The 70,930-nt window shown below is 41.9% G+C and overlaps 4 protein-coding genes and 1 long non-coding RNA gene across 5 annotated transcripts; 1 reads left to right on the forward strand and 4 right to left on the reverse strand.

Annotated features, from left to right (window-relative positions):
• Positions 1 to 226: 226 nt before the first annotated feature.
• LOC148131947 (uncharacterized) lies at positions 227 to 8,357 on the reverse strand. The gene is made up of 4 exons (XM_087953839.1): positions 7,706 to 8,357; positions 6,557 to 6,670; positions 5,412 to 5,538; positions 227 to 3,161 (listed from the first exon to the last, which is right to left on the reverse strand). Exons 1-4 carry the CDS (start codon positions 8,114 to 8,116, stop codon positions 1,705 to 1,707), a joined length of 2,109 nt encoding a protein of 702 aa, XP_087809965.1. The 5' UTR covers positions 8,117 to 8,357; the 3' UTR covers positions 227 to 1,704.
• Positions 8,358 to 11,683: 3,326 nt separating this feature from the next.
• LOC113425978 (uncharacterized) lies at positions 11,684 to 41,924 on the reverse strand. The gene is made up of 6 exons (XM_087953920.1): positions 40,699 to 41,924; positions 39,405 to 39,525; positions 39,176 to 39,258; positions 37,646 to 37,772; positions 33,217 to 34,700; positions 11,684 to 14,988 (listed from the first exon to the last, which is right to left on the reverse strand). The coding sequence occupies exons 1-6, from the start codon at positions 40,858 to 40,860 to the stop codon at positions 13,798 to 13,800; spliced, it is 3,168 nt and encodes a 1,055-aa protein (XP_087810046.1). The 5' UTR covers positions 40,861 to 41,924; the 3' UTR covers positions 11,684 to 13,797.
• On the reverse strand, positions 15,270 to 20,819 carry LOC148131948 (uncharacterized). The gene is made up of 3 exons (XM_087953918.1): positions 20,124 to 20,819; positions 17,278 to 17,391; positions 15,270 to 15,404 (listed from the first exon to the last, which is right to left on the reverse strand). Exons 1-3 carry the CDS (start codon positions 20,286 to 20,288, stop codon positions 15,369 to 15,371), a joined length of 315 nt encoding a protein of 104 aa, XP_087810044.1. The 5' UTR covers positions 20,289 to 20,819; the 3' UTR covers positions 15,270 to 15,368.
• Positions 41,925 to 42,007: 83 nt separating the features above from the next.
• Positions 42,008 to 53,310, forward strand: LOC113425979 (uncharacterized). Its single transcript, XM_087953835.1, has 7 exons — positions 42,008 to 42,892; positions 42,990 to 43,874; positions 45,329 to 45,455; positions 45,615 to 45,691; positions 47,182 to 47,308; positions 48,841 to 50,575; positions 51,232 to 53,310. The coding sequence occupies exons 2-6, from the start codon at positions 43,470 to 43,472 to the stop codon at positions 50,232 to 50,234; spliced, it is 2,130 nt and encodes a 709-aa protein (XP_087809961.1). The 5' UTR covers positions 42,008 to 42,892; positions 42,990 to 43,469; the 3' UTR covers positions 50,235 to 50,575; positions 51,232 to 53,310.
• Positions 53,311 to 63,056: 9,746 nt separating this feature from the next.
• Positions 63,057 to 68,659, reverse strand: LOC148131949 (uncharacterized). The gene is made up of 3 exons (XR_015747231.1): positions 68,477 to 68,659; positions 66,196 to 66,246; positions 63,057 to 63,329 (listed from the first exon to the last, which is right to left on the reverse strand). It is a non-coding gene; the product is annotated as an uncharacterized LOC148131949 (long non-coding RNA).
• Positions 68,660 to 70,930: the final 2,271 nt, after the last annotated feature.

Here is a 70,930-nt window from a genome sequence, read left to right on the forward strand (position 1 = left end):
TGCTGTAAACGCCGCAGCAGCACGGGAGAAGGGAAAGCAACAATGGAAGGTCTCCCAATACGAAGTGCCCCACCAACGCCGAGATCAACATCCAAGCCGTCGCTGCCCGCCCACCTGAAGATGCAAGGGGGGGGGGAAATTAAGTCACCCCCCCAAAAAAGACGGCCTAGCCTTTTTTTCGGGGGTCAAAAAAAACAAACGCCCGGCCTTATTTTGTGAGAAACACAGTAGATAAGCGACTCTCCCTTACCCATCGATTGCTGGAAGCTTACAAATGGAGATCATCTGACCCCAGAGCACTGCAACCAGATAACAGATAATTAGTTGGAAGGGACTTTGCAGGTCATCTAGTCCAACCTCTCGCCCAAACGGGAGACCCTACACCATTTCTGACTAATGGCAGTCCAATCTCTTCTTGAAAGTCTCAAGTGATGATGCTCCCACAACTTCCAAAGGCAACTTCCGTTCCATGGGTTGATTGTTTCCACTGTCAGAAAGTGTCTCCTTATTTCCAGGTTAAATCTCTCCTTGTTCAGTTTCCATCCATTATTCCTTGTCTGGCCTTCGGATGCTTTGGAAAATAGCTTGACCCCTTCCTCTCTGAGGCAGCCCCTCAAATATTGGAAGACTGCTATCATATCTCCCCTGGTCCTTCTTTTCAGTAGACTTGCCAGGCCCAGTTCCTGTATCTGTTCTTCATAATCTCCAGTCTCTGGTCCAGTCCATCATAAATACATGCCAGTTGGCAAGTGCCTAAATTTTGATCACATGAGATGCTGCAACAGTCATTAGTATGAGAACTGATCTAAGTCATATTTTTCATTTTATTTCATTTTTTTCACTGTAACATTGAACATTCACTAAATAAACACTTATAAGCAGAGGACTAATTGTATGGATTCTTTTAAGAGACTTAATTTGTCCTTCCAGATGTCAAGGTTCCAATGAACCCAACCAATCCAGCAACTCAACTCTTGACACTTTTAGTTTTCTCAAATAACCGATTTATTGAATACATCATTTCAGCACAGTTGAAAAACAAAACCAGCTCTGGCTATTTCCCACACTTTCAGTAATTAAAGGTTAGACAGCTCCCTCCCTCCTTGTCACAGGTCACATTGTTCAGTCAGGTGTTCTGGCATCTCCTTGGAAACCTCTTCCAGTCTCTGGCCAGCACCTGTTAAATAACCTTGGTTCCCACAAGATAGTAAGTTGTTGATGTCTGGTCTGATATTCCAAAGCTCCCACTTTCCCCCAAAGTGTGTCAAGCTGAGAAACAGAGAAAATGGCTGCGACACCCCCAATCTGTCTCAAAGTTGACACCTAAGTAAAGCTCTTTCCATGTTCCAGTTTAATCCCTGTGTGGATCTCTTGTGTCGAGCCACATGAAAGTTTGTATTGAAGCCCTTTCCATACTCTTTCCATTTATACGGTCTTTCTACTCTATGAATCCTTTAATAGCTATAAGGTCTCTCCTCTCAGAATCCTTTCCCAGACTCCCTGTAGGAGTCTGTGCATCCTCTCATGGGAACTAAGAGAACTTTTGAAATGGGAGCTTGTTGTATATACAGAGTGTTTATAGGGGCTCTCCTTTGCATATCCTTTTCAATTTCATTGTACACATGTTGTGCATTGACAATAAACATTTGATTGATTGATTGATGCATAGTAATGTTTCCCCTCATATCCTTTTCCACACACCATTCAATTATTTTGTTTCTCCTCTCTGTGGATTCTCTCATGACTATTAAGATTGCTCCTGAAACGGAAGGTCTTTCCACACTCCGAGCATTTATATGGTTTCACTCCTGTGTGAACCCTTTCATGAGCAGAAAGATGTGTTTTCCTAATGAACTGCTTTCCGCACTCCATGCACTTAAATGGTCTCTCCCCTGTGTGGATTCTTTTATGAGAATTAAGATTTCCTTTTGAAATAAAGCTCTTCCCACACTCCAGGCATTTATATGGTCTCTCCCCTGTGTGACTCCTTTGATGGATAGTAAGCTCTCTGTTTTTAAAGAATCTCTTTCCACACTCCCTGCAGCTATGTTTTTTCTCCCTTCTGTGGATCCTCTCATGGTTATCGAGACTATTCCTGAAATTGAAACTACTTTCACTCTCTATGCAATTATTTACTTTCTCACCTGTGTGACTTTTATGAAAATTAAGTTCTCCTATTAAAACAAAAGCCTTTCCACATTCCTCACAACTATTCAGTTTCTTCCTTGTGTGCATCCTTTGATGGATAGTAAGATCTGTCCTCTCATAGAATCCTTTTTCACACTCCATGCAACTATGTTGTTTCTCCGTTCTATGGATCATCTCATGGCAATTAAGATTGCACCTGCAACGGTAGTTCTTTCCACACTCTGTGCATTCATATGGTTTTACTTCTGTGTGAACTCTTTCATGATCAGAAAGAGAACTTTTCTGAGTGAAATGTTTTCCACACTCCACAGAGGTATATTGTTTCTCCCCGCTATGGATCCTCTCATGGCGCTTAAGATTACGCTTGAAACGAAATCTCTTTCCGCACTCTGTGCATTTATATGGTTTCACTCCTGTGTGAACCCTTTCATGATCAGTAAGATCTCTTTTCCGAATGAACTGCTTTCCACACTCCATGCACTTAAATGGTCTCTCCCCTGTGTGGATTCTTTTATGAGCATTAAGATTTCCATTTGAAATAAAACTCTTTCCACACTCCAGGCATTTATATGGTTTCTCCCCTGTGTGACTCCTTTGATGGATGGTAAGAGCTGTGTTCTGAAAGAATCTCTTTCCACACTCCCTGCAGCTATGTTGTTTCTCCCGTCTATGGATCATCTCATGGCGATTAAGATTGCACCTGAAACGGTAGTTCTTTCCACACTCTGTGCATTTATATGGTTTTACTTCTGTGTGAACCCTTTCATGATCAGAAAGAGTACTTTTCTGAGTGAAACGTTTTCCACACTCCATGCAGCTATATTGTTTCTCCCCGCTATGGATCCTCTCATGGCGCTTAAGATTACGCTTGAAACAAAATCTCTTTCCGCACTCTGTGCATTTATATGGTTTCACTCCTGTGTGAATCCTTTCATGATCAATAAGTTCTACTTCATAACTTGTTGTTTGCAGTGGCATTAACCTTTCCTCCTTCTCATTCTCCATTCCATCATCTGCTTTGAAGAAAAAAAATAGAAATCCCTATTGAAATTTAGAACAGTTAGGGAGGAGGAGATAACATCTTTGAAGAGAACCAACACCCCCATTTTTCTGTTGGGGATTTGGCCAGTTGGTGTCAAGTTTGGATAGCTGATTTTTTCCCCTAGAACAACTGAAGATTGTCCACATTTACTTTATACATCTGATTTTTGTAAGCAAACAGCAAAACCTTTCATTTCTACAGCTGTTTGTGATCAGTTAAAAGTTGTGGGTTCCATGATGCGCTGAACCATAAATGCAACCTTATCAATTACTGGATGGCATTCTCTTCAGTCCATTTTAAAAGAATATCATAGCTTTGCAGCTTTCTAAATTATTTTTGTAATCTATTGCAATATACAGGGAATAGATTATTTTAGAGTTGTTTTTTGAAAGCTTTTAAATGCTTTGTGAAACTGATTAAAAATTTATGAAGTTAATTAGAAAGAGCATCCTGTATGGGAAAAATCTGTCTTGTTTATGTATGAATTGTAAAGCCAAACCTTGAAGGTTTATTACCAGAGCACAAGATGGCTACTTTAAGGGAATGTTTGACTTTTACTTATTTGAAGTTTTTGATCCTTTTTATCTCTTTACTGAAAACAGGGGTTACTAACGAAAACCAACAAACCTCTCTGGAGACTACAGACAGGGGTTCACTGGAATTACAAATGCAGTTGGATGATACCATTTTAAATTGAAATGTAAGAGATTTTTGGAGTCATTTCAGGAAAATTACAAGTGGATTTGAAATATAAGAATTTGAAGAGAAAGGAAAAGGATAGTAGAAACAAATATGTCATTGAAGAATGGTTGGGAGGAAAAAATATAAAATTGCTTTTTCTGATTATTGGAAAAATGAGTTATTTCTGCTGATGTTGAATTGTTTGAAATGGAGTGTTTCTTGTAGAAATGTTTAATAGGTGTTGAACAAGACAATATGTAGGGATTTGGTAATGTTTAATAGTTTTAAATTCCTTTTTTGCAAAGTTTAATTGTTAAAAGGGGTGTGTGGAAGGCAGACTAAATAGAAATGGGGACTATATTAGTAACTACTTATATCATTAGCTTTATTTTTTACTATTTCTTGGCTGATTAGTAAGATCAGAAGTTTTAGACATGAGTTTATAGAATATTGGGTGATGTATGGAATGAAGAGTATTTTGGTTGTATTATAAAAGACAGCGATAAGTTAACATTGAACATACATGATGGAGATGAAGGGGGAAATTTCATATACATGCACACACATACAGGGGAATTTCTGTTTTCTAAATATTTTTTCTTTTTAATGTATTTTTAAATTCCTTTTGTGTAATTTATCTGCATAAGATACCATATTCTTCAAACTATAAGACACACTTTTTTACCACCACCCCCAAAAGTGTGTGGAAATGCCTGTGCAGCTTATAAAGTGAATGTTTGGGGGAGGGGTTTGGTGTTCTAGGCAGCGGGGATCACTGCTGCCGATCACCGCCATTCAGTGGTGGCGATGGGCAGCGAGCGGTGGCTATGGTGTTCCCCATCACCTAGAATAGCTGATGGGTGGTATTCTGGGAGGCTAATCAAACAGCCAACCAGCTGCTCAGCAGCGAAGGCTCCAGTGTTCCCTGGTGGCAGCAGCATCTCAGCTCAATTGAGCGCAACGGAGTGGGCGCAACAGAGCGGAGCCCTTACGAGCCACATGCTGGGGCTGCGATAACATGCTGAAGCTGTCCAGGCTGTTTGCTGTAAGGATGCTAGCCAGATGAATACTGGATGGATGCTGAGAGACATCCATCCGGTATTCTTGTTTTCCTCCTCTAAAGCTAACGTGCATCTTATTTTCCGGAGCATCTTATAGTACTAAAAATACAATAATCCTTAATAAAATTATGTCAAAATAAACATCAGCTGTTATGGGGCTCTTCTGCTCTAAAAAGTATGCCCATCTGCATTATAAGTATGCCATCAGCCATGAATCCAGCTTGGAGATGTTGGGTGCAAATTGTTAACTGGGAAATTCTGATGATATCTAAGAGATTTTTTTCAATTGGAAACCACATTAAGACTTTGCTATTGATTGGGCAATCTGGGATATTTCCAAAGCTATGGTGAGCATTTCTAACAAGGCCTTAAGTAGAGAAGATCACCTTAAGCAATTTGAGTGCATGATCTTCCCTTTTTACCTATGACAGAAATAACTTTCCCCAATTAATGGAACCTAGAGCAAAGTGGAACCTTACCCACGGCAGACATATTCCTAAAAGCCTCCAGTGAGACTTCTTTGCACAAATCTCTCTGGCCTGAATCCAGCAGTGCCCACTCCTCTTCTGTGAAGTCCACAGTGACCTCCTCAAAGGGATCAGAGCCCTAGAATGAGAATGTTCTTTAATAGACAATCCAAGAAAAGATTTGAGCATTTTCTCTCTTACTGCACAACAGAGCTTTGCAAAAACAAAATGAGCCTTTTCTTGGAGGAAAAGAAGTCCTTGTGGCTGTAAAGTCCCCAAGTCCCCCTGTCTCTAATACTGGTAGCTGGTGCTCTTAATGCACAAAGCATGCCTGCATCCAAGTTTTTGAATGGCAATAGCCATTGGGGAGCCTCCTGGTGCGTTGGAATAACTTAGCAAACATTTGTGGAATGAATCCACTAACTTCACTTTGGGAGCAAATTCTACATTCTTTACAAAACAGGACACATCCACTAGAAATTTCTTTTCCTCCCTTTCATGTTAGAAATGAGCCTGGAAGTCTTAAGGCACTTGAAGAACATTCTAAGAGCTGTGGTAACACAGTCGTTAGAATGCAGTACTGCAGACTACTTCTGCTGACTGCCAGCTGCCTGCAATTTGACAGTTCAAATCTCACCAAGCTCAAGGTTCACTCAGCCTTCCATTCTTCTGAAGTCACTAAAATGAGGACCCAGATTGCTGGAGTAATATGCTGACTCCATAAACTGCTTAGAGGGCTGTAAAGCACTGTGAAGCGGTATATAAGTATAAATGCTATTGCTACTGATGCAGTCATTTAGTGTTGAGTTTGAGGATTTTTCATGGAAAATCTGTTATAAAAGCACACTATTTCTGTAGCAGTTATGATGCTATTACAATAGTTTCAACTCATGGGATTAATTTTTTTAACTGGTTTCTCCATTCTTCTGTGAAGTATTAGAAAATATTAGGCTAGTAAATTACATTGCCTAATAGCCTGTCAGGTTGTTATTGTCTCTTGTTTCTATCTCCAAAATGACCATAAAAATTCAATGAATGAGGCTCATTCTGGGCAGGATAGCATGTTCAACTACAGACTCCGCATTTGGCTATACTGTAGAAGCAGCTCATGAACAGAAAAAAATGAATTCTGCCACTCTCAGAAGAAACCTAGTTACCTGCTGTAGTGCCCCAAGTTGGATCCTCCTGAAAAGCTGCCCCTGAGAAGGAGTGCATCGATTTCCTCTTTTCCAGAAATCTGCTGAGATCTCTCTTGTGAATGGCTCCTGCATCTGAAAAAGAAGCCTGGTTTATAATCCATATTCAAAGGACTGTATTTATGTAACTTCACTTGTCTTACCTTGGAATTCCCCAACACAAGTCAAAGCGAGAGTATTCAGAAATTCTGATTTGAAGGTAGCTGTTATTTCTGGGTAAATGTCTGCCATTTTTGTGAAGTGCTTATTTCCTCTTTTCATTCTGACCAGGACTTGCTTATCTTCTCCGCTTCTAGTGATAGCTGTGGCCTTTCCTCTTTTTATGGATGGACCTATGCCTGTTCTATCTCTTCCTCCAGGAATCTTTTCCTTTAGATTTAGAAAGTTTTGTCTCTTGAGTACGAAAGAATTGATCTTCCCTTCCTTTTCTTTGGGCTTCCTTATGCCTCTTGTAGTAGAAAGACCACCAACCTGGCAAATTCAGAGACAGATCTTGGGATGAACACCCAGATGGTTTTGTGAGGGAGATGCACAGAGTCTCTTTGTGGGGACTGAGAAACACTTTACATGGTTGTTCAGTCTGGCTTCTCAAGCATTCCCACAGACCATTACATTATACCATCATGATCATCATCATTTTAGCCATTGTCTATCCACTGCAAGATGAAGGCATCTTCCGCATATTTCCAACCAAATATAAACATACCAACATATGTTCTCTAGACATATGTTTCCAGTGACTATAAAGAAGAGAAGCAGGCAAGTAAGACTTATAAGATTTGCTATGTCATTAATGAGTAGTTTGAAGAGTGTCCGCTGAAAGGGACCAAATCCTCCATTCATGCATTAAAAGACAGAAAGGCAGGGCAAAGAAAGGATTCTAGCCCTCCTCCCTCAAACTCTTACAGCCCTGAGGGTGAATTTCTCTTTCCTCCCATGGATTTTTCTCCAAGAGGAAAACGAAGCATTTGCCTCAAGAACAAGTAAGTTCTCAAAGAATTAAGAGTTCCAAAAAATGCAGACATCTTTCTTCTGAATGTCTCTTATTTCTTACAGAGGCTGCTAAACACAACAGCGTCCCATGCATCCCTCACAGTTAACTCTTCTCACCTGCCGCCCCTTTCCGGGCTCCGGGGCGGCTGCGGGACCGAGGAGGCAGCCTTCGGCCAGGGCCACCGCCTGGGCGCATCTCTCCGCCCCACACTCCCTCAGCCAGCCCGACAGCTCCGGGGGCAGCAGGGCCAGCAGCTGCTCCAGCACCACCAGGTCCAGCATCTCGGCTTTGCTGCTCCGCTCGGGCCGCAGCCACCCCCGGCACAGCCGATGCAGGCGACTGCAAAGCGCCCGGGGCCCCTCGGCCTCCCGGGCGCCGCAGCTGCGGAAGCGCCAGCGCTCAGCCTCGGAGCTGCGTGGCTCCTCCGGGAGGCCGCTTCCCTCGCCTGATTCCCCGCCGCCTCTTCTCGCCTGGAGGGTACTGGGGGCTGCTGCTACCGCCGCCTTTGAAGATCCTTGGGCTTCCATTTGGTATTTGGCCTCCGGCTTCAGCGACTCCCAAAGGCTTCTTTCAGCCAGGGCAGAGCCTCCGCCATCGACCGCCACTTTCCCGGTTTCATAGGGGGGGAGGAGAATGCGGGCTCCGCTCCCCTCAGAGTTTCTGCGCCTCAGCACAGGAGTTGCAAATCCTTCCCGCCAAAACTTCTCGCCCCGCCCTGTCCTCGCAGAGCCCTCCTTCCTAGAGAGGCAAGACGCTATACGCTGCCCCTCCCCCAAGAGAAATCATCGTTTCTCCTATGTACCGCAGGCATTACTTTCTAGCGTCTTCTGCGCATGCTCTTCCGTTGTGACATCGAACTCATCCGTTGGCGGAGTATTTCTTTTTTATTTGGGGGCGAGGGGAAAGAGAAGAAATCAAGTTCTCTTTTCTCAAGGAGAAAAGCAACCTGGAACTAGGGAGAAATTTCCCGACAGTGAGAACAGCCAGCTAGAGAATTCTGGGAGTTGAAGTCCACAAGTCTTCAAGGTGCCAAGTTTGGGGACCCCTGGTATAGTGTCTCCTGCCTATGCAGGGGATTGGACTGGAAGACCTCCAAGAACCCTTCCAACTTTGTTATTCGGCTATAGACATTGATGTGCACCTGTTTTGCAAGGATGGGGGAGCAATTATTTATGTTGAAATATAAGAGTATCGAACCAGGGTGCACTCCAAATGTGTGCCGTCCAGGAAATGGGAATGAGTTTAAGAGGCTGGCACACAACTGGGATGGGGATAGATGCAGTGGGGTGGCATCTTCGGTCTGATCTAAGTATGGTATATAAAATCATATATTGCAACGTCGTACCTGTCAATGAATACTTCAGCTTCAACCATAACAACACTAGAGCAAACAAAAGATACAAAGTCAAGGCTAACCGCACCAAACTTGATTGCAGGAAATACTTCAGCAACAGAGTGGTCAATGTCTGGAATACTCTACCTGACTCTGGTTTCTTCCCCAAACCCCCAAAACTTTAACTTTAGACGGTCTACTATTGACCTCACCCCTTTCCTAAGAGGTCCGTAGGGGGCGTGCATAAGCGCACCAACGTGCCTACTGTCCCTGTCCTATTGTTTTTTTCTTATTCATATCCATTTCATGTATTCATAACTATGTATATACTTATACCTATTATCTTGTAAGCAATTGACAAATTAAAATAAATAAATAAATAATCTTCTGCTAGCCTTCCCTCTGGGCTCCCGTAGCATCCTGAGCTCCTGTAGCATCACCAATAATGCATTGTCCTGCCCCATTGATCCACAAGTTAATCATCCTTCCCCTTCCGGACCTTCCTGGACATCTGGGGTTTCTCTTTTTTCCCCAAATTCTCTTGAAAATTCAGATGTGGTTCTGGGATACATGGAAGAAGGCGGAGGGTTAGGGTTTGGGGAAGGAAAGGGGTTTGGGGAAGGAAATGTGAGAAATGGAGTCTCAAGGCAGGGGCCAGCCAATAAATTTATTCATTTATTACTAAATAAGTAAATGCTTTGAGGAATCTATTAGGGCAGGTTTTTTTGTCCTGTTATCTTAATCTCTGTTTCCCTATGGTGATTTTATGGAATTGGCTTCCTTTTTCTACAGAGTCCAATCTGCCTGTTACCTGTTTCTGTTTTCTCTTTCTAGTCTGTGCAAATCTTGACTTTTTATTCACCCTGGCCTTTCTGCTTGGCTGTGCCTGGCCATATATACAATAAAAAATTCAGAAATGCGTGTTCCTCCTAAATGGACTGAAATGTGGCACTCCGTATAGCTGGCCATGACAACTGGGTCAGATATTGAAAAAAGAAAACACAGAGAGAAGTCACAAGTTAATCAGCTAGGTCCCATGCTTACAATGTCTTCTTCCCAAATATGTGCTGAAGTGGTGAGTAATTGCCATGCCAACTGCTGAACAAGGCTTTCCCTTCTAGCTGATGTGATATCCACTCACTCCCCACCCACCCCAGAAATGTTCACTATGGTCAGAAGATAACAAAGGGAAATCACAAGATTTCTGCAACTAGTAAACAGCAGAGAGCACACACAGAAAGCCACTTATTAAGTGCAAGCTTTGTTAAGTCCCTGGAGGGGAAGTGAAACTTCTCCACAATGAACAAAGGTTAGGACCTGGCCCCTTGCCAGCAAATGGTGCACTATGAAAGAAAATGAATAGAGCTACTTGTCTAACCAGCCATTTTTCAGATGTTAATTAAAAATGGTATGTCACTTTTGGGACACTCAAAGCGTAATGTTGGAGCAGGAGATTCTGAAGTCAAATCCTGCCTTAGCCCTGAAACCCAATCACTCACTCTCAGCCCAACCCACCTCACAGGGTGGTTGTGTGGATAAATAAGAGGGGAAAGGTATGTTGGATATGTTCATCTCCTTGAATTATTTGTAAAAATAGTCAAGGCAGGATACAAATTATAACAATTAAAAAATCCCATTAATCAGCAGCAACTCTTGGAAAGTGAAATTGACAGCATTTGGTGGCTCTAAGCTGAGAAGGCAAATGTGGGGTGGGAGATAATATTCCCTTCTTGGCTCTGAAAACAATGTTGTTTATTTTTTTATCACATCCTGCGTAATAAGCTTTCTAATTTTCTGTCTTAAGGGGTCCAACTCAAGTCCATTTCAATTTGCTAAAGCTGAAAATACCAAGTGTTTTTGTAATATACTTATTAAAAGTTTTAAAAATAGAAACTGACTTAGAACGTTGTAGAAAGTTAGCACCCATCCCTCTCTTTGAAGAATGAAATATTATAGGAAATATTAGAAAGGAAGAATATATTCCCCTGGATGAAAAAAGGAGAAAGCGGCTCCCTGCCCCCACCTTCAGCTCCAGGGTGATGGGATTAAAACATGGCCCTCAGGACATAATAGGATTAACCTTTTACCCATCTCACCACATGGCACCTGGGCAGATTGCATCAACCAGCAAGGTTCAACCAAACCTGGGACTCAAGACAGCCTATAAAGTTACCCCAGCATAGCCCCATGGGCCTCTCTCACCCATTCACTCATTTCCCCAGGACTTCAAACCATGTGGTCCTCTTAACCATTAAACCATCTTTCCAAATAGCCTCCATGTTTCCAGTCTCTTTCTCCTCACTTGGAACTGAACCCAGAGGGATATTTCTTCCAATAACAGAAAAAGGGGAGAAATAACAGAAAAAGCTCAAAGTGTGGTAAGAAAATAGAAGTAGGAAAAAAGAAATATATATATATATAAAAACATTCTTCACAGGTTGTAAGTACAATTATATTGTCACCTTTATCTCCAAGTTACAGCATGATGCTCTTCTTTCCATATATCTATCTGTCTAATCAACAAAACCATAAATCACAAACTCATTTTTAATTTTTTTACACACATTATTTTTTGTCCATAAGTGGTTTCCAGTGTTTTTGTTTCATCTTTTACTGCACTGAGCCTTTCTATATTCAGTTTTCCAGTTCCAACTATAACTGATTTTTGGTTTGGATTTTTTTTTCCTACACAACATCAGCAACTAGATGCCCTGAGGCTTTAATGTAGCAATTCTTCGAAGAAAGCTCTTTCTACATTCCATGCATTTATAAGATTTCACTCCTGTGTGAATCATTTATTAATTCATTCCTCATTTGTATTATAGTTGACCATCTATCAATAACTGATACAATAACATTCTACAATTTTTAAAAATTCAACATTAAGACTAGGAAAAAGGATTCAATATTGTAAGGAATGCAGCAACCTCGCTGGTTCAAGTTTTTTGAGATTCCCCAAATCTGTTGACATAGCCATGTTGTTTTGAGGGACTTCCAGGATCAAGGATGGGTGCTAGGGAAGAGAAGGCCCATCTCCTCGGTCCTGCCACATGTAATTTCTTAACAGAGAGGGCCTTGCAACATACATCTTCTGCCAGATCTGATAGGATAGGCAGATATACTCAGGAAGGGGTCCCTCATGTAACCCAGCTTCGTGCCCTGAAGGCCTTTAAAGATCATTACGGTACATTATGTAACCTAACATATGCTGCTATAGGGGCCCACATAACTGCCCACATCATATCTTGTATCAACCAATGCTTCTGGATGCTGAAGGTCAGCTCCGTGTAGAGCACATTACAGTAGTTCATCTGGGCATGAGTGACTGTAAGCAGAGCTTCCTGATCCAGAAATGGCCACAATGGGCACACAATACAATAAGCTTGTTCAGAGGTTCTCTTAGCCAAGGCTGCCACCTGCGCTTTGAATACAAGTCATGATTCTGAAAGAACCCCTGGTTGTGTAGAGTTTTTCAGTAATTAACATTAGTCTTGGAATTTAACAGTATTAATATGGTTTCTCATTTGTGTGCATTGTTTGCTTGCAAATAGGAGAAGTTTATAATTCAGTTTTTTCTACAATTTACACAGTCTTCACTTCCTGTCTGTGTCTGAAATCTTTAATGGAAATTAACACAACTCTTCAGATTGAAATGCATTTTAAATGCTATAAATGTAGGCAATTTCTGTTTCATATAGAGGTTGTTTTTTTTTAGGTAAAACCAAAGAAGCCATCTGTTTTCTGAATTCCTTAATCTTTCTGTGGACTGTTGATTGCCCAGGATAGATGACACTGAGAAATCACAGAACAAATTCATTTATACAATTTGTAAAACGGTAGAATCAGTGGGGGAATCATAGTTTGAACAATGTCACTTGATTATAAAAAACATGCAATTGAATGGTTTGAAATGTTAAAATGGGAAACAGAAGTAATTTCTCTTTTTAACATTTCAACCCCAGGCAGATCCCCTCAGAAGTCCTGCATGAACCTCCCTCCTTAGGGAAAATAAAATAAAATAAAATACTACTAAAATAAAATAAAATGAGAAAGTGCAAAAAGCAACTAAGATGATTAAGGGCCTCGAAACAAAAATATATGGTTACAGGAATTGGGAATGGCCAGTCTTGAGAAAAGGGGGACTAGGGGGGACATGATAGCAGTATTCCAATATTTGAGGGGTTGCCACAAAGAAAAGGGGGTCAACTTCTTTTCCAAAGCAATAGAAGGCAGGACAAGAAACAATGGATGGAAACTAATCAAGGAGAGAAGCAACCTGAAATGAAGGAGAAACTTCCTAACATAGAGGACAATTAACCAGTAGAACAGCTTGCCTTCAGAAGTTGTCACTGGAGGTTTTTAAGAAAAGACTCATCTATCTAAATGGTATAAGGTCCCCTACTTGAGCAGGGGATTGGACTAGAAGAAAGATCTGCAAGATCCCTTCCAACTCTATTCTGATTGAAATTGAGAAAATATACCTCTTCACCTCCTTCAGCTACATAGTTTTCTGGTGTTCCATCTTCCACAGCTGATTATCATGACCATTTTCTAGATTTATTTGACCACAGACCAAGCAGTCAAGCCCTACTGAGGTAACCAGCTTTTAAAGAGATACTGTATGTTCTCCGTATCTCACAAATGAAGTACGTGCAAAAAGTATGAGAGACAATGGTGCATTTTACTGATACACCAATTCTCCTGTACATTTCCATAACTCCCCAGTATGATCCTACTATTATAAGTAAGGCCACTGATCCATCTTCAGCTCTTACCGCATGCGAGCACTTAGGTATTTTCTTGTGGGAATCTCATTCCATGGATTTATATATATTTTTTCTGTATGAATCTTTTGATGAGAACTAAGCGCAGTTTTCAATGAAGCTTGTTCCACATTCCATTTTCTCCTGTGTGGATCTCTTTATAAGATGTAAAGATGCTGTAGTCATTAAAGTCTTTTTCACACTCAATTGATTTATATGGTTCCTCCCTTGTGTGGATACTTTGTTGGCAAATAAGGTCTCTGTTGACAATCAAGGTCTTTTCCCATTCTAGGCATTTATATGGGTTATCCCCTGTGTGGGTTCTTAGGTGGCAGGTAAGGTCTCTCTGATCGAAATAGCTCTTTCCACACTCCATGCATTTATGTGGTCTCTCCCCTGTGTGGATCCTTTTATGAGAATTAAGCTGTCTTTTCTTAGCAAAGCTCTTTTCACATTCAGTACATTTATATGGTTTCTCCCCTGTGTGGATTCTTTCATGCTCAGTAAGATTTCCTTTCTGAGTGAACTGCTTTCCACATGCCATACATTTATACGGTCTCTCACCAGTGTGGATTCTTTTATGGGAATTAAGTTGTCCTTTCTGAGCAAAGCTCTTTCCACATTCCAGGCATTTATATGGTTTATCTCCCGTGTGGATCCTTTGGTGGCGAGTAAGATCTTTATTGTCAAAAAAGCTCTTTCCACACTCCAGGCATTTATATGGTCTTTCCCCTGTGTGGATCTTTTGGTGGCGAGCCAGATTACAGTTTGTACTGAAGCCCTTTCCACACTCTGGGCATTTGTAAGGTTTCTCCCCTGTGTGAACCCATTGATGAGAATTAAGTTGTCCTTTCTGAGTAAAGCTCTTTCCACAGTCAGGGCATTTATAGAGACTCTCCCCTGTGTGGGTCCTTTGATGGGTAATGAGATCTCTATTCTCAATGAATCGCTTTCCACACTCCCTGCAAGTATATGTTTTCTCCCCTGTATGGATCCTGTGATGACGAATCAGATGGCCATTTGTTCTGAAGGCTTTTCCACACTCAGTGCATTTATAAGGTTTTTCCCCTGTGTGGATCCTTTCATGACAAGTAAGATGTCCTTTGCGAGTAAATCCCTTTCCACACTCTAGGCATTTATATGGTCTTTCGCCTGTGTGGATCCTTTTTTGATGAGTAAGCATTCCATCCTGACAAAAGCTTTTTCCACACTCCATGAATTTATAAGTTCTTTCCCCCTTGTGGATCCTCTGATGGTGATTAAAAATACTGTTCATAGTGAAGCTCTTTCCAGACTTCATACACAGTTTCATGTCTCTGCTCAGATTGAAATCCTTACCAACTTTTATAAATGGATGTGATTTGTATTTCCTATACAGTTTCTTAAGTAAAGTAAGAGAGAAAAAATTATTGATGTATTTTCCATAATTTATAAAGCCTTTAGACTGACTTCTGCTATACTCAGGCAAATCAAACTTATTTTCCTCCCTTTTGCTGGATTTTCCCTTTTTCTTCCCTTTCTGACCTTGTTGGGTCAGGAAACCATGGATTTCAACAGGAGGAGAAGTGGAGGAACTGTCCCCCATGTCTTCTGACTGTCTTCTCTCTTGAGTTTTTGGAGCTCCTTCATAGTCAAGCATTATTTCTTCTACCTCATGGTTTGTTGTTTGCAGTGGCATTAATCTCACCTGCTTGTCGTTCTCATTCTCCAGCCCATTACCTACTTGGAAAAAGAAAGAAGTCCCCATTAGAGTTTAGAATGGTTAAGGAGGGGAATCTACCCATCTCAAAAGCATGCCTATTCATTTTCCAAGCTTGGCATCATTTGTCTCACTAAAGAGATATTGGGCCAAATTGTTATCTAAGGTGGGTATTTCTGCCAAGGCCTTTGTTCTCCACTAGAATAAGTGATGTGATGATGGCCTTGGGCAAAATTGCCTCTGAAGACCCAGTTCGTGATCACTTTGTTCATGATCTAGTGAGGAATAGAATAGAATAACAGAATTGAAAGGGACCTTTGGAGGTCTTCTAGTCCAACCCTCTGCTCAGGCAAGAAACCCTACACTATTTCAGACAAATGACTGTCCAATCTCTTCTTAAAAACTTCCAGTGTTGGAGCATTTACAACTTCTGGAGGCAAATTGTTCCACTGATTAAATGTTCTAACTATCAGGAAAATTTTTCTTAGTTCTAATTCTTTCTTAGGTTTTTTTTTTCTTTTCTTGATTAGTTTCCATCCATTGCTTCTTGTCCTGCCCTCAGGTGCTTTGGAGAATAGTCTGACTTCCTCTTCTTTGTGGCAAACCCTGAGATATCGGAACACAGCTATCATGTCACCCCTAGTCCTTTTCAATAAATTAGACATACCCAATTCCAGCAACCATTCTTTGTTATGTTTTAGCTTCCGGTCCCCTAATCATCTTTATTGCTCTTCTCTACATTCTTTCTACAGTCTTAACATCTTTTTTACATTGTGATGACCAAAACTGGATGCAGTATTCCAAGTGTGGCCTTACCAAAGCATTATAAAGTGGTAGTAACACTTCACGTGAGTCATGATCACCTTAAGCAACTGAGTGCAGGGATATTCCGTTTACCTTCCTCTGAAAAATCCTTCCCCAACGAATGGAATGCAGAGAAAAGAGTCTTACTCAGAGCAGCCATATTCCTAGAAACCTCCAGCAGGACCTCACTGCATAAGGCCCTCTCTCTGGGATCCAACAGTGCCCACTCCTCCTCTGTGAAGTCCACAGCCACCTCTTCAAAGAAATTAGACCCCTAGAAAGAGAATGTTCCTTACCATTCAATCCTAGAAAAGACCTTGTAAGTTTTCTCTTACTGCACAAAACGGAAAACAGAGCTTTGTAAGGGACCAAACAGACATCTTATAGGAGAGGTATATGTCTGTGGGGCTTGGAAAACTTTCTTAGGCTGCTGTCTAACTTCACGAATTATGGCTTACATGCATCCAAGCTGTCGAATGGCAACATAGCCCCCATTGTGGAACTGCCTAGTGGCCCAGAATAACCCAGCATGGAGATTTGAAGGAGCAGTATCCACTGATCTGACCTCACTTGACTTAGAGAGCAAATTCAAAATTTGTTAGAAAATGGAACATATCCACTTGGAATTTCTTCCCCGGCTTAATTCAAAAGGTTGGATATAATCCTGGAAATTCCAAGTCGTTTGACTAACAATCTGGTTGTTGTAGCCACTTAGCACTGACTTTTACATGGGAAATCTGCTCTTCATACGATTGATTTTTAAGTGGATATGCTAATACATTTCTGAAGCAGATTTGATGCCATTCCTAGCCTTTCAAATCAAGGATTTCATTTTTAACTGGTTTTCAGTAATACTTTCAACAAATAAATTACATTTCCTAATATAAGCCTTTCAGTCTGTGAATTATCTCTCGTTTGTATCTCCAAAATGATTAGAAAGCTGAATGTTAAGTGACTCATTGGCTCATTCGGGGGTGGGGCAAAACACAATGTGTTCAAATGCACACAAATTCAGTATTTGGAGGAAAAAGCAACTCATGAATGGAGGAAACTTGAACTCTATTGCTTTCAGAGGAAACCTACACTTACCTGGCAAGGTGGCCAGAGTTGGATCCTCCTGAAAAATAGCTCTTGAGAAGGACTGGATCTATCTTCTCTTTCCTGGAGCTCTGTTGAGATCTCCCTTGTTAACAGCTCCTGCATCTAAAAGAACAGCCTCGTTTATGATCCACTTTCAGAAGACCATAACCATGTTCGCCCACCAGCCTTACCTTCTGTCTCCCCATCTATATGTGAAATTAAGTGAATCACTGTAATTGTTAAGTTAGAGACATGGTTGTTAAGTGAATCTGGCTTCCCCATTGACTTTACTTGTCAGGAGATCACAAAAGGTGATCACATGGCCCGGGGATGCTGCAACAGTCATAAATGTGAACCAAATTGCCAAGTGTCTGAATTTTGATTACATGACCACAGGGAGGGTGCAACAGTCATAATTTGAAAAATGGTCACAAGTCACTTTTTAGGGTGCTGCTGTAATTTTGAACAGTGACTGAATGGTTGTTAAGTCGAGCTCTCCCTATATTAAGGAAAGCTGGATTGGAAGAAATGATTTTTAAAGTGCAGGAAGAAACATCAGTAATTTGTGCTATGCTGATGACATTAATCTGATAGCTGAAAACAAAAAGGATCTACAAGCCCTAACAATAAAATAGCAGAGTGGAAAACTGGACTAAAATTATATATAAAGAGGACCAAATAGAACATAGATTACAGAATAAAATAAATAAAATATAAAATAAATAAATTATGGAAATTAATGTAACTTATCCATAAATTTATAAATACAAAAAATAAAATAGAATAAAATAAACAATAGGTACAGTAACCAGCCATAGAATTGTCAATGGACATATCAAAGTGGTGGAGAGGTTCTCTTAATAAAAATATAGCAAAGATTAGAGGAGCTATGAGGTCCTTGGAAAAGATATAACCATCATCTCTATACCAAAAAAAATCACAATTGTGCAAGCCATGATCTTCCCTATGATACTCCCTGTAAGTGAAAGATAAAGCAATACAGGAAGACTACCAGTACTTGACTTTTGGTACCAGAAGTTTCCTGAGTATATCATGGACAGTCAATTAAATAAACCAATGGATCATTAAACAAATCACCCCAGAGTTCTCAATAGGGGCACACGTAACCAGGCTCATATTACCCTATTTCAGATTCATTATGCAACAATCAAGCTCTTGGGAGAAAGTAGTAATCCTAGGAAAAGGTGGAAGGAAAAAGAATAAGAGCATGACCAGCAGCAAGGTAGATGGATTCAGTTGAGGTGGTGACGATTCAGTTCAGGTGAGAGACCTGAAATAGCAACTTAGGGATGTATTGTTATGAAGAAGATCTATCTATAGGGTTGCTAGAGTTGAAAACCACTTGATGACACAAAATCAGTGAAGCTCTTTATCGGTAGGGGATCTATTTCCCCTTTCAGTTTTGTTTCCTTTTGCATTTTGTGATGAGTAAAGCTTGATTTAACAGATAACAGATAATCAGAGTTGGAAGGGACCTTGTAAGTCATCTAGTCTAACCCCCCACCCAAGCGGGAGACCCTACACCCATTTCTGACAAATTGCAGTCCAATCTCTTCTTGAAAGTCTCAAGTGATGGCGCTCCCACAACTTCCCAGGGCAACTTCTGTTCAATTGGTTGATTGTTCTCACAGAAAGTTTTTCCTTATTTCCAGGTTAAATCTCTCCTTGTTCAGTTTCCATCCATTATTCCTTGTCTGGCCTTTGGGTGCTTTAGAAAATAGCTTGACCTTCCTCTCTGTGACAGCCCCTCAAATATATTGGAAGACTGCTATCATGTCTCCCCTGGTCCTTCCCTTCACTAGACTAGCCATGCCCAGTTCAAAATTTAGACCTCTCTGCAACTGCACCGAGGCATCAACGCATATCTATGCTTTGAAGGGGTTGAGGAGTAAGTGTAAGTTGTAGATGGTTGCAGACGGACCTCCCAATGAGACCCACTGCCTCCTGTCCCCTCTGCTCCGGCATCAAGGTTGCCAAAGACTCCAAGTGCAAGATACCTTTGAAAACGCTGAAAAGTCAGCCTTGGTCCAGTAGACCTCAAATCTCAACTGTACATTGTGTGGAAATGTATAGTATATCCTGCATGCCGAGTGGTTGATCCGGCTTCCTGGGCTTTGTTCCGGCAAGCAAAGTTAATGGGGGAAAGCCAGATTCACTGCATGGTTCATTTAACAACTGCAGTGATTCGCTTCACAACCGTGGCAAAAGGTTGTAAAATTGAACGCGACTCGCTTAACCACCACCTAGAAATTCTGCACTCAATTGTGATCCTAAGTCAACGAGTCCCAAGGAGACCTCTTGGATTCAGGCTTGGAGTCTACATCCCTGGTCTGGAAACCTTCCATTTCTGGCCATCCAGTCAGAGCTGAAGAAGCTTCATGGATGAGAAGCAAAATGTCTTCAAAAGAAAAAAAAAACCAGCAAGTCCAGTTGCCTCTTGAAAAAAAAGCACCTTTGGGACAACCATGACCTGGATAACTGAGAATCTCCATAGGCATCTAACTGGAGAAATCATTTATCAGCCTTTTTGTAGTAGTCTGGACAAAAAGCAGGACAGTAAATACCAGCTCTATTTTTAAGCCACGCTAATAGGATCTTGCAATTCTAGATCTATCATCCTCTCTTTTTACTCACTGGAAAAGAGGATTTTTATGACCCCCCATCCACCTCCCACAGTCATATTTTGCGGACCAAGATATATTTTATATTGTGGCTGCCCAGTCTGCCTCTTCCACAGTTATTATTCCCACGTATTATCACGCCATTCCAACAACGCAAGTTCTCTACATGTGTTTTCTCTGCAACTGGCAAGTAAGAGGATGAAAGTGTCTCACCTGCCGCCCCTTTCCGGGCTCCGGGGCGGCTGCGGGGCCGAGGAGGCAGCCTTCGGCCAGGGCCACCGCCTGGGCGCAGCTCTCCGCCCCGCACTCCCTCAGCCAGCCCGACAGCTCCGGGGGCAGCAGGGCCAGCAGCTGCTCCAGCACCACCAGGTCCAGCATCTCGGCTTTGCTGCTCCGCTCGGGCCGCAGCCACCCCCGGCACAGCCGGTGCAGGCGGCTGCAAAGCGCCCGGGGCCCCTCGGCTCTCCAGGGAGGCGCAGCTGCGGAAGCGCCAGCGCTCAGCCTCGGAGCTGCGAGGACCCTCGCGGAGGCCGCTCGGGACGCCGCTTCCCCGCCGGACTCTTCGCCGCAGCTGCTCCCGCCTGAAGGCGAGACCCCGGCGGGCCTCCATTCGGTCTCCGGGCTTTTAGCACAGCTCCGACGGGGTAGGGGTGGGGGAAAAACTCCCTCCGAGGCCGCCGCCTTCGGTCAAGGCGGACCCCCCAACTCGTCACCCTTTCCCGAGGAGAGAAGAAAGGGGGGCTCCGCTCCCTCAGGGCTTCTAAGGCGGAGAAGGGTAGCTGCAAATCGTTCCCGCCATTATTCCACCCGCCCTCCTATTCCCACAGAATTTCGGTCAGAGAGTGATGCATCCTAGAAGGAAAACGTTATAACCCCCCCTCCTCCTCCTCCTCACTCTTCCTCGTTTCCTGAACTTGGCTAGAGCGTCTCCCAATGGAACCCACCGCTTCTCCTCTGTCCCGCTCTGTCTCGAAGTCTGACAGAGATCTGCGCGTGCGCCCCTTGTTGAAACACTCGCCCAGAGTCCGGTTGGTTGGGGAGGTTGGGAAAGGATGGGAAATGGAATCAGGGGTGGGATTCAAATTTTTTTTTTACTACCGGTTCTGTGGGCGTGGCTTGGTGGGCGTGGCAAGGGAGGGATACTGTAAAATCTCCAGTCAGAGGTGATATTTGCTGGTTCTCCGAACTACTCAAAATAAGACTTGTGGCCTTCAACTCCCAGAATGCTGGCTGGAGAATTCTGGGAGTTGAAGTCCACAAGACTTAAAGTTGCCAAGTTTGGGGACCCCTGGTGTGGGGAAAGGCGAAGAAGCTGGGGATGATGGGTACCAATCAAGGAGAATATTTATAGCTCGGGGTTGGCATGAGGGGTCCTTGGTGCTCTCTGAGCTTGTTTTCTTGCAGACGTTTCATTACCCAACTAGGTAACATCATCAGTGCTAGTAAGGAATGTGGTTTGCTGTCAGTTTATATTCTGGTGTCTTGCCTGTTTGTGTGGATGGAGGTGGAAACTACCAAAGAGCCATCAGTAACCAAAGAATCTGTTAAAACTACTCCCACCCACACAGACAGGCAAGACACACTGAATACAAACCTCACTTGCAGCACTGATGATGTTACCTAGCTGGGTAATGAAACATCTGCAAGAAAACAAGCAAGCTCAGATAACCCCCAAGGATACCTCATGATGGGTACCATGGATGAGCAGGGCTGAAACGAGCAGCCTTGGATGGAAACTGGTTTGATTGTTGTTTCTGGGCACCCTTTTCCCATGCAATCCTCTTGGAAATTGGATGCGTTCCTGGGACAGGTGGAAGAAGTGGGCAGGGAGGGAGATCCGATGGAGGACTCTGGAAATGAGAGAGATGGAAAGAGCCCCAGGGCTCTTAAATATAGCTAGTAGATTTATCTATTATGAAGTAAATAAGTATTTATTATTAAATAAATAAGCAAACATAGAATACAGGTAGTCCTTGATTTACAACAGTTCATTTAATGATTGTTCAAAGTTACGGCACTGAAAATGTGACTTATGACCGTTTTTCAGTTACGACCTTTGCAGCATCCCCATAATCATGTGATCAAAGTTCAAATGCTTGGCCACTGGTTCATAGTTATTGCTGTATCCCAAGATCACGTAATCCCCTTTTACCTTCTGAGAAGCAAAATCAATGGGGAAGCCAGATTCACTTAACAACCGGGTTACTAACTTGGTCACTGCAGTGAATCTCTTAACGGTGGCAAGAAAGGTTGTAAAATGGAGCAAAACTAACTTAAATTCCTCACTTAACAACAGATTTTGGGCTTAATTGTAGTTGTAAGTTGTTAGTTGTAAAGTCGTGTCCGACCCATTTCCCCATGGAAAATGTTCCTCCAGGCTGTGGGAATTGCTATCTGTTTCCTCGCGCGCGTGCAAGGACAACGGGCCTTCTGGTAGTTGTTTGTAACACGAGGCGAGGGACAAGGTCGAAATGTTGCCACTTCTTACCCAGAATTGTAGCAAACTTAAACTTTACAGCTTTGTATTCTCATATGGTATTTTGTGTGATGTAATGAGTTTGTAACAACACACTAACAAAAATTGCAAACGTTAACAAAGATTGCTTCTAATAAAAGAGGGTGTCAGAGCTTGCCCTGGGCTCTCATCCCGATTTGGCTTCAAGACGACTGCCTCAGTGTCTTCATTCATGAGAGACCACCATAACTGGTGACCCCGACGTGATCATCTGCGAGGTGGTACGTCTTTGGACCATCCATACTCATCGGCTGGCATAGCCTTGGTATACCTCATCCCTGATTCGATCGCAGGCGATCGCCGTGGATCCTCGTGAGTATGGGTGGAGGATTCTCTCGGGACCAGAAATTGCACATTGAGGAACTAAGAGAATCAACCAAACGAAATTTTTTCTTTTTAAAAGAGGGGCTCTCTTGAAAAACCCCTCAGTAAAGCCTCTTTAGACACTTCCGAAATGATGGCTGCAGCTATCACCAGAGGTAATAAACCATCTGGTAATTGTTACAATTGTGGGAAGCCTGGTCATTTTAAATCACAATGTCGAGCCCCGGCGGGGGCAGCAAAGCCCTCTGCCAGCAGAGATGCTCGACAGTAGAGGGGCCGGCAGCTAGCCCCTCTCCCAAGGCTGCCCATATACCATCCACTGTGTATGAATTATCAATGGCAGAAGATGTGTTCATATCCTTTCCCCATCTCTGTCAGCACACATCTTCCTCCTTCTGCCTCCTTCTTCTCCGATAAAACTGCTCTTACAATCTCACCCTCATGCCCTTCTCAAAGGAATCTCTGTGGTTCCCGATCTGCTCTATCCTTCCTCAAGACTCTCAGCCTCTCTCTTTTTTTTAACAAACTTTGTTAATTTTTAAAGACATGCAGAACATGGATACACAGAAACACAAAACATAAAAGCAAAAAAAAAAAAATCTCTTTTCTGAAAGTTGCTTAGTCCCAGGTCAAAACTCTTGGTACAGACACAGATTCAGATTCATGTTCATTTTGCATACCATTGGCATTTTGCATACCATTGGCATTTTGCATACCATTGGCATTTTGCATACCATTGGCATCTTATTGGCATTTTCAATTTTCTACATAGCTTCTCCTCTCTTTTGAATTTTCTCGGTTTTATTTTGTTTATCTCCTCTCAATTCGAATCATAGTTTGTTATTCTTTGTTCTATTTCCAGCTATCCATTTATCTTTCTTCTTTGAAGAAAAACTTCTCCTGTGCACTGAATGGAGTGTGATGCCTTTAACTCTTTCCCCTATATTTGTAATACTTAATATAGAACACACATAATTTGCACTGGGATTCTATCTGGTGCATTCTGAAATTGTGCAGTATTGTTATTCATTAGTGTTGATGTTCATTTGTGTCTTGAACATTTGGTACATTGCTTTTCAGTTAAACCACATCACATATTATAGATCATTATTTCATTGCAGTGTTCCCCCTTCTCCTACTTCAGATCTTTCATTTCACAAAAGGTTTCGCTGGGATAACATAGTCTAATCATTGATGTTGACAATCATTTATGTCTTAAACATTTTACCCCTTTCGGTTAGATATCATGCCTTTGTGGGAACACTTATGCTTTCCGGGATTGTTTCCACCCGCCCCCCACATCCCATGTCTTAAATCATTGTTTCATTACAGTACTCCTTTTCTTGGCAAAGGTTTCACTAGATTATACTGAGTGTTTTGTCACATTTTGAATTGCATGTTGTTTCCAGTTTTCTATGGTTATTTCTGGATGCAGGTGTAGAAATGCGGTCTTGTGTGCCTTTCTGAAATCCCTTTTTCAGTGGAATTTGTCTATTATCTCTGGAGAACTTTTGCTTAAGGCCTCTCATCTCTTCCTTTCTCCCTTGCTTCTTCTTCTCCTTGTAAAATATTGGAAAAGAGTGCCTAGGACACCTTTCCCTTCTTGCTTTTCTTTTTTAAATTTTGATATACAAGTTTCAGTCCATCCACACGTGATGCCATTGTGTAGACATCCCTCGTACAATTACAACAATATTTAGGGGCTATTAATTGGACCTGTCCCTATTCTGGCATCACTACACACATGCTCAACCCCTGTTTGATGTGTTAAAGGGAGGAACCACTCCAGGGGATAAAATTACCATTACAGATCATCAATTAAAAATCACCCAGGACATATACCACATTATGCAGAAAAGGTGGGTCAACCGATGTCACAACAATGCTCCTATTTCCTTAATCTTGCTCAATACACCCCTCCTTACCTACTGCTGTATTAACCCAAAAGTCTCAGCACACTAGCAACCTCCTTATCTTAGAATGGATACATCTTCCTCAACACTCCTAAAAATCTCTTAGTCTGTTAAAACTGGTTGTTGAAAATGCAAATGAGGATTGAAAGAGGATTCTGCAGCTCTAACTGCCCGAGGGGGCTTCCCTCTCGGACTATCTAAAGGCTTGCAGAATCGTGGGAACTGAGGACCATGATTGTTTGTTGCAAGTAGGTGGATGGGTCAAGCAGGGTTGAAGAAGGAAAGAGGAAATCAGGATTTGCAGTCATGATAGGAGCAGGGGAGGTCATAAAAGGGCTCCCTCCCTTCCTTCATGGTCTGTGCAGAAATGTGAGTTGTTAGGATTGGAAACCTGAGGAAAAGGAGAAAGATGAGTTGGGAAACTGAGAAGGGGTGAAGGTGGTTTCTGTGAATGCAAAGTATGTTTGAAAGTAAACAAGAAAGTAGCAAGGAAAAAGAAATGGGAGGGCGACCCCTGATGGGCTGGCCTTTCCAGAGAACACAGATTGATTTCATCAAGTACTAACTCCATACGCATAAAATGCTTTCAACTACTGCCTATCCTTCACTTCAGTCTCTGTCTCTAAAATCTTCTCTCTCTTTTTGTTACATTGCAACACCTTGTTGCACAGCACCAGCACCCGCTCTTTGTAGCACACATTCGCAGCCACCAACCCTTCCCAGGAATTCTCCAGGAAGGCAATGATATGGCTGATGCGGCAGCTGCAGCTGCAACCGCAGACAGCGCCATCTCTTGCATGATTCTTTCACAACAAACACCCTGGGACAGTCATAGTTATTTTCATCAAAATAAAAAGCCTTGGCCAGACAGTTTAAATTCAAATTTAAAAATGTCACAGGGTTGCCAGGACTCCAGAATGCATTGAATGTTTGCTTGTTTACTCTTAACTTCCTCAATGAGTCCGGATCCCCCCATGCACAGCAGCATCACGTCATTTCGCTTCCTCGCCTCATCCTGAACCCAGACCAACGGTATATTTTCATCAGCATCATGCCAGATCCTCAGTGGAAAGGTCCTGCTGAACTTATAACCTGGGGACGCAGGGTACGCTGCTGTTTCCTACAACAACAACATCATCTGGGTCCCTGGACGACACGTAAGGCCTTTTCTACCCAAACCAGCCTTGCCTACATCAGCATCATGAAGCTGCCCGCTGCATTCATCATTTGCTTCCTGGGTTTCCACATCGCTCCTGCTGATACGACAGCCACCCCATCCTCCTGCGATGCCTGCATCAAAACTACTCGCAGCGGAACGAAGACCCAGTCCACCCTGATCTATCATACTTTGAAGCCTGAATGCAACTCCATGACAATCTCCCCTTGTCTGCATAACAACACTCAATATGCACGATGCTACACCAAACAAGGTATCCAATGCTACGAGCCAAAGGCTGTGGGGCCCATCACCGCCTCACTGTATGTCTATGCCTACAAAGGAGGATCCAGCTCTGACCTTGCCTCAATGTTCTCTACCAGTCAAGCAAAAATGGGTACATTACCCATAATGTCACTCGGGGGTTACCAACACTTTTGTGTGTTTTGATGCTTGTTTTGCCATCAACAAAGGCCAAGGTCCTAACGACGCTGCAGGAGTCACCTGCGGCTCACACAGCTGGCAAAGATCTTATCTACAGGAAAAGAAATATCTCTTCCAAAAGGTGTCCGGGACTAATGTGGGGGCCACCACTGTTTACAACTACTGATACACCCCACCTATTGACTCTGCTCAAGTAAGAGGCCCTCAAAATATTAATATCACTGTTAAATCAAGCTCTACTTCATGTACCACTGACAAATGTAATCCTATTTGCTTGTACACTCACTTACCTGAAACAAGGGGGTACCATACCCCACATATATATGCTCAATAGAATTATAAGGTTGCAAGCTGTATTAGAAATTATAACCAATGAAACTGCTCTTGCTTTGAAAACACTAGCTAAAGAAAATGCATTGTCTAGAACATATATCATGCAAAATCGTTTGGCGTTAGATTATCTTCTTGCCAAAGAAGGAAGAGTGTGTGGAAAATTTAATCTTAGTAATTGTTGTATTGAAATAGATGATAGTGGAAAAGTTATTCAACAAATCACTGATAGAATGATCAAGATTGCACATGTACCTGTACAAACATGGAATGGTCTTGATTTTAGAGACATGTTTGGATCCTGGTTCCCAAAATTACCTGGTTTGCAAGCTATTGTAGCGCTTATTGGTATGATTGCTGCGGGATGTATTATATTGCCTTGTGTATTACCTATCTTTGTATGCACTATTTCTAACAATTTATCCCTTTTGGCTGAGAAAAAGCCACTGCACAGGTAATGGCTCTCTGGAATCAACAAATAACTAACACATATGAACCACTGCCATCCGAAGAAGAAATGGGAGAGCCAACCTGTGATGACCCAAACGAGGACAAGATGTTTGTGATGGTCGAAGAAGTCACGAACGCCATGGATAACATCAGCATACACAGCACTCTTGCCTACGCGCCTAACAAAGGCTGCTGTTGGAACTAAAACACTCCCTGTCTTTTAAAAAAAGAAAAACAGAGGAGATGTGGGAATTGCTATCTGTTTCCTCGCGCACGTGCAAGGACAACGGGCCTTCTGGTAGTTGTTTGTAACACGAGGCGAGGGACAAGGTCGAAATGTTGCCACTTCTTACCCAGAATTGTAGCAAACTTAAACTTTACAGCTTTGTATTCTCATATGGTATTTTGTGTGATGTAATGAGTTTGTAACAACACACTAACAAAAATTGCAAACGTTAACAAAGATTGCTTCTAATAAAAGAGGGTGTCAGAGCTTGCCCTGGGCTCTCATCCCGATTTGGCTTCAAGACGACTGCCTCAGTGTCTTCATTCATGAGAGACCACCATACAGGCCTTCCTATCCTACACCATCTTCTGGAGTCCATTTAAGCTCACGCTGACTGCTTCAGTGACGTTCTCTGTCGTCCCCTTCTTTTGCCTTCAATCTTTCCCAGCATTAGGCTCTTCTCCAGTGAGTCCTTCCTTCTCATGAGGTGGCCAAAGTATTTGAGTTTCAACTTCAGGATCTGGCCTTCTAAAGAGCAGTCAGGGTGGATCTCCTCTAGGACTGACCGGTTGGATGGCCTTACAGTCCAAGGGACTTGCAGGAGTCTTCTCCAGCACCAGAGTTCAAAGGCCTCAATTCTTTGGCGCTCAGCCTTCCTTATGGTCCAACTTTCATAGCCATACGTTGCAACTGGGAAAACCATAGCCTTGACTATAGGCACTTTTGTTGGCAGGGTGATGTCTCTGCTTTTTAGTATGCTAAAAAGTTCATAAGTTGAGGACTACCTATACAGAATAACAGCGTTGGAAGGGACCTTAGAGGTCTTCTAATCCAGCCCCCTGCTCAAGCAGGAGACTGCCCAGAGTTGCTGGGAATCAGACAGCACGTGTTTAATTAGTTAATATATTTAGTCACATATCATGCAGTAGACACAACATTAAGAATGATGTATTTGAGAGGAAGAAGAGGCAATATTTCACACATACTTTGTCCCTATGGGATGGCTTTTTAGTTTAAAATGGCCTTGCCCCCCAGTCTTCCTCTTAGTATCTTCTCCTAACTTTCATTAACAATCTTGCCTTTCTTAGTGTTTTATGGCCGAGCTGACAAGGTTTATTGCTTCGGTTCCTAGGAAGAAAAGGGATGAAGGTTTTGAAAAAACTATTCAGATACTGTCAATAGTTTTCTCTGAACAACTTTATGGAAGCGAAAGTTGGAGAAGCAGGATAGAAAGAATATTGTTGCTTTTCAATTTTGATGTTGGAGAGGATTCTTGAAAGAAAACCAACATATGGATCACCAGAAGAAATCAACCCACTGGGTTATTTAGTTTGTATGCCATTTATCTTACTGATGCATCAACTCTGGGTGGCTTACAATACCTACTTGGGGCATAAAACGACCAGATTTCATCGTGTTTGAGGAAAAGTATTCAGACTGAACTCCACTGATAAATCCGTAAGACTCTGAATGATGGAAGGAAAATGAGGAATAATAACAGGGAAGCTTTGGCCTCCCCAGAGTGGCAGTTGTGGGAGGAAGGAAGGTAGATGGCTTTTATTACAGCAGGAATGAATACACCGTCGGGAGACCTAAAGAAGCAGGTATTCTGGACAAGTTTTGTCTGGGTGATTGGTAACAGTTGGCCCTCCTTTAATGGCCCATCAACCAACAATGATTTATTGCAGAATTCTACTCATTGCAGAATACCTTATGCCACCAGACTTGAAATTCTAGACCTAGAACTACGCCGCCTTCGGTCCAGAGGTGGGTATTCAGCAGGTTCTGACCAGTTCTGGAGAACCGGTAGCAGAAATTTTGAGTAGTTTGGAGAACCAGCAAATACCATCTCTGACTGGAGATTTTACAGTCTCCTTCCCCTGCCACGCCCACCAAGCCACGCCCACAGAACCGGTAGTAAAAAAATTTGAATCCCACCACTGCTTCGGTCCGATCTAAGTACAGTATATAAAATCATACATTGCAATGTCTTACCTGTCAATGAATACTTCAGCTTCAACCATAACAATACAAGAGCAAACAATAGATACAAACTCAAGTTTAATTGCACCAAACTTGATTGCAGGAAATACAACTTCAGCAACAGAGTGGTCAATGTCTGGAATACTCTACCTGACTCTGTGGCTTCTTCCCCAAACCCTAAAAACTTTAACCTTAAGACTGTCAACTGACCTCACCCCTTTCCTAAGAGGTCTGTAGGGGGCGTGCATAAGTGCACCAATGTGCCTACCGTCCCTGTCCTATTGTTTCTTTTATTTTTCTTATATGTATCCATGTATTCATAACTATGTTTATATTTATACCTATTATTTTGTAAGCAATTGACAAATAAAATAAAATAAAAATAAATAAATAAAAATAAATTTATGTGATGGAGCAGTTCAAACAGCACCGTTTCCTCAGCAATGACACAGCAGTAGTTTCCACAGCTGAATTTAGACATATTGTTTAAACTTCCCAGTCTAGCATTGCTTTGGCCCAGACAAGTATGAGAAAAAGTTTCAGGCAATAAACACACAGAATAAAAATCTGAAATAATTTATTCCACAAAGCAATTATACATTTTTTGCTGCACATTATAATGTAGACAAGTTACAGATAAGGGAATAAAATAATTAGTTATATTCAGGGAAGGAGTATGTCCAAGAAAAACAATACAAAGCCAAATATGGACTCATTTAATAAAAATGCAGTTAAAAACACTATATGTCATCATTTTATTTGTATATATATGTATATATATATGTTTTCATAGATTTTCATGGGTACAGGTATGCAGGTCTTGGCATGTTCGGGTCTTTTCCGTGTAAGGTTGAGAGCATCTTGATTTACGAGGTCCCACTTGCCATCTTCAGGCTGGTGCTTCGGCTTCGTGCGTGTGCGAGCAAAGTGTGATCGGAGCTGCCGTCTCCCCACCAGTATATAGGGAGACGGCAGCTCTGATCACGCTTGCTCGCACAAGCACGGCCGAAGCACCAGCCTGAAGATGGCAAGTGGGACCTCGTCGAAACGCTGCCAAGATCCTCTCTCAACCTTACATGGGGAAAGACCCGAACATGCCAAGACCTGCATATATATATATATATATATATATAGCATGTGTGTATGTGTGTGTGTGTCTGTGTATGATATTTATAAATAATATATATACACACACACACCAGGAACAGAAGTGCCTCATTGCAGATAGAAGTACATCCTAGAGAGACAGGAAATGAATTACAAAACAATGGAGATGAATGCTACAGAAGAATAAAGCTGCATACAAGGCGGACATAACACCTGTAATGTCTTCCTCTTTTCATATTAACAACAAACATTGTACAAACAAGTATACATATAACAAGAATAAAGGTAAATCCTAGAGTGGCAGGAAGTGCATCATAGAACAATGGAGATGAATGCTACAGAAGAATAAAGCTGCATACAAGGCGGACATAACACCTGTAACATCTTCCCCTTTTCATATTAACAACAAACATTGTAGAAGTATACATATAACAAGAACAACTAAAGGTAAATCCTAGAGTGGCAGGAAATGTGTCACAGAACAATGGAGATGAATGCTAGAGAGGAATAAAGCTGCATACAAAGTGGACATAACACCTGTAACAGTCTCCTGCCCCATCTCTAACTAGCGCTGATCCTGTTTAACTAGAACAAGGTTGTCCAAGTGCCAGAAATTACCAATTGGGTTTTAATCTTACCTGAGGTTTTGAGGAAATCAATTAGTCGGTCTGTTTATCCAGAATCTTCCACATGTCAGGATTCCTTGCTAAAATAAAGCAAGGTCATACACACACTTGAAAATAAATCAGGAAGCCTGTAATTGTGGAGTCTGCCTGGCAAGAACAAAGAATGCTTATCTACAGGAAATTTGCATGTGTAAATCTTGTAACAATCCTGGCTAATCCGAAAGCTGATAAAAGTAACATGAGTTAAGACAACTTGCAGACCTCAACTAATAGTTAGGAATAGAGATGCCCTGCAGCAAATCAAATGTGTATTAGATAACTCCTAGCGCATTCATTAGCCAAGACTTAGGAATAAGGACAGCTAGAGACCAATAGAACAAATGGTAGAATTATTACTAAAATGTTTATTGGATGATATTTATTATCTCGATTTGTCCCATCTTGTCCATTAGTGAAAATGTATAAAACTTACTCAATCCTTTGTTCTTGGCTCTTGGCATTTTGATCAGGAGCCCTTTTCCTTGGAGTATACTCCAATAAAAAGCAATCAGAAAACCTGCACCTCGTGTCTGGTGTCCATCATTGGCTTCGGCACCAGGCTCAGACCCGAATTGGGGACAACAACTTGTTGTATTTATGATTATTATAGTGTCCGGGGTCATGTGATCACCTTTTGCGACCTTCTGACAAGCAAAGTCAATAAGGAAGCCAGATTTCAATTAACAACTGAGTTACTAACTTAACAAGTGCAATGATTAACAACTGTGTCAAGAAAGGTCTTAAAATGGGGCAAGACTCACTTAACAATTGTCTTTCTTAGCCACGGAAATTTTGAGCTCAATTGTAGTCATACGCCCAGGATTCCCAGTGTGGGAATACAGTCATATAAGAAAGAAGGGAGGGGAAAGTGGGGAGAAACACCTGAAGAAAAGAGAAAAAAACAAAAGGAAAATCTCCTTTCTCTTGCAATCCAAATCCCTAACCCAAGGGTCTTCCAACTTGGCAAGTTTAAGACTTGTGGACTTCAACTCCCAGAATTCCTGAGCTAACATGACAGGAGGAGGAATTGTGGGAGTTGAAGTCTGCAAGTCTTAAAGCTGTCAAGTTTGAAGAGCCTGCCCTAATCAATGCACCTGATTTTCAACTGCCCTAACCAGAGGTCATGTTCAAGAAATCATCGAATTCCATCATGGAATTTGGGAAGTCTATAAAGGTAGTCCTTGACTTACACCAGTTCCTTTAGTAACTTTTTAAAGTTACTACAGCACTGAAAAAAGCGACTCATGACCGTTTTTCACACTTACCTTTGTAGCACCCACTTGACCATGTGATCAAAATTGAGACGCTTGGCAACTGACTCCTACTTATGACCGTTGCTGTGTCCCAAGGTCATATGACCACCTTTTGCAACCTTCTGACAAGCAAAGTCAATGGGAAACTAAATTCAGTCACCGGCCAGGTTACTAACTTATCAAGGGGTCACTTACCCACTGCGGCAAGAAAGGTCGCAAAGTGGGGCAAAGCTCACTTGACAAATGTCTCACTTAACAACAGAAATTTTGGTCTCAACTGCAGTCATAAGTCAAAGGCTATCTGTACATCACTGGGAACAAAATAATTTGGGCCATGCAGGTTGGAAGGAGGGCCATGCAGTTTGGAATTCATTTATCTTGGTTATATTGTTAAATATAAATCGCCTTAAGGTAACTCTCAAAAAAGCGTTAACGTAAGACTTTTTTTTAGCCCGGACGAATGGCTAAAAAAAATTATCTTAAAAATTGCACGTATCTTTTACAACTCTTTCTACAGCTCAGTGGACCTGCACTGGGCTGTGGCATGCCAGAAACCGGGTTGAGCAAACCAGCCCCATCTGCAGGATATAGGCAGCACATGAAACCACACGCTCTCCACGGAACCAGTCCCTGGTGCCCAAATGATTGGGGGCCACTGCTATAGCTTGGTGGTTCTTCCTCTTCTTTTTCTTCCCTCTACTGGGGTACACTTCCACCATATTTAGTTCCAAAACTCCTTTAGCCATCAATTGTGACAACCAAGATGCACAGGGATATTCCCATTAAAAGACTTCCTCTTCCTCGTATCTGGGCATGCATGGAGTGTAAACTGAGTGAGAGGAAAGTTCCCTTATGCTACCTCAGCCTTCCTCTCACCTATTTCTATGTCTGGTTCAGTTATATGGCAAGGCAACTGCTCTATCAAATCTGTCCTCTTGTGAATGTATGTTTCCTCACCAGCATGGATTCTTTGATGGTAGTTAACGGCACTGCTACTGCTGAAGCTCTTTCCACATGCCGTGCATTTATAGGGTTTCTCCCCCGTGTGAAATCTTTGATGGGAAATAAGTTGCCCTTTCTGAATAAAGGTCTTTCCACACTCTGCGCATTTATAGGGTTTCTCCCCGGTGTGGATTCTTCGATGGTAGGCAATGGCACTCTTGCTACTGAGGGTCTTCCCACACTCCGTGCAGGTATACAGTTTCTCACCTGTATGGACCCTTTGATGGGAAATAAGTTGTCCGTTCTGAATAAAGCTCCTCCCACACACTGTGCATTTATACGGTTTCTCACCCGTGTGTTTCCTCTGATGGCGAGAAAGGCCACTGTTATAGTTAAAACTCTTTCCGCACTCCGTGCATTTGTACGGTTTCTGCCTTGTGTGGATCCTTTGATGGGACGTAAGATTATTGCTTCTACTGAAGCTCTTTCCACATTCCATACACTTGTATGGTTTTTCACCTGTGTGGATCCTCTGATGGGAAATGAGTTGTCCTTTCTTAATGAAGGTCTTCTCACATTCCATGCATTTATAAGGTTTCTCTCCGGTGTGGATTTTTTGATGGCAAATCAGGGCACTATTCCGAGGGAAGCTCTTTCCACACTCTCTGCATTGATATGGTTTCTCCCCCGTGTGGATCCTTTTATGACAAGTAAGATCTCTGCTTTCAATGTAGCTCTTCCCACAATCCATGCATTTGTATGGTTTTTCACCTGTGTGGACCTTCTGATGGCGAGTCAGATGACCATTTGTTCTGAAGGCCTTTCCACACACTATGCAGTTATATGGTTTCTCCCCTGTGTGGATCCTTCTGTGACGAGTAAGATCTCTGTTCTCAATGAATCTCTTTCCGCACTCCAGGCATTTATATGGCTTTTCACCTGTGTGGATCATTTGATGGCGAAGGAGGTTACTGTTTGTACTGAAGCTCTTTCCACAGTTCATGCATTTACACAGCTTCACCTCTGCGTGAAATTCTTCATGGGAATTAACATAAGTGCTCAGAGTAAAACTTCTCCCAAATTTTATAAATCTATGTGGTTTGTGTTTCCCGTAGAGTTTTTTGGGTAAACCAAGAGAGAAGAAAGTATTAACATTTCTTCCATATTGTCCGCAACCATACTGTTTCCTTTTAGCCTGGCTGCTACAATATTCATGTAAATTAAACATATTTTCCTCTCCTTGGCCACATCTGGCGTATCTTCCATTTGTGTTTTCTTCCTGAGCTTCCTGGATAAGAAATGGATGGATTTCAAAGGGGAGAGAAGTGGAAGAACTCTCTCCTCCATCTTCTGTGTTGCTTTCCTCTTGGCTTTTTGGACCCCCTTGGTGGCCAAACATCACTTCTTCCATTTCATACTCAGCTGTTTGCAGGGGTGCTAACCATGCGTGCTGGTCATTCTCATCGCTCTGCCCATAACCTGCTTGTAAAAAAAGGAAAGAGAAGTTCCTGTTAGAATTTAGAAAGGTGAATGGGATCTCCTTATGAATATAATCCAGATTTCAAACTTGGCAACAGCTGTTGGACTATGGTAGGGAAGTAGTTTGGCAATTGTAAACTTAAGATACTCTTTGTTAGGGATAACATTGTTTACCCTAACTGTTTTGGGTAAAAATAATAAATATGGTATCATGGTTTGTTAGTTAAAGTGTGTGTAACTTTAACAGCAAGAATGTAATTAAGGGTGTGGTTGTAAAAGCACTATATATGAAGCGAGGCAAAAGCAGCTCTCTCTCTCTGGCTTACTGATCCCTAATTACTGGATGGATTGATGACTGCGTTCTTCTAGGAGTGTTGATTTTTCTCAACGGAGAGAAGATAAGATTGGACTGATTTATTGTAAGTGTACTGACATTGGCTATTCAACACGGACTTTGCAAACAGAGTATCCCTGACAAGACTTGACTGAAATTGATATATGACTAATGGACCGTTACATTTGACTATGCTATAATTCTTAAATGGAATAAACTATATTCTTGATAGCACAAGCGTATCTGTATTTTTACTGCGTGTTAACTAGAAAACTTATCTCACACATTTACCTGTCTTCCTATCTGACTTCGCTGCACATTCTGTTTAGTTTGTTTTCCTTAACACCCGTTGGGGAATCCAGGCTTAACACTCTTGATGGCATTTTGGGTTACTTTTCCACAGAGGATCACCTATACAGCCATGATTTTGTAGGACTCTGGGAGATGATGCAAATCAAGTGATGCCCAAAGCACCGCGACAAAAGAGAAGGGGCTAATCCAGCCAACATAGTAAAAGTAAAATGTAGACCCAGTTTGGTCTAGTGGTTAAGGCACCCGACTAGAATCCAGGAGACTGTGAGTTCCAGTCCTGCCTCAGGAATGAAAGTCTGTTGGGTGACTTTGGGCCAGTCACTTTCTCATGGCCCAATTCATTCACAGGGTGGCGGTTGTAGGGAAAATAGAAGAAGGAAGCAATGTTGTGTGTATTCACCGCCTTGAATTATGTATAAAAATAATAAAGGTGGGAAATAAACAAACAAATGCCCGTACTCAGACCTATTACACTGGCAATAGCAGTGACTCCTCAATAGTTATCCAATCTTATTGTATCGCAGACTGCAGTCCAGATGGAAGAGATGATAGTGGGAGTATCTTTTATTTAATTCCTTTGAGAAATTGGCAAGCACCCAGAGGACAATACTGCTCAAAATTAGAGGAAGCTGAGCAAATCAGGATGAGTTGACCAAAGGTTTTTTCTTCCTAGCTTATGTGGAATTCTAGTTCTAAAGAGCTGGATATTTCTCTGTACATCTTTGATTCTCCTGTCTACAATGTGGATTCCTGCTCCGCTAATGGGAAAGGAAATGCTTAGAGAGCTGAAAAAGAACTATGTATAGGATAATGATAAAATGCTATTCTGTTCCAGCTTGGAGAAGGCAGGAATGTGCCCCATCTTCAAGAAACTGTCACTCAACCTGGACATTCTGAACAAGTATAGAGGACTTTCCTACCTCCTTTTTGGGTGGTTAAGAATGGGGTGGGGGTTGCAGCTGCTGAAATTTGATTCTGGAGGGGCAGGGCTCGGTTTATCCTGCATTGAACTGGCTTGTAACTTGGGGTTATCATTGAATGTTGTTCTGATGTGCAGGCTGTGCCTGTATATCCCCTTCTAGAACGGGAGGGAGCTGCGGCTCATGCCACTTACAAATGCCTTTGTCAGTCAGAGCATGCGTCAATGTCTCTCCTATGGGTCTGCTCTTGAAGCTAAGGGCCACTTGATTCATATAGTAAAATACCAGAAAGATCTATATGAAATAACTAAGAACGATTGCCCCGAGTATTATTTCATTAATGTAACGGAAAAAAAGTAACCTGTGACATGAAAACAGCTAAATAAAATACGGGAGAAATAGGTGTTCTTATTTGTAGTTTCCTCTGGCTTCACAGATTCACACAGGTCCTTTTCTTGGCCAATGGAGAAATATTGTGTCTTCTTCTTGGGTGGTTTTCCTCTCTGTTGGCCTTGCCAAAAGACTCTGGACATCCTGGCCGTTTCCCATCCAAGAACAAACCACATCAAATCATGTCATGCCCCTGTTGGAATCTGATTCGGAGGGGGAGGTTGAACAGCTGACAGGGAGTGGGAGTGCGGCTCCGTTGGCTGTGGAAAAAACTGGGGAAGGGCAAAGTCTGGCTGGGCAGAGCAGGGGAGAGGTAGAGCAAGGGAGAGGGAATTCAGAGGAAGACCCAAGCCCATCACCTCTTCATCCTAGGGCATGCAGGGAGGAACAGAGAAGGGAGCAACATGAGTTGCATGGCTTATGGGGGAGGAAAGGCCCCTGATTCCCTTCATTAGCTGCAGTTGGAACACAGTGTTTAAAAAGGGAAGCTGCGCACAGTAAGTTGTTGTGAGCAAACATGAATCTATCTGGTATCATCATGGCTTATCTGTGTTCCTGGCATCTTCCCAACTGTGTGAATTTTGCCGTGCTTTCAAGTCTGAAATTTCTTCTCCTGCCCTGTCAAATTAATTACTGCAGTTTGGTTTGTTTGGATTTTTAGTTACAGTCTGTATATACCTTGTTTTGGACTGAATTTTCTCCAGTTAAAGGCTGTTCCTGAGAGAGTTTTTCTCCAGCTGAAGGTAACCTGGACATTGGGGGCAAAGTTGGAGATAATAAAGGGACTCTTCTTCCTTGTTTGGCTGTGTTGCCTTTGTGTCATGCCCTGGATCATCACAGATCCTGTTTAATTTTTGGAGATTAGGAAAGTGGTAATTCATGTAGTGGTCTGGTAAGGAGTCTGCACCACCCTAGACTGATGCATAGAAATATGTTCCCTGACTTCCTATCCCTAAAAATCTCTAATGAATGGAGCAAAGCGGGGGTCTTACCCAGAGCGGCTATATTCAGAAATATCTCTAGCATGACCTCCCTCCACAAGGCTTTTTGGCTCCAATCGAGTAGCGCCCATTCCTCCAGCGTGAAGTCCACAGCCACTTCCTCAAAGGATATGAAGCCCTAAAAGAGGAAGATAATATCATTCACCAGACAATCTCCGGAACAACTTAAGTGCAGGTTTTTTTCAACTTGGGAAATCTGTACTTCACGTTATTGATTTTTAAGTGTTTATTCTTCTGTATTTCTGTAACTGGTTTATGCTTTTCTTATTGATTCAATTTTATTTTATTTTAACATAAGCTCATCGAATTAAAGTAGATGTTTTAGTCCAACACCTTTCCAGAGTTTATTACGTAGATTCTCAGTCATCCAGGACATGGCAGACATCATCAATCCACAACACAGTCCTCCAAAAAGGCTCCACACCTACGTGGATCACTCAGGTAACCCCGATGACACAGATAAAGCTCCTGGTGACCTCAACAACTCTTTGAAAGAATGCAAATGACCAGGCTGATTGGAAAGATGGTTTATTGAGGGACAGGACCACATAGGTTTGAGGTTCAGGGCAGATGAACACATAGAGGAGAGAGAGAGAGAGGTATTTATACCCTCTCTTGGGCCTTGCCCTTAAGCTTCCTGTTCCTGCACAAGAAATGTATTCTATTGGTTGTCAGACTCCCAGAGGGCTATGCGGGGGCATAGCTGAGGTTGTCTGAGATAAGTTTGGTTGAACCTTGCTGGGTGATGCAATGAAGGGGTTTGGTTGTGCCATGTGGTACCTCTTCTGATAATCCTATTATGTCCAGGAGGGTCATGCCTTAATCCCATCACCCTGGAGCTGAAGGTCTAATTGTCTTGTAAGTAGGCTGGCCCAGTCCTGCACAATAAGCTCCAAATATCTGCTGGGTGCAGGGACCTGCCCTTTGTCTTTAAAAACACGTTTCTCCTTTTCTCATCCAGAAAAATATAATATTCTGCCTTTTTTAATATTCCCTAGAATATTTCATTCTTCTAGGAGACAATGCTAACTTTCTGCAATATCTTCCCAGGCGGCTTCCGACAAGGCAAAGTAAATGAGGGAAGCTGAATTCGCTTAATGACAGTGTAATTCACTTAATAACTGTAGTGATTCGCTTAACAACTATGGCAAAAAAGGTAGCAAAATGGAGCAAAACTCCCTTAACCCCTGCTTTGCTTAGTAAGCGAAATTTTGAGCTCAATTGTGGTCATAAGACGAGGAAGTTACCTCATGACTTGTATTAACTTGCCTCAGGTAAAAAGGGGTGGTGGAAAAAAGAACATTAATTTCTCTCAACAATAAATCACATTTATTACAATACCAGCCTCTCGACTTGTACGTTTTCTTTTTGTAGCTCAGCAACAGTCCTGAAGGATACACTAAACTGAATATGACTCAATGGCTCACTGGAGCGTGGCCTCCACGCCCTCTTTTGCTGAGGAACAGGTTGTGCACTGAGCCCCGTACCAAACAGTCCCCTGTTGGGATTCATCCCCCTTACCTGAGTCGGTGGCAGACATGCTACTTCTGCTCCATCACAAACAGGTACCATTTCATAGGTTTCCATTGATGTTCTTCCCTGCCCTGTTACAGAGAGAAAGGGGAGGGAAAACAGATTATTGTAGGGTTGTGTGAATAAGGTCTGAGAATGCACAATAAAGGCCTAGAATTGTATTGCCAAAGCAGCTCACGAATAAGAGCTTGGGCTTTCAGAAGATACCTTCACTTACATGGGGAAGTGAGCTGAGGTGGGTCTTCTGGTGAGATGCTCCAGAAAAGCTCCCGAGAAGGACTGGGTTGATCTCTTCCCTGGGAGTCTGCTGAGATCTCCTCCATGAACAGTTCCTGTATCTAAAAAAAACAGCCTGGTTTATTACCCACTTTCTGATGACCATGACTATGATAGCTTCCTTGCTTTGCCTTCTACCCAAACCCAAATCCACCTTTGTATTTGGCGATTTCTCTGCCTCTTTTGATTATTTTCCTTTTGTTGCCTTTTGGGGAGACCACTGGCCTGGCAGTTAAAGCACAGCGGCATTGTAATGCTTTTGTGGGGAAGGCACATATCCTAAGCCTATTAAAATTGAAGTTGAAGAAACTGGTTGGAAGATATAACAAAAGAACAGATTGAGTATAAACCAGAGTCCTTCCTGTTAGGGATTTTCGATAAACAGCTATCAAAAAAAGTGAAGTACATAACAATACACATATTAACAGCGGCCCGACTAGCTTTTGCTCAATGTTGGAAGCTACCTCATATACCTACAGAACAGATGATCATCCAAAAAATCTCAGATTGTGCAGAAATGGACAAACTAACTTTAGCCTTAAAAAATAAAGATTCTTCAATATATTATAACAATTGGAATTGCTGGTATAAATGGTTAGAACAAAGACAGATTCTATATCATAAGGCAAAAAGAACAGGACAAATTTATGTGTGTGATATATAAACATACATATGGATAAGGTGTGTGTATATGGCATAAACCAAGAAAAGAAAAGATCTTACAAACTGTCGAAAATGAGAATGTTTTTAAGTGTTTTTCCATTCCTTTTTCTTTTTCTTTTTTTTTCTCTTTCTTTTCTTTTTTGCTTTTCTATCTGTGTATGTGTTGTTGATTTGTTTTTAATTGTAAAATTAATAAAATTTGTTTTTAAAAAAATTGAAGTTGAAGGGCAACTCGAGCAATGTATTCCATCCAGTCTCTAACTACCTATTCAGTTTAAAAGTTCAGTTTTACATATTCTTTCCAAATATGTAGGCTACGTTCCATTTTAAGCACCAAACAATAGCATTCATGTCTTATTTGGTATCATTTTTTTCACTGTCTGACAATTCTTTTGACTAATTTGCATCTGTGCAATGTACCAATGCTTTTTTCCCCTCTTTTGTATTAAAAAAAAGGAACCTAGGAGAATAGTTCCAGAAAAGATGGACAAGGCCTTTAAAGAATTTAGGAATTCAGGTCATTGCTTGTCATATTATCATCTTAGAAAGCTCCTGGGGTGAAATTCTCTCACCTGCCCCTTTGCCAGCTCCTCGGGGGCTGCGGGGCCGAGCAGGAAGCCTTCAGCCAGGGCCACCGCCTGGGCGCAGCTCTCCGCCCCGCACTCCCTCAGCCAGCCCGACAGCTCCGGGGGCAGCAGGGCCAGCAGCTGCTCCAGCACCACCAGGTCCAGCATCTCGGCTTTGCTGCTCCGCTCGGGCCGCAGCCACCCCCGGCACAGCTGGTGCAGGCGGCTGCAAAGCGCCCGGGCCCCTCGGCCTCCCAGTAGCGGCAGCTGCGGAAGCCCCAGCGCTCAGCCTCGGAGCTGCGAGGACCCTCGGAGATGCTTCCTGGGCTGCCACTTCCCCCAAAGTCCCCTCTGCTTCCAGCCCAAATGACAGGCTCCCAGTTTTTGGCGGCTCCTCTCCCTGAAGACCACAGGAATTCCATCCTACCTAGTCAAGTCACTTCTCCACAAAGTTGACTTTCAATCCATCAATCAGAATAGAGCTGGAAGGGACCTTGGAGGTCTTCTAGTCTGACCCCCCCTGCTCAATACCCTATGCCATTTCAGAGAGGTGGCTGCTCAGTCTTTTCTTAAAAGCCTCTTAAAAAGCCACAACTTCCTATGGCAAGCTGTTCCACTGGTTCATTGTCCTCACTCTTAGGAAGTTCCTCCTTTAATTTCACTTCGATTAAATAACAGTCCAAAGATCTTAGGATAGCCTCATAAATATTGATCTCTGTTTATTTGTTTTCCTGGGAGACATCCCAGGCAAGATCCCGTGCCTTCCCCTTCCAAATTCAAAGGGCAAAAACAACAACAACCAAGAACTGCAATCCACACGCCAATTTGTCTCCCGTCTGAGCAACGCGTCGTATACAGAAGTCCCACTTCCCCGAGGGACCCTCCAGGATCAGGAAACGGGCCCCCTGCGGAACCGAGGACGCGGGCGATTTCCACTCTCTCCGGATCGCTGCAGGTGCCAAGATCCACCCGGGGATCTGCAGGATAGCCAAGGAGGAGGATGCCACTCTCTGGTGCGGGGCTTCTCCGCCTATTTTCACGCTGGGGCAAAGGGATCCTTCTCCCAACACTCAGCAACTGGTTAAACCCGTTTTTTTGGGGTGGGAATTTGCAATTCGGCTTCCTCGCTTTTTTCTTTCCTTTTCCTTTTTGCTGGTGAAAACAACAGCTGCTCCCCGGCCTCCCGCGGCCGCCCTCTTTGTCTGCAAGCGCCTCTGCATATGAGGGCGAGAGGTGCTCTTCCTAGAGAGGCAAGGGCTTTTTTTTTTTTTTTAGGCGATCCTCACTTCCAGGCCTCCCGCTCAAGCTTTACAAACGAAGCTTTAGGGCGCATGCTCAGCTTCATTCGGCCGTTATCCCTTCCCAGAGCGTCTCGCCTCTCTAGGAAGGGAGCGCTAAACGCTCGGCCTTCTTTCCCTTCCGGGAAGGCGAGGAATGGAGGGGTGAAAGTCATGGCGGGATGGGGGATCTGAGCGTGCTTTTGCCGTCGCACTTCCCAGGAGGAGCCAAGCGAGGAAACGGGACCTCAGATCGCTGGAAATCTGGGAAGGGGTTGAGGGGGTGACTGGGGAGAGGGGAGACCATTTTGTCCCCCAGTAGGCAAACAGGAGGAAGCCCTCTCTGGCTTCCCCTGCAGCTCCCCGGCTGGCTGTGTCGGCGCTTCCAGAGATCCAGGAAACTTGGAAAGGCTTTTCCCGGCTTATACTTGAAGGGGCTTTTGGCTGGGTGGCTCTCTTCAGCCTCCTCTAGGGATCAAGTGTTAGGAGTATGTGTGTGTGTGGATCCTTCTCTGTTGGAAATCCTGGATCTGGATCTGAGGTGTGGAGAGGAGCGCTCTTCTCTGACCAAACCTTCCAGAAAAGGAGTGCCAATAAAAAAAAAAATAGCTGCCCCCTGAATACAGGTAATCCTCGAGTTATAACGGTTCACTTAGTTAGTGACTGTTCAAAGTTACAAGGGCACTGAATGAAGTGACTTCTGACCCTTTTTCACAGTTTCAACCTTGGCAGCCTCCCCACGGTCATCTGATCAAAATTCAGATGCTTGGCAACTGACTTGTACTCATGACCGTTGCTGTGTTCCCAGAGTCATGCGATCCCTTTTTGCCACCTGACAAGCAAACTCAAATGGGAAAGGCAGATTCACTGACCTAACCGGGTTACTGACTTCATTGATTCACTTAACAACTGTGGCAAGAAAGGTAACATGGGGCAAAATTTACTTAACAAATGTTTCACTTAACAACAGAAATTTTGGGCTCAATTGTGGTCCTAACACGAGGTCTACGTGTAGGACAGCTGATTATCATGGAAGAGAGGAGGGAGTTATTCCCCATCTGAAAAGGCTGCTGTGATTGCGGATCTTCCTGGACTTCTATTGTGGAGGGATTTTAATTAAAAGATCCAATGGCATAAACTTCTCCAAGCAAGAGCATCATGATTCTCTGCAATTGGATTGCAAGGGCTACAGTTCTCTGCTATTCTGATTTTTGTTTTGTTTTGTTCTGTTTTTCAGTTCGTGCTTAGATTGGAATACGCGAGCGTGATAATTTGCTTTTTTAAATGTATTATGAAATGTGTAAGCCGCCCATCTCTCCAAGAGGCGACTCTTGTTAACTTGCTTTCGAAGTGACTCCTTGTTTAGATTGCAAAATAAATCATAGCCAAATCCTGGTTCTGTCAAATATAGACGTTGTGATTAAACATTGCTCTGTAGACCAAGACATTTTTGGTTCCTCTTGGAGATGCATTAGAGCAGAAATATAACAAAAAATAGATATGCAAAGGTCAGCAGGACTGAGAGCAGAAAAAGACTCTCCTGCCATTCAAATTGGAAACAGTGGAGAATTTTGGAAAACAACCAACCAGAAGATCCCCCATGAGGGCACTATCAGGTCAGATGTTCAGCATTGGTGCTTCCAGAATTTCTGCTATCAGGAGGCCAAGGGGCCCCGGGAAGTTTGCAGCCAACTTCACCAGCTTTGCCATCGATGGCTGAAGCCAGAAAGGAGCACCAAAGCCAAGATGCTGGATCTGGTGGTCCTGGAGCAGTTCCTGACCGTCCTGCCCCCAAAGATGGAGAGCTGGGTCAGAGAGTGTGGAGCTGAGACCTGTTCCCAGGCAGTGGCCTTGGCTGAAGGCTTCCTTCTGAGCCAGGCAGCAGACGAGCTGGGAATGAAGCAGGTGAGAGAACTTCATCCTTGTAGCTGAAAAGGATTGTAATGTATCTAGCAATGTCCATTATTTCTTAAGTGCCTAGTCAATCTTTCTTGGAATGTATAATTGGAGATTTTTTGTATTAGCCAAATGATTCTGTTTCCCTTAGAGGAAGAACCTCAGACTGTTTCTCTCTCTCTATCTATCTATCTATCTATCTATCTATCTATCTCTCTCTCTCTCTATCTCTCTCTCTCTCTCAAAAGGCAGAGGACAAGACTTCTTCATTTATGTGTTTGTCTTAATCCCCCTTCTTGCCCAGGTCATAAAACTGGCTGCTCACTTTCCAGATGATAAGCCCAGCAACTTAACTGTTGAGCCATCGCATTACCCTTTATGTGTCAACTCAAAAAATATCTCTCTGGTCTTTTAGAGTTGCCAACAGAAAGGGAGGGGGGAGTAGTGTAGCAGCTTGCAAAATCGAAACTGCAGGTGACCGAAATTTCCAGCTGACCGAAGTTTCTGCCGTGCAAAATTCTAACTGGAGAGTATGATTGATGACTCTTGGCTATGGATGTGTCCCATTGGAGAATATGAATTATGATACACCCAGGGGGTGGGGGTGGGGAAACCAGGGCCCAGGGTAACAATGAATGATGTGTCTCAGAGTCGACTACACCCAGGCAGCACCGGCATGTCTTCTTCTAATAAATCTTCTTTAAGCTTGGAAAATCCGGTTACAGGCTCATGATTTAAATGGGGGTAACTACCGGAGCCCTGACATGTTTATTATTTAGAAATTTTATGTTGCCGCCTACTTGCACATGGCGACTCAAGGCAGCTTACAAGGAAATAAAAACACAATATCAAAGAAAGCAAAAGAAAAAAATAACAACCCCCCTCCCCCAACTCTCCCATCCAGGTGAAAACACACATTCATACTAGCCATTTAATGAGCTCCATCCCACTCTGGGTTCCCTAACCCACTGGCAGAACATTTTGAGGACCTTCCAAAAGAGTGTTAAGAGTGGAAGCCAGTCTAATTTCTGGAGGGATGATATTCCAGAGAGAGGGAACCACCACGGAGAAGGCCCTACTTCTGGGTCCTGCCGGATGTATCTCTTTAGGGGATGGGACCTGCGACATTCCTTGCCTTCCCGCTCTAGTGGGTCGAGTAGATGTGACTGGCAAGAGACAGTCCCCCAGGTGCCCATCATAAAGAGGATATAAAAATATAAAACAGTGGCCTGCTATATTGGATCTCTGGACCATCTAATCCAGCAATCTCTTCTCACAATGGCCCGCCAACCACACAAGGAAGTCCACTATTCCCCCAACAGATGGCTTTCAGAGGCAGTCATACTGTCATCAAGGCTAATAACCGTAGATATCCGTGAATTGGTCCAGCTTTTTTGAACCCAGCCAAGCTGGTAGCCAGCATCACATCTCCTCAGGCTTTCTAATACTAGCTGGTCTTTCAGGTGGAGGAGCCATGGATGGAAATGGTTACAGTGCATCCCAAAGAAAGAGGAGATCCGTTCAGTTCCTCTCAAGATCTGCTCTTTGGGAAGGTCTTTCAGGACAACCCAGCTTGGGTCACTTCATCAGGTAAGAGAAGGTCTTTTCTGAAGGCAGCGAGACTGATCTTCTTTCGCACCAAATCTTAGGCTTGTGCACGAAGATGGCTTTTTTATATAGCGCTTCCTAAGAGCTTATTCATAAGACTTGAAAACAGTCTATTTCCCCCCATTTTTCTCTTGTTCACAGGGAATGGAGAGGCATTCATCCCTGAAACGTCTCCCCTTCGTAATGGAGCAGAAACAGCAGCTATGCCCTCAATTCAGGTAGGGGAAGCTTCATCAGAGAATGGAACCATATGTGGGGCCCAGGCTCAGATTATGGCCAGTTCTTTAGCCAGATGGAATGTCTTGCTCTTCTCATGTCACACTCATACATCTTGGTTTGCTATACAGCAGGGGTGTCAAACTCGTGGCCCACGGGCCAGGTGCGTCATGCGCTGGCCATGCCCACCCTCATTTTAGCAAAGGGGGCGAAAGTCATGATACGTCACGTGATGACACAAGTTTGACACCGCTGGTACACAGGGTTGGTGTGAAAATACAAAATCCAGTATCTAAGTCGGGTGTAGAAAAAAAGAAAATGCTTTTGCATTTTATGGAAGTATTCCAAAACAGTCAAGAATGGAATGAGTGAAGTAAAAGCATAGCACAGAAACTACTACAAGTATAGGAGAAATGGTAATGATATGAAATACAGATCTCCATGTAAATATCCTCCCAATCGCAAAGTAAATATTTCTATACAATAAAAACATTTCAGTCCACACTATAAAGAAAAAGATTTCGGAGAAGTCACGTAGGATCCAAGCTTGCCTCCAAGATAACAATACAGGAGAATGTTTATAGCTCAGTGTTAATGATGCTACCCAGTTTGAGTAACGAAACGTCTGCAAGAAAATAGCCAAGCTCAGAGAGCACCATTGTCTCCAAGAATTTGAATAGTTACAGGGGGGGAAAATCCTACATGTTTGTGTGTGTTGTTCAAAGTCCCTGCAATTTGCTCACCAGGCAGGCAGAAATGAGGCATACTGCTCCCTAAGCATTCTGAGCCAGTGGGAAGGGGACCTCCTTTTCTGCTGGTCTGCATCCTGGATGTAGCTAAATCATATCTGTTGAGGTAATTCCCTGTTAGCAGAATGAGTGCACTCAGGGAAACATATTGAGAGTGATGTTGAATAACATACACACAGCACACAGATACACTGTATAGTAAAATGTAGGTTTTACTTCCAGTGAACAGTTAAGCAAAGTCCAAACACAGTCCAAGTCATATACGGTTATAGCAGTCAGTTTTCAGTCCAGGGATAATCCAATAACAAAGTCCAGTATCAATAACAGTTCAGTAATATACACATCAATCCAAGAATAACCACGATTAGCAACAGTCAACAGGGAAATGCAGGAATGGCAACACTCTGGGAAACCAGGTTTCTGGCTCCATCTTATGGCCGTCTGAGGAACCACACCCAATTACAATTTTAGCACTCCCTTAAAGAGACAGTATTAAAATGTCTATCCTGGTTTATATATTTCCAACCCAACTGTTAGGTGTCTTACATTCCTAACAATATCAATCAAAATAATCCTGTCTACTTTGGAATAGCTTCATCAACTCTGTAGAGTCACCCCAAAAATGCAAGGAAGTTTGCATTGCTTCATTTCAAAATTGTGTGTTTTAATTTTATGAAATAAGAGGAAATGTATCATGTCCTCCCTGGGGCTATCTGCTAAGGAAAATGTTCTTCCTCTTTCAGGGTTCCGTGTCCTTTGAGGAGGTTGCCATGAATTTCACAGAGGAAGAATGGGCACTGCTGGATTGTTGCCAAAGAGCCTTGTATTGGGAAGTCATGTTGGAGAATTCTCAGAACATGGCTGCTTTGGGTAAGGGATCCCTTTCTGCTCTGGGAACAATTTATTTGGGAAAGAAATTTTGTAGTTAGAAATGCACCCACAGCATCTCTGGTCTGAAGAAGCAGGGGGTTGGACTAGAAGATCTCCAAGGTCCCTTCCAACTTGTTATTCTAATTAATTAAAGGGGCTCTTGTTTATCAAATGCCCTGAGAAAGAGGAGAGATTGAAAGGTACAGTAGAACCTCAGGTGACAACCGTAATCTGTTCTGAGAATTCGATCGTCATCCGATTTAATCGTCATCGGAAGCGCATGCACGTAAAAACCAAAATGGCACAGCTCAGAAGGCACTCTTTGGTTGCCACCTGAGCGCCCGTTTGTGACCAGAGGTAAAACCATTTGGTCATCACCTGATTTGCGACCAGAGGTTCTACTGTACCTGCTCAGGTGTGTGCTGGGATCATTTCTGATACTCCATAATGAGTTTTCCAGATGTAGAAATGCACTGTGCAAAAATACACAAAGTAACTAAAACTCTATGTTTAGGGGCATGACATAATGCCTATATCAGCTATGGATTGTTATAGCATTCTGAGAGTTTCTGGACTCTTGAATCTGATCATATGATTTTAGTACAAAGCCAAGGACAACAGAATACTGTCGTACCAACATTAAAAGGATAATGCATTTATAATGAATTTATAATGAAATATATCAAAATACTATTATTTTGTTAAAGCAAGGATCCTATAGTTTTGAGGTGTTTTGGCCAGCTCTCTAATGCATTTATGTATGTACTAGGTGAACATTTATTTACTGATTTGATTTGTTAGGCCACTCAATTCATTCATTGTTCAATGTTGACAAATTTTATAAAAATTTAGACACGGAATAATAGGAAACTTATTGGTTTAGTCTGTACATCAAGGAAATTGCCATTTCAATTTGTGTTTCACAAGACTGTAGACATTCAAAAGTTACAACTTTCTAAGGTTTGGTTATCTCTATAAGTTAGAGAGCATCCCTATAATTTAATCTATTGTGGTAAATGTTGAGGTATAAATTCAAGAGATGCAGTCATTTTCTGTATACTTCTGTCTCTCCTTTACCTAAACATGCTACCTACCTGATCTACTGAGGTTCTCAGTCATCCAGGTCATGGTGGTCCCAAAAATGCTTTTTCAAGAGGCAACTGGACTTTCTTGTTTTTCTTTGAAAACATTTCGCTTCTCATCCAGAAAGCTTCTTGGACGAGAAGCGACACGTCTTCAAAGAAAAACAAAAGCCATTTGCCTCTTGAAAAAGCACCTTTATGACTACCTACCTGGTCATTTATTATTTATTGTTATGAAGGCCGATACCAAAAGTATATACGATGAAGAGCAATACTTCATAAAATTAAGAAAAAACCATAAAAAAAAAGATTTGCTTAGTTTCATAAAATATACAAAGAGGGATGAAAAATTTGGAAATACTAGATGTAGTTATTTTGTTATATCTGTTGACAGCCTTACTTTCTGCTTACATTTCTACTTGGACCTTTCTTTTCTATTCTTTCTGACAGGTGACAGACAGGAGAATGAGATTTACAATGAGCCAGGTGTTTTGCCGTTGCAAACAATCAAGCATGAAGTGGAAGAAGTGAGGCTTGGAAATCAAGGGAAGCCAAAAATGCAAGAGAGAAGCTACTCAAAGGAAGGAGGGGAAAAGTCCTCTACTTTTCTGGATGCTGAAATTCATGGCTTCCTGACCCAGCAAGATCAGAAAGAAAACAAAAAGAGAAAATATCTAGGATGTGGCAAAAGAGACAAATCTAAATTTGATTTAAATGAACATTTTAGAACTCAGACTAAAGAGAACCAATACAGCCAGAGACCACATGTGAAAAATACGGGGAAAAAAATTCCTGTCATTTTACATCAAAAACTACAAGCAAAACAAAAACCATATACAGTTTTAAAATGTGGAAAGAATTTCAGTTTGAGTAGGCATTTTACTTCCCGTGACAGAAGCCGCATGGGAGAAAAACCATATAAATGCTTGAAGTGTGGAAAGAGGTTCAGTAGCAGCAGTAATCTTGTCTGCCATAAAAGGATCCACACAGGAGAGAAGCTTTACAAATGCTTTGAATGTGGAAAGTGCTTCAGCAGCAGTAGCTATCTCATATCCCATAAAAGGATCCACACTGGTGAGAAACCATATCAATGTTTCGAGTGTGGAAAGAGTTTTAGCCAGAACAATAGTTTTATACAGCACCGAAGAATTCACACAGGAGAGAAACCGTACAAATGTCCAGAATGTGACAAGAGTTTCAGCAGAAAAAGTCTTCTTACTCACCACAAAAGGATCCACACAGGGGAGAAACCATACCAGTGCATGGAGTGTGGAAAGAATTTTCGACAGAAAAGTACGCTTACATCCCATCAAAGGATCCACACAGGGGAGAAACCATACATATGCGTGGTGTGTGGGAAAAGGTTTCGTGAGAGAAGTAGCTTTATCAAACATAAAAGAATCCACACGGGGGAGAAACCATATCAGTGCCCAGAGTGTGGAAAGAGCTTTATTCAGAAAGGAGAACTTACCTCCCATCAAAGGATCCATACTGGGGAGAAACCATATAAATGCACTGAGTGTGGAAAGAGCTTTAGTTGGAACGGTAGCTTTGTACAACATAAAAGAATTCATACAGGGGAGAAACCATATAACTGTGTGGACTGTGGTAAGAGCTTCAGTCGAAACAGTAATTTTATACAACATAAAAGAACCCACACTGGGGATAAACCATACCAATGCATGGAGTGTGGAAAAGGCTTTATTCAGAAAGGAGAACTAACTGCACATCGACGGATTCACACAGGGGAGAAACCGTATGAATGCGCAGAATGTGGAAAGTGTTTCAGAAGGAGCAGCAACCTTACTTGCCATCAAAGGATCCACACGGGAGAAGCCATATAAGTGTGGAGAGTGTGGAAATAGCTTCATTCAGGGCCGAGATCTTTCTTCTCATCATAGAATGCATACTGGGGAGAAACCATACAAATGCCCAGTTTGTGGAAAGACCTTTAGTATGAACAGCACTCTTACTTCCCATCAAAGAATACACACGAGAGAAACCATTTAAATGCTTAGTTTGTGGAAAGAGCTTTAACACAAACAGCACATTTATTTCCCATTAAAGGGTCCACACGGAAAAACCCATATAAATGTCCTGTTTGTGAAAAGAGCTTTAGTATGAACAGTACTCTTAATTCTCATCTAAGGATCCACACAGGAGAAACTGTATATATGTGTGATTTGTGGAAAGAAATTCCATGAGAGCACCAGCCTTATAAAACACAAAAGAATACATACAGGAGAGAAACCATATAGATATATAGAGTGTGGGAAGAGCTTTAGTCAGAACAAACACCTTACAACCCATAAAAGGCTTCATATGGGAAAAACCATATAATTGCACAAGGTCTCGAAGTGCTCCAGCTTGAGAGGCAAATAATCTGGATCGCAGAAAAAAGCTTCATGGCACCTTATTTTTCACTTCATGAGACTTACATGGAGGAAATTCAATCAAAATAGAATAGTTTTCTTTGGGCTGAGGAAATGAAGCAAAGGCTAAATGTCAATTGGATTTCATTCATTTGCCAAAATTAACTGAATCATAGTTGTTAGAATCTAGATCATTAGAGATGAGTACTCCAAGATCCTTGACAGAGTTTGGATCATCAACAAGGTCTTGACTCAGCTTTGCAGGGAGTCGTATAGAACAGGGGTCGCCAACCTTTGGGACCTCAGGGACCACCAAACTCATTATTTTAAATCCCACGGACCAGAGACCCTGGGAAAATCCCCAAAAAAGTCTGCAGGAAAATTCCCCACTCCGTTTTCCTACCTAGCGATCATTCTTTATTTGGGATCGCAGCATACTGTCTCCAGCTCCGTTTTCATGGGGGGAGAGAGAGAGAGACTTTTGGCTTCGTGCAAGGAAAGCAGCAGACGTCTGTCTTTCTCTTCCCCCAAACTCTGCCAGAAATGAGTCTTTGTGAGACGTTGCACCAGGGCAGCCTCTTGGAGCAGGATGCCATGCAGGGTCCCAAAGACTCACTTCTGGTGAAGTTTGGAGGAGAGAAAGAAAGACTTTTGCTGCTTTCCTTGCATCCAGCCAAAAGCAGCAGAAGAAGAAAGAAGCGGAAAGAAGCAGCCTGGTGGCCAGATCAGGCGCGTGGGGCGAGTGGGGCAAGTTCCCCCCTCTGCCCTTTCCCCCTCCCCTCACTACCTCTTGTAGTGATGAAGTGGGAGTCAAACTATTCTCCAAAGCACCTGAGGGCAGGACAAGAAGCAATGGATGGAAACTAATCAAGAAGAGAAACAACCTGGAACTAAGGAGAAATTTTCTTAGCAATTGTGGGAAGTATACCCCAAAAAGACAGTGCCAGAAACCTTATAGCACCAGAAACCTCAGAAAACAGTGCCAAGAGACTCAAGCCAGTCCTTTCCCCTTTAAGGAAACCAAGAAGCGGCGCTTTCCATTCTGGCCTCCTTTGGTGATGGACCGAAATCCACGATCATGCACGGTTTTGATTCGTGCTCACTGCCGGAGTGCCCCGAGCCACTTGGATTCGGGGCTAAAGCCACCCTGTAGAGGTGGTGAAGAGGGGGGGAGACTGCCAGCGGGGTTGAGGACAGCCACATCTCTCCTCAGCTGGCCATTACTCCCTTTCCCGAAGGCGGTTGCAGCAGTGGTCCGAAATGGCCACCTCAGAGAAGAACTCCACCAGACAAGATTGTGCAGGAGGAACATAAAAGAGAAAGTTTTGAGTAACCAGGTCAAACTGAGAAAACAATTATACCAGGTACCCTGGGCCTTGAATTATAAAGAATAATACTGTTCCCAAAGAAAATTTTTGAAGTAGTGAGAGAGGAAAGGGAAAAGATTTGGTGTTTTTTTTTCTCTCATATTGACAGCTGTAATTGGCTTTAAATGCTAAGAAGAAGAGATCTAAGCAAGAAATTGATATAAATCCACTTTGACATTAATAGGCAATTTTAAGCTGAAAATAAAATGTCAAAGGGACAAAAAAGACTTGGATATTTTAAAATCTTTAAAAGGAGGAAAGGAGAGGAAAAAAAAGAGAAAAGGGTGGGTAATGGAAAAAATGGACGAGACCACCTGTAACTAAAAAGAATTAACAGTGAAATTTTAACAAGACTCCTAAAAGAAACATTGTAATTGAAACTTCGCTACAAGATAACAGAACCTCCGGAAAGAGAAAGTGGAAAAAAGCAAGAAGCAGCAGTTTTGGATTATTTGGTGATTTTTGGATTTTTGGTTGTTGGATTTTAATGACTAAAATTAATCAGGTGGGTTTTTTTAAAGTGTTTAAAATGGCATCACTCCTTGAAGAGCTAAAAATGGAACTTAAAAAGCAGAAAGAAGATGCACAAGAGGGAAGAGGATCGTTTGGCTTCGTATTTCAATTTTTAGAAATGGAGATTTTGAACTATGAAAAACAACAAGAAATGCTTGCAGAACAAGAAGAGCGGGACAAAGAAGAAGCCATTTTTAATGATCAAGTAATGCTATGTGGGGTTAAAGAGGAAAAGGGGGGGAAGGGAGTGAAAAGCTTAAGATCTGAGAAAACAACCAAAAAGAAAAAGAATAGCTTGAAAAGTAATTACAACACTAGGAAGAAGCAGAAGAGAGGATTACAGAAGGGAGAATTAGAATTAGAGAGAAAGCGGGTCAAAAAGGTGAGGGAGAAGAAGAGGGGGGAAATGGAAAGGAGAAGAAGTTATAAAGGACAGAAACAGGATATAGAGAAGGAGGGGAAACATACAAGGATTCACAGAGATAATGGTTGAAAACTTAATTGAAAGAGGATTCTGCAAGGGTACATTAAATAGTATTGTAATATTAGAAATAGTAATGAGTATAGAAAACATGAAATGTAGGTGATTAAAGTGACATAAAATTGGTACTGTTATGTAATGGAATGTTTGTTAATAACTAAATGAAATAAAGAGAATAAGAGTGAAAGTAGGAAAGGATGGGAATATTCTGTTATCAATGATTTACTAAAATATAATTGAAAAGAAATATGAATATAAGATGTTAAGATGAATTTGAACAGAACAATTTATTAATTACTTCACTTTCTTTTCTGTTTAGAATTTATTGATTTTTAAGGGAATGTACCAAATAGAACTTGATAAATTATATGAAATGGAATGTTATAATTATATTTTTTAGAACCTAGTGTGTATTTTTAAGGGAATGTACCAAGCAGAATTCTGTTGATAAGAGTTATATGTTATAAAATAGAGGTTAGAAATTGAGTGTTATAATTACTAAGATATAAATTAAAACTTAAATGAGATTTGAATGGACAGTAATTTAAAGATATAAAGATGTTATACTCCAGTTAGTAATTACAGGGGAAATCTTGTTTTATGAGAAAAGAAAATACAAAATTGTAAATAGGACAGACAAAAGTATAAATATAATGATTAGAAAAATACTGAAATTTAGAAAAATACAAATATGTAATTGTGTCTGTATAGAGAAGTGATAACCTGGAATCATGCTGTTCTCAAAAAGATATTTTAATTGTATGTTTTGTGAAAACCCAAATAAAATTTTTACCAAAAAACAACCAAGAAGCACCAGCTGAAAGGAAAACTCAGAGCAGCCCTGCTAACAGAGCTGAAATAGAGACACTTAAGTAGAGCCATTAAGATAAGGAGAATCAGGCTAAAATTAAACCACCGAGGCAACACCAGAACTCCCTTTTCCAGCCCCCTGACAAATTAACCCCCAGGATAGGAAAGGCAGAGAGTGGAAGGAGGAAAGCTGTTTAATTGCTTATTCCAAGGCAAAGAAATGAAGAGAAAATGTTTTTGTTTTTTTTCAGAATTCATATTCCTCACTGTTACATCCACACCTGGGTCTTATCTCCACATATGACCTTCCTCTGATCCCCCAGGGCCTCATCAGTACATACATTCCATCATCTGATGCTTCAACCATGAACAAGACCACATGGGTTTGAGATCCTGGGTAGTTGACCACATGGAGTGGATACCCTCTCTTGGGCTTTGAACTTGAGCTTCCTGTTCCTGTGCAATTCTGTTGGCTGTTGCAGGGGGTCATAGCTAACTTTGTAGGTTGTCTGAGTTAAGTTTGGTTGAAGCCTGGAGGGTGATGCAATGTCCCCAGGTGATTGTGCCATGTGGTGAGCTCTACTGCTAGATAATCCTGTTATGTCTTAATCTCATCACCCTGGAGCTGAAGGTCTTTTGTAGATAGACTGTCCCAGTCCTGCTGGGGCAATTAAAAAAGGTGGAGGCTGCTTTCCAAGAGCATGTTCCTCCTTTTCTCATCCAGAGAAATATAATAAATATAATATAAATATAATAAATATATATAATATACTGCCACAAGTCTTAAAGTTGCCAAGGTTGGAGACCCCTGGTTTAGAGGATGTAAACCAATGTTTCTCAAAGTGGGCCATACTGGCACATGAGTGGAGTTTGAATTATTCAGAGGGTTATTAGGCATTAAGGGAGTGGCAAAGGGTTATTAGACAGCAAGGGAGTGACGGGGGCAGTTAGAATTGTAACAGAAATTATGCATAACTTATCCAACAACATTTTAATTGTTTTATTAAGCAGGTAAAACTGTAGATATATACAGTCCTATAGTATATACCAGGGGTGGGATTCAAATATTTTAACAACCGGTTCTGTGGGCATGGCTTGGTTGGTGGGCGTGGCATAGTGGTCATGTGACTGGGTGGACGTGGCTTGGAGGTCATGTTATTTAGGCTGGGTGTAGCCAACTCAATATCACTCACATCGAGGCACGCATCTCCTCGCCTGGACTCTCATGACTGTGGGGATGCTGCAACAGTTGAAAGTGTGAAAAACGGTCATAAGTTACTTTTTTCAGTGCCATTGTAACTTTGAATGGTCACTCCAAACAAGCAAAGTACCAGCAAAGGAGGAAAAAAAACTCCAGAGAAGTTCCTGAGACAGAAAGTCTAGTCCTGCCAGTTTCTGTGAGCAACACCAGAATGTTTCCTTCCTGCCTTCCTTACAGGATTAGGCCAGTAATTTCTTCTCTAACAGCCAGTTCTCCGAACTGCATAGATTGTTAACAACCGGTTCTAGCGAATAGGCGCGAACTGGTAGAATCCCACCCCTGGTATATACAGTCTTTTATAATTATAAATATATTAGATCTTAAAACCTTGAAATAGTTCTCATTAATGAGCACAATTGGGACAAGCAGCTCTGTCATTAATCAAAGTTCCTAAATGCATGATTTCTGTTTTAAAATTAATTTATAATATAAAATAAAAAAATACAAAAGAAAATAGTAGGAAAGATACGGGAGGGGAAAGTGTAGGAAAAAGGGGAAAAAGAAAAAAGGCATTGACTTCTGACTCCCTTTGGTGCAATAGAACAAGTTAACATCAAACCTCAACTTTTTGTTTTGACCTAATAGTATAAACTAGCCATTACTATAACATAATCCCGTAAGTTCCCAGAAGTTTCCCCGACCCACTTAGATGCCAAAGAGAAAGACTCGAGACAAGGCTGGCAAAAAACAGCTTTTATTTTTGACCAAAGCAAAAAAACTGGGTAAAAACTATTTCCAAAATACAGGCAAAAGCATATAAGGAATAGCAACTGGTTCCAGCGAATAGGTGCGAACTGGTAGAATCCCACCCCTGCCTATAGCCCTCTGTTGGAGGGGTTTTTCCCTCCCTGGCCAAGTTGTTTATTCAGCAGAATGCTTTCAGGTAACTCCCTGCTGTGGTACTATCTATGAGGCAGGAAACTCCCTACTCTGGTTACTTGATGGGACCTGGTATTAGATATTATTGGGTAACAGTTTCATTTTTTTCCACTTCCAGCACAAAGTCCAGAAGTGGTTTCCAAGTGGGAACAAAAGTAATGTATATATTGCAAAGAAATACTAAATGCACTATATGTATGTATGTATGTATGTATGTGTGTATGTATGTGTGTATATGTGTGTGTGTGTGTGTGTGTGTGTGTGTGTGTGTTATATATATATATATATATATATATATATATATATATATATATATATATATATATATATATATATATATATATATATATATATATATATATTTGTTATTCGGGTTTTCTCCCGCATAAGATTGGAAGTATCTAGGCAACGTTTCGATGAAGTCTCATTCATCATCTTCAGGCTTCTGTCTTCAGCTCTGTGCTTCTCAGAGTGAAGCACTCTGAGAAGCACAGAGCTGAAGACAGAAGCCTGAAGATGATGAATGAGACTTCATCGAAACGTTGCCTAGATACTTCCAATCTTACGTGGGAGAAAACCGAATAACCAAAGATCCACATACAAATACCTGCGAGAACCTCAGAAAACAAATTATACATATATACATATATACATATATACATATATACATATATATATATACATATACATATACATATACATATATATATATAATGTCTAGGTGTGTTCAGGTCTTTTCCCATATAAGATTAAGAGTATCTTGGCGACATTTCGGTGAGGTCCCACTCGCCATCCTCAGGCTGGTGCTTTCGGCTTTGTGTCAGTGCATGCAGTCTTTGATCAGAGCTGCGGTCTCTCTATATAAATACTGGTGGTGGGGGCTGGTGTGCTGGGCTGGTTGGTTGCGCTGCTGCCTCTTGATTGGTTGATGGAGTTGATGTTGGTATAATGGGCTGTGTGATGGCCTTGTGAGTTTTGTTGTGGAGATATCCTGGATCTTGTGCTGTAATCTCCTGGGTCGTTTGTTTTGTAGTGATTTTTTTTCCATTAGCCTCTCGTGTTTTAATGGCTTGGGTAATGGGTTGTGTGATAGGCTTGCGAGGTCTTTTGTTGTGGTATCCTGGGTCCTGCGTTGTAATCTCCTGGGTCGTTTGTGTTTTGATCTCTTTTCCATTGGCCTCCTGTGTAGTAACGGCTTGGGTAATGGGTTGTGTGATGACCTTGTAAGATTTATTGCTGTGGTATACTTGGTCTTGTGCTGTGATATCCTGGGTCATTTGCTGTGTTGCAACTTCTTCAGTTCTTGTGGTGTAATTTCCTTTGTTTTCTGATGTGAGGTCCTGAGCGGGTGGCTGTGATGTAGCATTCTGGGTTTTAGTCTGGCTTCGAGTTTGGGGTCTGGGTTTGTGTTCTTGGCGTGTGTCAGCTTGTATGTGCCCTGCCACATACATCGGACAGACCAATAGAAGAACAAGTACCTGCCTGGATGAACACAAAAATGCAGTAAAAAAGCTGGAACACACTTCCTCATTAGTCCAACACATGAAAGCCACAGGTCATAGCATCGACTTCAATGGCACCAAAACCCTAGCCACTATAGAAAACCCCAGCTACAGAATTATCAGAGAAACCATAGAGATTGAAAAAAGACCTGAAAGCATGAATAGAAGAGGTGACTCCACCAGACTGTCAATTATCTGAAAACCTGCACTCACAAACAAAAAATCTCTACACCACAAACCAAGCAAACACCTGGGCACAAACAGACCCCCCGATACCTCCAGCTCAAACACACCCCAACCAGGCACCCAGATGAAACCTAGCTTCCTAATAAATGATAGCCCTCTGTTTACTCGAAGCCAAGCCGCACTAAAAGCCTCCAATACAGGAAACACAATGTTGCCAGCCAATCAAGACAAAAAAAAAAAAAAAAGCTACAAAACAGACAGAAGATATTAGAAACACCAATCAAGCAGAACACAGCAAACTCCAAGACCAATAAACACAGACCAACACTCCCAACCAATCAGGATGAAGAAAAACCATTCTGGCACAGCAGGAGGCTAGCACCAAATTTAAAATAGAAATGGCTGTGAAAGTCTGACTCACAGACGAACACAATACAGAAGCCTAATGATGGCAGATGAGATTCTGCCAAAACGTTGCTACAACTTTAAAAACACAACTATAATGACGTGGAAAATACCGAACAAAGCTGAATACCATACATGTAAATACCCGCAAAAACTTAAGAAAATATATATATAAAATGCTTAAGAAAAAATATATATAAAATGCTATAGTTAACAAACACAGGATAGTCACAAAAAACTTTGTTCAGTTAAGACCCCAAAAAGGGTTGAAAATCTATACGTGAGCTTCTATGAGCTTGATAAATTCAGCAGCATACAGTTTTTAAAAAAATCATCCAACTGGTGTAAAAAAAACAATTTAGAAAATGCTGATTTAAACAAAAGGCATTTCGGAGGTCAACTAACTTCTGGGGTCCTTCCTCTAGTGTGGTGGTCTTCCATGGAAAGAATGAGACACAGGCTGGTGTTCTCGGGATGGAAGCCCAGAATAAATTCTAGTGCTTCTTTTTATTGAGATTTTTCTACATAGTCAGCATAATTACATTATGGCTTAATAATTAGATATAGTAAAGGTTTGCTTGCAATTGTTTAAGCTGTCTCCTTGTTTGTATTTGTCCTTATTGTTCTCTTTTCTTTGCATTACCTTAGTGACCTTTAAACAGGCATGTATGTATAAAGCATTATATTAATCATTGCTCAAGCTCAGGCCAAAGTTTATTCCCACATCTCCCCTGTTTTAGTTTTTTGATGATCGCGGATGCCTCGGTAGCTTTTCGCCATCTGCAACAACAGCTCTCCTTCCGTAGGCTTCACCTGACACATTCCTAAAAGTCCAGGGAGACATTGGATACAACAGCATACACAAAGAGAAAGTATAAAAACAATATCACTCCAACAATTAAATGACGAATCCATGAACCATCTGGCAACCAGGACCAAAGTGCAGACCACACGTCCAGTCCCTCGTCTTCCGATTGTAATGGATTCTCATTCAGGGTTTGTTCCATATGCTGTATAGTAGCTGTAATGTTTGGAGAAAAATCAGAGATATACATACAACAATGCGTATGAATCACAGTGCAAACTCCCCTTGCGCTGCCAAAATAGTGTCCACCGCATATCTGGTTTGCAGGACAAAGTCAAGGATTTTTCCTTGCTCTTCTTCAAGCAGCTTTAGAGTTTTAATGGTTTCTTTAAACATAGTAATTGTCCAATTGTTTAAACGATGTAAATCTCTATAGTTCATCATGACTCCTAAAGGAGGAATAACTCCCTTGATATTTGTGTCCAGTAGTCATGAGTCAAAACAGAGTTTATTTCCATTGCGGAACGCGCATTGCGGATATGAGCAGTCCCCAATGATTTTTAATGAAATGAGATGGGATTACTTTCCCAAAGGTGCAGACTCCTTTCCATCGTGCTGGCATGCGATCATAGGCCATCCGTCCACACAGCAACCATAGATTTGCTCCCAGGAGATGACCAACCGTATTTGGTTCAGCATAGATTAATTTTGCAAAGGATTCCATTAACATAGCCAAATAAGTGGATGGTGGTGCGTATTTCCCATTCGTACATTTGTACAACTGGTTTTCTCGTGGTGGGACAACATGTGGCAGGAATATATGGACACCTATTTTCATTGATCAAAGATGTGATATCATATCGAGAAATGTTATGTACAAAGTAAGTGAGATTTTTAGTTTTCATATCATTAGAATAAAACCGACTTCCATTGCTAATAACAATTGTTTTGTTGCAAAATGGATATGTTCCCAAGTAAGTCATATTCTCTACTGTCTCATTGTGGGTCCAACAGATACCCGCCACCTCTTGGATTCGGCTCCCAAGATGCAATGTATTTATGTTACTTTTAGTCCAACTGTAAGCCCACATCCCCGAACAACCATAACATTGTCCCTTATACCAGTCACCTTCGGCCAGAGGTACTGCAATCATTGGAAGTCCTGATGTTTTGTGAGTTGGCATGTGCATACATATCCAACAATCAGTTTTATTATGAAGGTTTGCTAGCTTCCCCATGTCCTGGATCAACGTGTTTCTTTTCCATTCCCCCAAATCCATCCCCTTGCCCCTTTGGCTGATGATAAGGACGAACACAGCGAGCAGGAACCCAAACAACTGTCCCCTCATCTTCAACAGCAGCGTATCCTCTGCCCCAAGTTATCAGCGGGACAGGTCCTCTCCACGTTGGATCTGGCAGTCTCCTATACCGAACTTTCGGTCTTGGTGTACCTGCAGAAGGGGAGGAAGCAAAATGCCTATTGGCTGCCGTAGCAGCTGTCATGTTTAGAAAATTTTAAGTATATAATGTAATATTAAGAATGTTTTGTATGTAAGGCAAGCCATATCCATCCATTTCCCCCGTTTTTGTTTTTGTGTGAAGGAGTGTCCTTTGGAAGTGGCCATTGGTCAATCCAAACTGGCTGAGAGGTTAACAATTGTAATTTTTTCATTATCCAATAACAATTTTTGTGCGAAATTGTGATAGCAAATCTCTACCCCACAAGTTTATATGCAAGGGCAACACAAGAGGTTGAATCCTTGCAGTCTCACCAGTTTCTCTATGCAATGCCTTCAACCAATGTACACTACTTCTAGCAAACTGCATACCACCCACTCCACGAACAGCCGGAGAGTCCTCAAGCGCCCATTCATTTGGCCATTCATTTTGGCGTATCACAGAGACATCTGCTCCGGAATCTATAAGGCCAGAAAATGATTTTTCTTGAATTTCAATTGTCATTTTTGGTTGGTCTGTAGTCAAATTTTTTGTCAGTGCTAGCAATTCTGCAGCAACTGGAGAACTGGTCATTTCAGTGGATCCAAAACCGCCAGTTCGTGGGATCCCAATTAAAGAATTCATAGGAATGTATGGAAGCAATAATAACTGAGCAATAGAGTCACCGGCCATTAATGATGTAGGAGTATCAGTGTATAATTGTACCTTAATAACCCCTTTATAATCCTGATCAATAACTCCTGGAATAACAAAAAACCCTTTTTCTGATGCAGAAGACCTGGGAAGTACTAATCCCACTGTTTTTTCTGGTAGTGGCCCATGTAAATGAGTGTCCTCAATGTACACTTGATTAGGAAAGGTCACATCAATTGAATTCAGCATTTTTAAACTCAAACCTGCATTCCCAGTAATTGCAGGCGATGCTTTTGTGACAGCCTTGGGAGCGGGGCTAGCTGGACGCCCCAAATTTAGTTTCCCGGATTTTGGTTCTGATCAGAGCGACATTGATTTGCCCAATGAAACCCTTTTTTTGCATTTTGGACAGACTGATTTTGGGCGAACGTCCTTAATTTTGTTTTTGTTAAATGCAATTCCCCCCCAGGAGCACGGCACTGAGCTTTAAAATGGCCAGGTTTCCCACAATTAAAACAATTCCCTGTAGGTTTCATCCCTTTTTGTAATGCCATAGCCAAAGTCTCCATGTTGTAAGCCTGAGAACCCACCACTGCACATGCCTTTAACAGATCAGCCAGAGTAATCTCACCTCTAGCTACCAAAGGCTGTAAAATACACTTGCAGTCAGCGTTTGCATTTTCAACTGCCAATTTCAGCAAAAGTTCCTTTGCTGCTTCTTCATTAGATATTTGTCTGGTAATAGCCAATTGCAGCCTTTCCACAAAATCATTATAAGACTCAGATGCTGTTTGCTTAATTTGAGAAAAAGACTGTGCTGGGGTTCCCACATCCTGGATGCGGGACAATGCCCCAAGGACAGCTGCCATAACCACTGGAAATACATGATCAGGCAAATTAGTAGCTTGATCAGCAGTGGATTCAAACAAGCCTGCCCCATAGATTTGGTCTGGCGTATACAGCCCCCTGAATTCCTTCCCTAGTGATAGCTTCTCTTTGGTATTCTGAGTCAAAGACCACATACTGAGTAGAACTCAATATCATTCTCATTAAATCTTTCCAGTCACTAGGAATCATGCGTGATGTAGCCAAACTTGTCAGAAGCCCCTTTGTAAAAGGACTTTGAATACCATAATCTTTAACTGCTTTTTTAATTTCTCTAAGAACAGCTAAAGGAATCGGAATCCATTCAGTTTGCATATTTCCTTGAGCGTTTATTTGCCTGTTTACTGGAAATAAATTCATCTGGGTAATCTCATCAGGCTCTAATTTTCCTTCATTGAAAGCCTGATGCATCATTGTTTGAACTTTCCCCGTTTGTGATTGGATTTTATCCTCTACAGGCGTAAACGCTGTTGGGGTTGAGGAGGCATATTCCAATTTTGAAATTGGGGGTGCAACACAACTCCTTCATAAGGAGGAGGTTCAACTAAAGATTTTAAAAGAGGCTGTTGCTGGATTTCTAAAGCAGTCATAACAACCTTCCAATATATCAAAATTTTTGCTGTTGCCCGTGGCTCTTCATGAAGGATAGTTCCAATTCTCCTCCATGTGTCTAACTTTAAAGATCCCTTCTCTGGATAGCAGGGACACTGCCGCCAGATCTCTTGCAGCAGCTCTTTCACTTTATCTTTTGAAAGAACTATTTGCTCCCCCCAGAGGGTTTAAAGAAAAAGGAGCTTGTCCTGACTAACCTCAGCAGCTCACTAACATGCCGCTCCTGTGGCTGAGAGAGTTTTCCCCATGCTTCCTGAAAAATCCTATTGTCCAGCAATAGTTAAGTACGTACTTTACCTATTCCAGGCAAGGAAACACAGAGGTCCGGACATGTATCACCTGCAGTGATCACGTCGGGGTCACCACTTGTGGTGGTCTTCCATGGAAAGAATGAGACACAGGCTGGTGTTCTCGGGATGGAAGCCCAGAATAAATTCTAGTGCTTCTTTTTATTGAGATTTTTCTACATAGTCAGCATAATTACATTATGGCTTAATAATTAGATATAGTAAAGGTTTGCTTGCAATTGTTTAAGCTGTCTCCTTGTTTGTATTTGTCCTTATTGTTCTCTTTTCTTTGCATTACCTTAGTGACCTTTAAACAGGCATGTATGTATAAAGCATTATATTAATCATTGCTCAAGCTCAGGCCAAAGTTTATTCCCACACTCTAGCTTTCTTCACCAGCAGAATTGTTAAGGATTCTTCTGTCTTGCAGTGGAATTATCTCTTGATTACTTCTGTCTGAATTGCTAGGCTCTTGGTGATTTTCTGAAGAAGAGAAAGGACAGGTGGTTAGTGATGAGGAAGTGGTGTGACATTTGCTCTGAGATGCCGAATCACACCCTTTCCTAAGCCAGAGGATCTCAAGCATGACGACTTTAAGATGTGTGGGGAATTCTGGGAGATGTTGTCCACATATCATCTGATGTTGCCAAGGTTGAGAAACACTGGGCTAAGCATGTTAGCCACATAAGCACATGCCCAAGGGCCACTTCTCCACAAACCTGTAGTCCCAAGGCAGCTCAAAGTTGAACTGCAATTGTCCTCATGGTGGGGCCATACAAAACACATCCTGAGCAATATATATAATAGAGAGAGGCCCCAATAAATAACAAGAACACTGAGAGCAGACTACAAGATGGTTTAAAAAATAAAGTCTCTAGCAATTCATTGATATAGTCAGGAGCTGAGCTTAAATCCTGGTGACTTCAGGGACTTGTACTGTAAGAAGCAGCTGGCCCTTTAAATCAAGAGCCCACCTGATGTGCCCTGAAAGTCAATAGAGAAAAAGAAAGAGGTCTGTCACATCTTCGGGGAGGATAGAATTTAGAACAGGGGTGGCCAACCTTTTGGACCTTGGGGACCACCAAACTCATAATTTTAAATCCTGCGGACCACTAATATGAATTTTGACTGACGATGGCTTGCTGACATTGGTGGGAAAGTCGTCCCATATTCCAGAGCTGCAGTAGTCACAGGACTGGCCCTTTGGTCATCCTGGAGCAGCTCCTCCAGTCCATGGCAGGCCGGTGCATCCAGGTGGAGGAGTAGCTGCTCTGGGATGATCAAAGGGCCAGTCCTGTGACTACTGCAGTTCTGGAATATGGAACCGACTTTCCCACCAATGTCACCCCGGGGCAGATTTCCCTCCCCTGCCATTAATCTTAACTTCCAGTTCCAGCTCGCATGGCTCTACTCAAGGTCAGTGTCAGGTTTCCAAATGATGAAATCCATTTAAAAAGAAAAGAACAAAGTCCATCTTCAAAAAGGTTTCTTTTATTTAGGAAAGCATCAAATTGGCAAAGTCCATGGTAATTCTGGATCTAACACAACCCGGAATTACACCACAATATTACAAGTTAGAAACAACCCCCAAAAGTCACATTCTCCAACAGAAGTAATTCAACATTGCTTAATGTCATAAATCTCCACCTCAAGCGGCCCAAGCACTGACAGCTCATTTCCCATGGGAAGAAGAATCACCTAGCCAAAACAACTCTCTTTATCTCCACTCCTCTCCCCCTTTGGAATGTGACAAGCCCCAAACCCCCATGACTGCTGCAGAGAAAATAAGAAAAAGAATATATACTAAGACTAACTAAAATGGCTACACTTTCAATTTCAGGCCTGACAGTAAGGTTTGCGCTCGGCCGAAGGGTGGGGGCCAGTGGGTGGATGGGCCATGTGGGTGGCGCAGCCTTGTGAACCCATGCAGCCTGGATTAATTGCTTTGGGAGGATGCTTTGTGGGAGACATTTCTCTGCGGACCACCAAATTTTTTCCGCAGACCACCAGTGGTCCCTGGCCCACCAGTTGGCAACCACTGGTTTAGAAGGCTTTTGCAAGAGAGTTGTTTGGAGTTTTGAAGATGGCAATTAACTCAGGCAAGGTTTAAAATGTACTTATAGTTAGAATTTTGTCAGAGGTTCCTTTTTAAAAAAATTCATCTCTTGAAGTGTGTCATTTGTGTGTGAAAATTTATCTTCTTTTGGTACCTTTGATAAAGTTGATTTTTGTTTCAGTTCTGGAGTTGATCTGTGCCTTTTTTAACACTGGCCTTAGCTTGGCTGCGCTACCGACTTCCAGTTTCTGTTTTGGTGTCCTTTCTGTATTTTGCCAAACCCAGAGAAGAGTAAGGATATCTCCTTCAATGGGGGGTCATCAGGGGGTCGGCAGCAACAGAAAAGGGAGCTAATTTTCCAGTTGCTGTTCACCCCAAAGCACCTCAGAATCAAAATACCTCAGAGGAGTTGCTAGTTCAATCTTGAGCGCAAATGTCTATGGAGATTCTCAATCATCCAGTTCATGGTTGTCCTAAAGATACTTTTCCAAAAGGCAATTGGACTTTCTTGGCTTTTTTCCTTGAAAATATTTTGCTTCTTGGATGAGGAGGAAAAAAAAACTAAGAAAATCCAGTTGCTTTTTGGAAAAGCACCTCTGGGACAACTTGAGGCTACTTTTCCTTATTATAATTATAGTTTTCTTCTTCAATGGTATGGAAGATGTTCCAAGATATTTCTTCAACTTTCCAATCTGGAGTATACCTTTAAGGATGTTGAAGCTGCCATTTATTGCTAATGTTTGCTTTGTTCTTTTTAACTAATAACCATCACTTTAGAGCAGTGGCCCCCAACCTTTTTTGAACCAGGGACCGGTTTCACGATTATTTATTCTTCCACGGACCGGTACCTGAGTAACGCGAGACTCCACCACCATCGGGATGGCTCTTCGTTCAAAGCCGCCCCCCCCCCTTTGACGAAACTAAGGTGCAAGCACCCAAACGCCACTTTCCAACTGAAAACCCGGAAGCACTTTCCAACCGAAAACCCAGAAGCAACCGAAAACCCGGAAGCGCCGTCGAAACAAGATGGCAGCGCCCAAGCTTTGCGGCCCGGTAAAATGATCGACGGACCGGTACCAGTCCGGGGACCAGTGGTTGGGGACCCCTGTTTTAGAGTGCTTAGCTTGGGTTGTGATTCTCTTGAGAAAATCTGCCACAGAAAGAAATGCGGTTGAAGAGAGGGAAGACTCAGACATAACACAAAAACCTACAGACTACCTCATAGAGTCTTCAGTCCCCCATTGATTAAGAGGGACATATAAGAGGGAACATGTTGGAGGAAGCTTCATTTACCTGATACATCCTGCTTTGATGAAAATGGCCATTTTTTCTTTTTCTTCAACCCTGTGGAGAATATTATTGTGAGTGATTTATGTCTGGATTTTACAGTTTGCTTAGACAAGTTAAAATATTGTAGTTAGAGCTTAGTTAACAATTGCAAATGGGACAGGAATTGCTGTTGCTAAGTAAGACAGTCATAAAGTGCAACATCACATGACTATGCTGCTTAGCAATAGAGATTCTGACACTTCCGGTTTCTGTCATTAGTCAAATCCCACACCATTATAAAGGGAGGCGATCACCATTTGCAATCTCCTGTGGGCTTCTCCACCGGCTTTGCTTATTAAAAACTGGAAAAGAAGGTTGCAAATGGTGATCATATGACCACATGATGCTGCAAAAAGACTGGAACAGTTATAAGTATCACTTGTTCTGCACCATTGCAAGACTGAACAAATGGTTGTTAAACAAGGATCACACGTATTTCAATGACTACAACTACATATAATGCTCTCCTCTGATAATGCCAAAGGAGGACATTTGGATTGTCATTTTTTAAAATCCTGAATGCAAGGGAAGGGCTGCAATTGGCTCCATGACACTTTTCAGGTGAATAGAGTAGTATTAACTATGGAGGAGAAAGTCTCACTATCTGAACCTGTAATAAATTTGAATTAAGAACTAAATGGCTGTCAATGTGTAAAGAAATGGACATCATAATTGAGTTGGAAAATATTTCAGATTTAGGGAAATGTAAAGCCATAAAGGTCTCTCTCTGTCTCTACCTGCCCATCAAATCTGGCAGAAGATATGTTCCTGGTCCCCTTGATTAGAGTGACAGCTAGTGGTGCCAGAAAACATCCTTTTTCCATGGCTGCATCTGTACCTTGGAAACTTGTTTCTCTCGAAATTTTGGTAGCCTCAAAAGCTTGTTGGCCTTCTAAGGCTCTTTAGACTTGTGGTGAGGAGGGGGTTGAGTCTGTGAGTTGTATGACTTTTGATTAATTGGTTTATCCTTGAGGGCCATTTTTGTGTTTTCCTTTCTGGTGTGCTTTTATTCACTTCATTTTCTTATCAAATTGATATTTTTATTGTCCTGGCTGCCCTCTATTGCTTTATGTGAAGATGCATAGCCATATAAATCAAATAAAGAAATAGATAAAGTCCAGCTTAATTTCACAACAAATTAAATTGTTGAAGGAAATTATTTATTCCCCTGAACGTAGAATTAAGAAAAAGTAGAAAAGTAGAAAAACAAACTCCCAAACCAGCCAGCCAAATCATTCAAAGTTTAAGGGCAACTAATCAGAAACAACTTAAAATCAAAGCCCTTTATTAAGTTATTTAAAAGAAGGGCTTTCTATGAGTACGCTGGTAGCTGCATCTCCACAGAGGAATATCTGCATCAGTTTTTGGGATCTCGGGCCAGACTTGAGGCTCATAATGAAATAAATTATAAATGACAAATATGTGGCAATAGCAATTAGCAATAGCATTTAGACTTGTATACCACTTTACAGTGCTTTGCAGCTCTCTCTAAGCGGTTCCCAGAGTCAGCCTATTGCCTCCAACAGTCTGGGTACCCACTTTACCCACCTGGGAAGGATGGACAGCTGAGTCAACCTTTGAGCCTGGTGAGATTCAAACTGCCAAATTGCAGGCAGTCGGCAGGCAGCAGAAGCAGCCTGCAGTACTGCAAACTAACCACTGCACCACCACTGCTCAGTATAACAACAGAGTACAGGTGTTGCTGAACTTTCAATCACAATTGAACCCCAAGTCTATGTTGTTAGGTGAGAAATTTGTTAAGCGAGTTTTGCCCTGTTTTGTTACTTTTCTTTCCACATTTATTGAGCGAATCACTGCAGGTATTAAATTAGTAACGCTTGTTAAGTGAATCTGGCTTGCTCATTGACTTTGCTTGTCACAAGATTGCAAAAGGTGATCACGTGACCTCAGGACATTGCATCTGTCATAAATATGAGTCATCAAGCACTGAATATAAATCATGTGACCATAGGGATGCTGCAATGGTCGTAAGTGTGAAAAATAGTCATAAATCACTTTTTTTTGGTACCATTGTAACTTCAAACACTCACTAAATGAACTGTTGTAAGTCTAGCTGTAAAACTGTGTATAATAATAAAGAAAAGTAGAGAAACCTAACTACACTCCGAAAGTCAAAGAGTATATAAAGCCCCCTTATTTGGGAAGAAATTCATTAAAAAAAAACCTCAGACCCACCTCTCCTTCCCTGCACACATTCCAGAAAATGTATGTATGGTTTACTTACATCTCCACACAAACAATCCAGCAAACTCCAACGCATAGACACTGACAAGCACAACATAGTATAGAAGGTGCAAATCTGTGGATACTAAAATTAAATCAGAAAAAAATAAGAAAGCCTATGAAGGAAAGGGCAAGGAATCTTTTAGGCAATGGCAACAGTCTAAACCAGCGATCGCCAACCAGTGGGCTGCGGCCCACTGGTGGGCCACGAGAAAATTTTGGTGGGCTGCAGAGAAATCTCACCCCGAGAACCCCCCCCAAAGCACTTAATCCAGGCTGCACAGAAACACAAGGCTGTGCCGCCCGCATGGCCTGCGGGAACCCTCTCCGCCCACTCACTCCTTACCCGGCAAACTTGCCTGCTAAACTGCTATTTTTACTTTTTCTGACCATCAGGTGTTCTGCTTTGCCGGGGGATTTAGATTAGCTAGGAAGCAGGAAATGGTTGGATTTCTTGCTTTCTAGCTAATCTTTAGATATTTGGCTCTGCTTTTAAGCACAGCTGAACCTCCCTTAGGACTGAAGATTCTATTAGTCAGTGCAGACTCACAGCAAGCAAATTTTATGTGACAGACTCAGGTAGCTGATGACAGATAGATAGATCACTGAATGATTCTGTGAGCAACTCAATCTGCCTGCCTGCTTTGCCTGCTTTGGGGTAAAAGTTGCTGTTTTTTTAAAATAAAAAATTCAATATTTACATACATGGTGTGTTGTGAGTTGATTTTGTGAGTTTGCTTGCTAGCAAATTTTATGAGTTTGGTTGCAAGCAAATTTTATGTCACAGACTGAGCTAGCCAATGGCAGACAGATAGATCTCTGAGTGAATCTGTGATTCTGTGAGCAACTCAATCTGTCTTCCTGCTTTGCCTGATTTTGGGTAAAAGTTGCTCTTTTTTTAAAATAAAAAATTCAATATTTATATAAATATTTATATTTATATACAAGCCATGCCCAGCCAGTCACATGACCACCAAACCACACCCACAATTTAGGCCATGCCCACTGTTCTGCATACTAATACTTGGATGGCATAAAGCAGACAGCAACTCCACAAAGCATCCACACAAAGTCTTTTTATTAGTTCATCAGGCATCTTGTCAACTCACAGTTATGACAAGGTTCTTCTTAATGTGCAATCCTTTGCATATCTGAATTGTAGAAAATAATAAACCCTCATCCCAATGATGATTGAAGCGACTGCATGCTATGGTGGATCCAGGCAAGAGTGAGGGAGCCTCCCTCAACCCAACAAGGGTCAATCTAGTGACCAGTCAGGATTACAGATGTGGCCACATGACATGGACTACATTTCCCAGGATACCTTGACTACATTTACCATGATGCTTTCCCTTAAGGGAACAGCTCTCTATTCCTAACTAACTATCCCAAATCCCATTAACTCTAAACTGTCTGGACAGCATAACCACAGAACCGGTTAGTGGTCCTTGGGATTTAAAATTATGAGTTTGGTGGTCCCTGAGGTCCAAAAGGTTGGTGACCCATGGTCTAAACAGTCTAGCCAAAGGATTGCAGAAATATTAAATGATGTTGACATTAAATGAGGGTATTCCTAAAGCAGATTACACTGCTCAAGTTTGTCCTGGGAGATTGTAAAAAGAAAAAAACAAAAACAAAAGAAAGGCCTCTTGAAATACCATCCCACCAATCAATCATTTCCCCACCTCCAAGAAAATGATGCCATACTCACCAAAGTAATAACCTAATACAGTGGCAATAATTATAAGTAGAAACCAGATGACAATCCCTTTAGTGAATAAAGTACAAATGGAGAAAAAAAGAACATTACTAAAAAGAAAATGCAGATATTCTTTTCCTATGATGGGGAAGATCTAAGTTGGACAATTTTTTTCCAGAAAAGTTCTCTAACTGTGGGGAACATCTCAGAAGTAGCTCGCCTTCCCTCTAACCTCTCTTTGAACAATCCCCTGAGCATACATCTCTTCTCCCCTGGGGCTGAGGTGTTTGCAGCCCATCTTGCCTAAGATAAGAAACAGAATGTGATGGTGAAAAAGCAGGAAGTGTTTGCTAAGAAGGACAACATTAGTGTCATTGTCCCACCTACAGGACAGCACTTACTTGATCTTGGCTGATTTCAAAAAGCCAAGCAAGATTGAACTGGGTAATTCTGAGGTAGGATAGCGACAAACAGGCTCTAAGAGTTGAGGTCAACCAGAGCTGAAAACAGATTGCCAAATAAAATAATGACTTTACTTCCATATTTTTGTTTCAAGCCTGGTTCCATCAATGGTAAGGTGACCAACCAGCCTCCTTTGGGGAGGACAGTCCTCCTTTTGTAAGTTCTGCCCTCTCTCGAAAAGTGTCCTCCTAATGTCCTCCTTTTTGATATTTGAAGACTAATCTTGTTCTATCGCCAGGACAAAGCAGACTCGAAGACCGGAGTTGAATTCAGCTCTTTATTAGCGTTCAGTAA

This window comes from Notechis scutatus, chromosome 2 (assembly GCF_049901735.1).
Source record: "Notechis scutatus isolate UNSWTSFEM ecotype Mainland chromosome 2, rNotScu1.2, whole genome shotgun sequence".
Lineage (NCBI taxonomy): Eukaryota > Metazoa > Chordata > Lepidosauria > Squamata > Elapidae > Notechis > Notechis scutatus.

Coding starts and splice junctions, on each gene's coding strand:
- LOC148131947 (XM_087953839.1), bottom strand. CDS start 8,116: ATGGAAGCCCAAGGATCTTCAAAGGCGGCGGTAGCAGCAGCCCCCAGT. Junction 5,539..6,556: donor AACTTGGGGCACTACAGCAG/GTAACTAGGTTT, acceptor TTCTCATTCTAG/GGCTCTGATCCCTTTGAGGA. Junction 3,162..5,411: donor TAGGAATATGTCTGCCGTGG/GTAAGGTTCCAC, acceptor TCTTCAAAGCAG/ATGATGGAATGGAGAATGAG.
- LOC148131948 (XM_087953918.1), bottom strand. CDS start 20,288: ATGCTGGACCTGGTGGTGCTGGAGCAGCTGCTGGCCCTGCTGCCCCCG. Junction 17,392..20,123: donor AGCCCGGAAAGGGGCGGCAG/GTGAGACACTTT, acceptor CTGTTCTTTTAG/ATGCAGGAGCTGTTAACAAG. Junction 15,405..17,277: donor AACTCTGGCCACCTTGCCAG/GTAAGTGTAGGT, acceptor TTTTCCAAGTAG/GTAATGGGCTGGAGAATGAG.
- LOC113425978 (XM_087953920.1), bottom strand. CDS start 40,860: ATGCTGGACCTGGTGGTGCTGGAGCAGCTGCTGGCCCTGCTGCCCCCG. Junction 39,259..39,404: donor ACCTCAGCTCACTTCCCCAT/GTAAGTGAAGGT, acceptor TCTCTGTAACAG/GGCAGGGAAGAACATCAATG. Junction 34,701..37,645: donor TCTGAATATAGCCGCTCTGG/GTAAGACCCCCG, acceptor TTTTTTTACAAG/CAGGTTATGGGCAGAGCGAT.
- LOC113425979 (XM_087953835.1), top strand. CDS start 43,470: ATGCAAAGGTCAGCAGGACTGAGAGCAGAAAAAGACTCTCCTGCCATT. Junction 43,875..45,328: donor ACGAGCTGGGAATGAAGCAG/GTGAGAGAACTT, acceptor CTGGTCTTTCAG/GTGGAGGAGCCATGGATGGA. Junction 45,456..45,614: donor AGCTTGGGTCACTTCATCAG/GTAAGAGAAGGT, acceptor TCTTGTTCACAG/GGAATGGAGAGGCATTCATC.